Source organism: Dama dama, chromosome 15, assembly GCF_033118175.1.
Source record: "Dama dama isolate Ldn47 chromosome 15, ASM3311817v1, whole genome shotgun sequence".
NCBI classification, from domain to species: Eukaryota; Metazoa; Chordata; class Mammalia; order Artiodactyla; family Cervidae; genus Dama; species Dama dama.
Window position 1 is genome coordinate 583087 of NC_083695.1, and position 71005 is coordinate 654091.

Genomic DNA, 71005 nt, shown 5'->3' on the forward strand with positions numbered 1-71005 from the left:
ATTCTCGAGTTACGACGGGGAGGGCCCTTCCAGACACGTGTTTGTTCAGCGACGTCAGCCCTCCTGCCTAGGTGCGAGGGACACCTCGGGATTCTCCTCGAGTCTTGGCATGGCAATTGAGACGCGTCTCCACGTGAGGCGGGAGACCCAGGGTCCCTTTCCACGTGCCACACGGATCCTGGAACTCCTATCCATTTTCAAGAGGAGTCAGGCATCGTCTCCTTTGGAAGCATTGATCTCTGCGGACCTCTCGAGTTTTCAAAGGATGTGAGGCCTCCGGTCGCGATGAGGCGGAGAACTAGGTCTTTCTCTGTGGTCTCCACAGGGGATTCAGACATCCCTTCGTCTTGGGAGATGCAAGACGAGCCTGCATTCAATTCACTGCAGGGATATCCGGCCTTACTTCGAGTCAGAGCATCTCGGTGTCCATTCCACTTGAGGCCACAAACTCAGGGTCCCTCTCACATACCTGTAGCTGGGAGAAGCATCCTCTTTAGGTCCTTGTGGAAAGTTGGTATTCCTCTTGAGTCGAAGCCAGGGACTAAGCTCTCATCTCGAGTTGATTTGGGGTCCATGGAGCCCTGTCCTGTTGCTACAGTGACCTGAGGATCCCTCTAGACTTGAGACAGTGATCTTGGGTTTTCTCTGGAGTGCCATCAAGGAAATCAAGGCTCCTTTCATGTTTGATGTGGAACACGGAATTGCTCTGCACGCAGTGCAGGGGAATCGGGCCTCATCTCGAGGCGAGACGGAAGTCTCATGGTTTTTCTCGAGTTGCGGCCGGAACCTGGGGTATATTCTCGAGTTACGACGGGGAGGGCCCTTCCAGACACGTGTTTGTTCAGCGACGTCAGCCCTCCTGCCTAGGTGCGAGGGACACCTCGGGATTCTCCTCGAGTCTTGGCATGGCAATTGGGACGCGTCTCCACCTGAGGCGGGAGACCCAGGGTCCCTTTCCACGTGCCACAGGGATCCTGGGACTCCTATCCATTTTCAAGAGGAGTCAGGCATCGTCTCCTTTGGAAGCATTGATCTCCACGGACCTCTCGAGTTTTCAAAGGATGTGAGGCCTCCGGTCGCGATGAGGCGGAGAACTAGGTCTTTCTCTGTGGCCTCCACAGGGGATTCAGACATCCCTTCGTCTTGGGAGATGCAAGATGAGCCTGCATTCAATTCACTGCAGGGATATCCGGGCTTACTTCGAGTCAGAGCATCTCGGTGTCCATTCCACTTGAGGCCACAAACTCAGGGTCCCTCTCACATTCCTGTAGCTGAGAGAAGCCTCCTGTTGAGGTGCTTGTGGAAAGTTGGTATTCCTCTTGATTCGAAGCCAGGGACTAAGCTCTCATCTCGAGTTGATTTGGGGTCCACAGAGCCCTTTCGTGTTGCTCCAGTGACCTTAGGATCCCTCTAGACTTGAGACACTGATCTTGGGTTTTCTCTGGAGTGCCATCAAGGAAATCAAGGCTCCTTTCACGTTTGATGTGGAACACGGAATTGCTCTGCACGCAGTGCACGGGAATCGGGCCTCATCTCGCGGCGAGGGGGAAGTCTCATGGTTTTTCTAGAGTTGCGGCCGGAACCTGGGGTATATTCTGGAGTTACGACGGGGAGGGCAATTCCAGAAAGGTGTTTGTTCAGCAAGGTCAGGACTCCTGCCTAGGTGCGAGGGACACATCGGGATTCTCCTCGAGTTTTGGCATGGCAATTGGGACGCGTCTCCACGTGAGGCGGGAGACACAGGGTCCCTTTCCACGTGCCACAGGGATCCTGGGACTCCTATCCATTTTCAAGAGGAGTCAGGCATCGTCTCCTTCGGAAGCATTGATGTCCGCGGACCTCTGGAATTTTCAAAGGATGTGAGGACTCCGGTCGCGATGAGGCCGAGAACTAGGTCTTTCTCTGTGGTCTCCACAGGGGATTCAGACATCCCTTCGTCTTGGGTGATGCAAGACGAAGCTGCATTCAATTCACTGCAGGGATATCCGGCCTTACTTCGAGTCAGAGCATCTCGGTGTCCATTCCACTTGAGGCCACAAACTCAGGGTACCCCTCACATACCTGTAGCTGAGAGAAGCCTCCTCTTGAGGTGCTTGTGGAAAGTTGGTATTCCTCTTGAGTCGAAGCCAGGGACTAAGTTCTCATCTCGAGTTGATTTGGAGACCACGGAGCCCTTTCGTGTTGCTCCAGTGACCTCAGGATTCCTCTAGACTTGAAACAGTGATCTTGGGTTTTCTCTGGAGTGCCATCAAGGAAATCAAGGCTCCTTTCACGTTTGATGTGGAACACGGAATTGCTCTGCACGCAGTGCAGGGGAATCGGGCCTCATCTCGCGGCGAGGGGGAAGTCTCATGGTTTTTCTCGAGTTGCGGCCGGAACCTGGGGTATATTCTCGAGTTACGACGGGGAGGGCCCTTCCAGACACGTGTTTGTTCAGCGACGTCAGGACTCCTGCCTAGGTGCGAGGGACACCTCGGGATTCTCCTCGAGTCTTGGCATGGCAATTGGGACGCGTCTCCACGTCAGTCGGGAGACCCAGGGTCCGTTTCCACGTGGACAGGGATCCTGGGACTCCTATCCATTTTCAAGAGGAGTCAGGCATCGTCTCCTTTGGAACCATTGATCTCTGCGGACCTCTCGAGTTTCAAAGGATTTGAGGCCTCCCGTCGCGATGAGGCGGAGGATTAGGTCTTTCTCTGTGGTCTCCACAGGGGATTCAGACATCCCTTCGTCTTGGGAGATGCAAGACGAACCTGCATTCAATTCACTGCAGGGATATCCGGCCTTACTTCGAGTCAGAGCATCTCGGTGTCCATTCCACTTGAGGCCACAAACTCAGGGTACCTCTCACATACCTGTAGCTGGGAGAAGCATCCTCTTTAGGTCCTTGTGGAAAGTTGGTATTCCTCTTGAGTCGAAGCCAGGGACTAAGCTGTCATCTCGAGTTGATTTGGGGTCCACGGAGCCCTTTCCTGTTGCTACAGTGACCTGAGGATCCCTCTAGACTTGAGACAGTGATCTTGGGTTTTCTCTGGAGTGCCATCAAGGAAATCAAGGCTCCTTTCATGTTTGATGTGGAACACGGAATTGCTCTGCACGCAGTGCATGGGAATCGGGCCTCATCTCGCGGCGAGGCGGAAGTCTCATGGTTTTTCTCGAGTTGCGGCCGGAACCTGGGTTATATTCTCGAGTTACGACGGGGAGGGCCCTTCCAGACACGTGTTTGTTCATCGAAGTCAGGACTCCTGCCTAGGTGCGAGGGACACCTCGGGATTCTCCTCGAGTCTTGGCATGGCAATTGGGACGCGTCTCCACGTGAGGCGGGAGACACAGTGTCCCTTTCCACGTGCCACAGGGATCCTGGGACTCCTATCCATTTTCAAGAGGAGTCAGGCATCGTCTCCTTTGGAAGCATTGATCTCTGCGGACCTCTCGAGTTTTCAAAGGATGTGAGGCCTCCGGTCGCGATGAGGCGGAGGACTAGGTCTTTCTCTGTGGTCTCCACAAGGGATTCAGACAGCCCTTCGTCTTGGGAGATGCAAGACGAGCCTGCATTCCATTCACTGCAGGGATATCTGGCCGTACTTCGAATCAGAGCATCTCGGTGTCCATTCCACTTGAGGCCACAAACTCAGGGTCCCTCTCACATTCCTGTAGCTGAGAGAAGCCTCCTCTTGAGGTGCTTGTGGAAAGTTGGTATTCCTCTTGAGTCGAAGCCAGGGACTAAGCTCTCATCTCGAGTTGATTCGGGGTCCACGGAGCACTTTCGTGTTGCTCCAGTGACCTCAGGATCCCTCTAGACTTGAGACAGTGATCGTGGGTTTTCTCTGGAGTGCAATCAAGGAAATCAAGGCTCCATTCAGGTTTGATGTGGAACACGGAATTGCTCTGCACGCAGTGCACGGGAATCGTGCCTCATCTCTCGGCGAGGGGGAAGTCTCATGGTTTTTCTCGAGTTGCGGCCGGAACCTGGGGTATATTCTCGAGTTACGACGGGGAGGGCCCTTCCAGACACGTGTTTGTTCAGCGACGTCAGGACTCCTGCCTAGGTGCGAGGGACACCTCGGGATTCTCCTCGAGTCTTGGCATGGCAATTGGGACACGTCACCACGTGAGGCGGGAGACCCAGTGTCCCTTTCCACGTGCCACAGGGATCCTGGGACTCCTATCCATTTTCAAGAGGAGTCAGGCATCTTCTCCTTTGGAAGCATTGATCTCCGCAGACCTCTCGAGTTTTCAAAGGATGTGATGCCTCCGGTCTGGATGAGGCAAAGGACTAGGTCTTTCTCTGTCGTCTCCACAGGGGATTCAGACATCCCTTCGTCTTGGGAGATGCAAGACGAGGCTGCATTCAATTCACTGCAGAGATATCCGGCCTTACTTCGAGTCAGAGCATCTCGGTGTCCATTCCACTTGAGGCCACAAACTCAGGGTCCCTCTCACATACCTGCAGCTGAGAGAAGCCTCCTCTTGAGGTGCTTGTAGAAAGTTTGTATTCCTCTTGAGTCGAAGCCAGGGACTAAGCTCTCATCTCGAGTTGATTTGGGGTCCACGGAGCCTTTTCGTGTTGCTCCAGTGACCTCAGGAACCCTCTAGACTTGAGACAGTGATCTTGGGTTTTCTCTGGAGTGCCATCAAAGAAATCAAGTCTCCTTTCACGTTTGATGTGGAACACGGAATTGCTCTGCATGCAGTGCAGGGGAATCGGGCCTCATCTAGCGGCGAGGGCGAAGTCTCATGGTTTTTCTCGAGTTGCGGCCGGAACCTGGGGTATATTCTCGAGTTAAGATGGGGAGGGACCTTCCAGACACGTGTTTTTTCAGCGACGTCAGGACTCCTGCCTAGGTGCGAGGGACACCTCGGGATTCTCCTCGAGTCTTGGCATGGCAATTGGGACGCATATCCACGTGAGGGGGGAGACCCAGGGTCCCTTTCCACGTGCCACAGGGATCCTGGGACTCCTATCCATTTTCAAGCGGAGTCAGGCATCGTCTCCTTTGGAAGCATTGATCTCCGTGGACCTCTCGAGTTTTCAAAGGATGTGAGGCTTCCGGTCGCGTTGAGGCGGAGGACTAGGTCTTTCTCTGTGGTCTCCACAGGGGATTCAGACATCCCTTCATCCTGGGAGATGCAAGACGAGCCTGCATTCAATTCACTGCAGGGATATCCGGCCTTACTTCGAGTCAGAGCATCTCGGTGTCCATTCCACTTGAGGCCACAAATTCAGGGTCCCTCTCACATACCTGTAGCTGAGAGAAGCCTCCTCTTGAGGTGCTTGTGGAAAGTTGGTATTCCTCTTGAGTCGAAGCCAGGGACTAAGCTCTCATCTCGAGTTGATTGGGGGTCCACGGAGCCCTTTCGTGTTGCTCCAGTGACCTCAGGATCCCTCTAGACTTGACACAGTGATCTTGGGTTTTCTCTGGAGTGCCATCAAGGAAATCAAGGCTCCTTTCACGTTTGATGTGGAACACGGAATTGCTCTGCACACAGTGCAGGGGAATCGGGCCTCATCTCGCGGCGAGGGGGAAGTCTCATGGTTTTTCTCGAGTTGTGGCCGGAACCTGGGGTATATTCTCGAGTTACGACGGGGAGGGCCCTTCCAGACACGTGTTTGTTCAGCGACGTCAGGACTCCTGCCTAGGTGCGAAGGACACCTCGGGATTCTCCTCGAGTCTTGGCATGGCAATTGGGACGCGTCTCCACGTGAATCGGGAACCAGGGTACCTTTCCACGTGCCACAGGGATCCTGGGACTCCTATCTATTTACAAGAGGCGTCAGGCATCGTCTCCTTTGGAAGGATTGATCTCCACGGACCTCTCGAGTTTTCAAAGGATGTGAGTCCTCCGGTCGCGTTGAGGCGGAGGACTAGGTATTTCTCTGTGGTCTCCACAGGGGATTCAGACATCCCTTCGTCTTGGGAGATGCAAGACGAGCCTGCATTCAATTCACTGCAGGGATATCCGGCCTTACTTCGAGTCAGAGCATCTCGGGGTCCATTCCACTTGAGGCCACACACTCAGGGTCCCTCTCACATACCTGTAGCTGAGAGAAGCCTCCTCTTGAGGTGCTTGTGGAAAGTTGGTATTCCTCTTGAGTCGAAACCAGGGACTAACCTCTCATCTCGAGTTGATTTGGGGTCCACGGAGCCCTTTCATGCTGCTACAGTGGCCTCAGGATCCCTCGAGACTTGAGACAGTGACTTTTGGTTTTCTCTGGAGTGCCATCAAGGAAATCAAGGCTCCTTTCATTTTTGATGTGAAATACGGAATTGCTCTGCCCGCAGGGCAGGGGAATCGGGCCACATCTCGCGGCAATGGGTCAGTCTCATGGTTTTTCTCGAGTTGCGGCCGGAACCTGGGGTATATTCTCGAGTTACGACGGGGAGGTACCTTCCAGACACGTGTTTGTTCAGCGACGTCAGGACTCCTGCCTAGGTGTGAGGGACAACTCTGGATTCTCCTCGAGTCTTGGCATGGCAATTGGGACGCGTCTCCACGTGAGGCGGGAGACCCAGGGTCCCTTTCCACGTGCCACAGGGATCCTGGGACTCCTATCCATTTTCAAGAGGAGTCAGGCATCGTCTCCTTTGGAAGCATTGATCTCTGCAGACCTCTCGAATTTTCAAAGATGTGAGGCCTCCGGTCGCGATGAGGCGGAGGACTAGGTCTTTCTCTGTGGTCTCCACAGGGGATTCAGACATCCCTTCGTCTTGGGAGATGCAAGACGAGCCTGCATTCAATTCACTGCAGGGATATCCGGCCTTACTTCGAGTCAGAGCATCTCGGTGTCCATTCCATTTGAGGCCAGAAACTCAGGGTCCCTCTCACATACATGTAGCTGAGAGAAGCCTCCACTTGAGGTGCTTATGGAAAGCTGGTATTCCTCTTGAGTCGAAGCCAGGGACTAAGCTGTCATCTCGAGTTGATTTGGGGTCCACGGAGCCCTTTCGTGTTGCTCCAGTGGCCTCAGGATCCCTCTAGACTTGACACAGTGATCTTGGGTTTTCTCTGGAGTGCCATCAAGGAAATCAAGGCTCCTATCATGTTTGATGTGGAACACGGAATTGCTCTGAACGCGGTGCAGGGGAATTGGGCCTCATCTCGCGGCGAGGGGGAAGTCTCATGGTTTTTCTCGAGTTGCGGCCGGAACCTGGGGTATGTTCTCGAGTTACGACGGGGAGGGCCCTTCCAGACACGTGTTTGTTCAGCGACGTCAGGACTCTTGCCTACGTGCGAGGGACCCCTCGGGATTCTCCTCGAGTTTTGGCATGGCAATTGGGACGCATCTCCACGTTAGGCGGGAGCCCCAGGGTCCCTTTCCACGTGCCACAGGGATCCAGGGACTCCTATCCATTTTCAAGAGGAGTCAGGCATCGTCTCCTTTGGAAGCATTGATCTCCGCGGACCTCTCGAGTTTTCAAAGGATGTGAGGCCTCCGGTCGCGACGAGGCGGACGACTAAGTCTTTCTCTGTGGTCTCCACCGGGGATTCAGACAACCCTTCGTCTTGGGAGATGCAAGACGAGCCTTCATTCAATTCACTGCAGGGATATCCGGCCTTACTTCGAGTCAGAGCATCTCAGTGTCCATTCCACTTGAGGCCACAATCTCAGGGTCCCTCTCACATACCTGTAGCTGAGAGAAGCCTCCTCTTGAGGTGCTCTTGGAAAGTTGGTATTCCTCTTGAGTCGAAGCCAGGGACTGAGCTCTCATCTCGAGTTGATTTGGGTTCCACGGAGCCCTTTCGAGTTGCTCCAGTGACCTCAGGATCCCTCTAGACTTGAGACAGTGATCTTGGGTTTTCTCTGGAGTGCCATCAAGGAAATCAAGGCTCCTTTCACGTTTGATGTGGAACACGGAATTGCTCTGCACGCATTGCAGGGGAATCAGGCCTCATTTCGCGGCGAGTGGGAAGTCTCATGGTTTTTCTCGAGTTGCGGCCGGAACCTGGGGTATATTCTCGAGTTACGACGGGGAGGGACCTTCCAGACACGTGTTTGTTCAGCGACGTCAGGACTCCTGCCTAGGTGCGAGGGACACCTCGGTTTTCATCTCAAGTCTTGGCGTGGCAATTGGGATCCGTATCCACGTGAGGTGGGAGACCCAGAGTCCCTTTCCACGTGCCACAGGGATCCTGGGACTCCTATCCATTTTCAAGAGGAGACAGGCATTGTCTCCTTTGGAAGCATTGATCTCCGCGGACCTCTCGAGTTTTCAAAGGATGTGAGGCCTCAGGTAGCGATGATGCGGAGAACTAGGTCTTTCTCTGTGGTCTCCACAGGGGATTCAGACAACCCTTCGTCTTGGGAGATGCAAGACGAGCCTGCATTCAATTCACTGCAGGGATATCCGGCCTTACTTCGAGTCAGAGCATCTCGGTGTCCATTCCACTTGAGGCCACAAACTCAGTGTACCCCTCACATACCTGTAGCTGAGAGAAGCCTCCTCTTGAGGTGCCTGTGGAAAGTTGGTATTCCTCATGAGTCGAAGCCAGGGACTAAGTTCTCATCTCGAGTTGATTTGTCGTCCACGGAGCCCTTTCGTATTGCTCCAGTGACTTCAGGATCCCTCTAGACCTGAGACAGTGATCTTGGGTTTTCTCTGGAGTGCCATCAAGGAAATCAAGGCTCCTTTCACGTTTGATGTGGATCACGGAATTGCTCTGCATGCACTGCAGGGGAATCGGGCCTCATCTCGCGGGGAGGGGGAAGTCTCATGGTTTTTCTCGAGTTGCGGCCGGAACCTGGGGTATATTCTCGAGTTACGACGGGGAGGGCCCTTCCAGACACGTGTTTGTTCAGCGACGTCAGGACTCCTGCCTAGGTGCGAGGGACACCTCGGGATTGTCCTCGAGTCTTGGCATGGCAATTGGGACGCGTGTCCACGTGCGGCGGGAGACCCAGGGTCCCTTTCCACGTGCCACAGGGATCCTGGGACTCCTATTCATTTTCAAGAGGAGTCAGGCATCGTCTCCTTTGGAAGCATTGATCTCTGCGGACCTCTCGAGTTTTCAAAGGATGTGAGGCCTCCGGTCGCGATGAGGCGGAGGACTAGGTCTTTCTCTGTGGTCTCCACAAGGGATTCAGACATCCCTTCGTCTTAGGAGATGCAAGACGAGTCTGCATTCAATTCACTGCAGTGATATCCGGCCTTACTTCGAGTCAGAGCATCTCGGTGTCCATTCCACTTGAGGCCACAAACTCAGGGTCCCTCTCACATACCTGTAGCTGGGAGAAGCCTCATCTTTAGGTCCTTGTGGAAAGTTGATATTCCTCTTGAGTCGAAGCAAGGGACTAAGCTCTCATCTCGAGTTGATTTGGGGTCCTCGGAGCCGTTTCCTGTTGCTACAGTGACCTGAGGATCCCTCTAGACTTGAGACAGTGATTTTGGGTTTTCTCTGGAGTGCCATCAAGGAAATCAAGGCTCCTTTCATGTTTGATGTGGAACACGGAATTGCTCTGCACGCAGTGCAGGGGAATCGGGCATCATCTCGAGGCGAGGCGGAAGTCTCATGTTTTTTCTCGAGTTGCGGCCGGAACTTGGGGTATATTCTCGAGTTACGACGTGGAGGGCCCTTCCAGACACGTGTTTGTTCAGCGACGTCAGCCCTCCTGCCTAGGTGCGAGGGACAACTCGAAATTCTCCTCGAGTCTTGGCATGGGAATTGGGACGCGTCTCCACGTGAGGCGGGAGACCCAGGGTCCCTTTCCACGTGCCACATGGATCCTGGGACTCCTATCCATTTTCAAGAGGAGTCAGGCATCGTCTCCTTTGGAAGCATTGATCTCCACGGACCTCTCGAGTTTTCAAAGGATGTGAGTCCTCCGGTCGCGTTGAGGCGGAGGACTAGGTATTTCTCTGTGGTCTCCACAGGGGATTCAGACATCCCTTCGTCTTGGGAGATGCAAGACGAGCCTGCATTCAATTCACTGCAGGGATATCCGGCCTTACTTCGAGTCAGAGCATCTCGGGGTCCATTCCACTTGAGGCCACAAACTCAGGGTCCCTCTCACATACCTGTAGCTGAGAGAAGCCTCCTCTTGAGGTGCTTGTGGAAAGTTGGTATTCCTCTTGAGTCGAAACCAGGGACTAACCTCTCATCTCGAGTTGATTTGGGGTCCACGGAGCCCTTTCATGCTGCTACAGTGGCCTCAGGATCCCTCGAGACTTGAGACAGTGACTTTTGGTTTTCTCTGGAGTGCCATCAAGGAAATCAAGGCTCCTTTCATTTTTGATGTGGAATACGGAATTGCTCTGCCCGCAGGGCAGGGGAATCGGGCCACATCTCGCGGCGATGGGTCAGTCTCATGGTTTTTCTCGAGTTGCGGCCGGAAACTGGGGTATATTCTCGAGTTACGACGGGGAGGTACCTTCCAGACACGTGTTTGTTCAGCGACGTCAGGACTCCTGCCTAGGTGTGAGGGACAACTCGGGATTCTCCTCGAGTCTTGGCATGGCAATTGGGACGCGTCTCCACGTGAGGCGGGAGACCCAGGGTCCCTTTCCACGTGCCACAGGGATCCTGGGACTCCTATCCATTTTCAAGAGGAGTCAGGCATCGTCTCCTTTGGAAGCATTGATCTCTGCAGACCTCTCGAGTTTTCAAAGATGTGAGGCCTCCGGTCGCGATGAGGCGGAGGACTAGGTCTTTCTCTGTGGTCTCCACAGGGGATTCAGACATCCCTTCGTCTTGGGAGATGCAAGACGAGCCAGCATTCAATTCACTGCAGGGATATCCGGCCTTACTTCGAGTCAGAGCATCTCGGTGTCCATTCCATTTGAGGCCAGAAACTCAGGGTCCCTCTCACATACATGTAGCTGAGAGAAGCCTCCACTTGAGGTGCTTATGGAAAGCTGGTATTCCTCTTGAGTCGAAGCCAGGGACTAAGCTCTCATCTCGAGTTGATTTGGGGTCCACGGAGCCCTTTCGTGTTGCTCCAGTGGCCTCAGGATCCCTCTAGACTTGACACAGTGATCTTGGGTTTTCTCTGGAGTGCCATCAAGGAAATCAAGGCTCCTATCATGTTTGATGTGGAACACGGAATTGCTCTGAACGCGGTGCAGGGGAATTGGGCCTCATCTCGCGGCGAGGGGGAAGTCTCATGGTTTTTCTCGAGTTGCGGCCGGAACCTGGGGTATGTTCTCGAGTTACGACGGGGAGGGCCCTTCCAGACACGTGTTTGTTCAGCGACGTCAGGACTCTTGCCTACGTGCGAGGGACACCTCGGGATTCTCCTCGAGTTTTGGCATGGCAATTGGGACGCATCTCCACGTTAGGCGGGAGCCCCAGGGTCCCTTTCCACGTGCCACAGGGATCCAGGGACTCCTATCCATTTTCAAGAGGAGTCAGGCATCGTCTCCTTTGGAAGCATTGATCTCCGCGGACCTCTCGAGTTTTCAAAGGATGTGAGGCCTCCGGTCGCGACGAGGCGGACGACTAAGTCTTTCTCTGTGGTCTCCACCGGGGATTCAGACAACCCTTCGTCTTGGGAGATGCAAGACGAGCCTTCATTCAATTCACTGCAGGGATATCCGGCCTTACTTCGAGTCAGAGCATCTCAGTGTCCATTCCACTTGAGGCCACAATCTCAGGGTCCCTCTCACATACCTGTAGCTGAGAGAAGCCTCCTCTTGAGGTGCTCTTGGAAAGTTGGTATTCCTCTTGAGTCGAAGCCAGGGACTGAGCTCTCATCTCGAGTTGATTTGGGTTCCACGGAGCCCTTTCGAGTTGCTCCAGTGACCTCAGGATCCCTCTAGACTTGAGACAGTGATCTTGGGTTTTCTCTGGAGTGCCATCAAGGAAATCAAGGCTCCTTTCACGTTTGATGTGGAACACGGAATTGCTCTGCACGCATTGCAGGGGAATCGGGCCTCATTTCGCGGCGAGTGGGAAGTCTCATGGTTTTTCTCGAGTTGCGGCCGGAACCTGGGGTATATTCTCGAGTTACGACGGGGAGGGCCCTTCCAGACACGTGTTTTTTCAGCGACGTCAGGACTCCTGCCTAGGTGCGAGGGACACCTCGGGATTCTCCTCGAGTCTTGTCATGGCAATTGGGACGCGTCTCCACGTGAGGCGGGAGACCCAGGGTCCCTTTCCACGTGCCACAGGGATCCTGGGACTCCTATCCATTTTCAAGAGGAGTCAGGCATCGTCTCCTTTGGAAGCTTTGATCTCCGCACACCTGTCGAGTTTTCAAAGGATGTGAGGCCTCCGTTCGCGACGAGGCGAACGACTAAGTCTTTCTCTGTGGTCTCCACCGGGGATTCAGACATCCCTTCGTCTTGGGAGATGCAAGACGAGCCTGCATTCAATTCACTGCAGGGATATCCGGCCTTACTTCGAGTGAGCATCTCAGTGTCCATTCCACTTGAGGCCACAATCTCAGGGTCCCTCTCACATACCTGTAGCTGAGAGAAGCCTCCTCTTGAGGTGCTTGTGGAAAGTTGGTATTCCACTTGAGTCGAAGCCAGGGACTGAGCTCTCATCTCGAGTTGATTTGGGTTTCACGGAGCCCTTTCGAGTTGCTCAAGTGACCTCAGGATCCCTCTAGACTTGAGACAGTGATCTTGGGTTTTCTCTGGAGTGCCATCAAGGAAATCAAGGCTCCTTTCACGTTTGATGTGGAACACGGAATTGCTCTGCACGCAGTGCAGGGGAATCGGGCCTCATCTCGCGGCGAGGGGGAAGTCTCATGGTTTTTCTCGAGTTGCGTCCGGAACCTGGGGTATGTTCTCGAGTTACGACGGGGAGGGCCCTTCCAGACACGTGTTTGTTCAGCGACGTCATGACTCCTGCCTAGGTGCGAGGGACACCTCGGGATTCTCCTCGAGTCTTGGCATGGCAATTGGGAGGCGTCTCCACGTGAGGCGGGAGACCCAGTGTCCCTTTCCACGTGCCACAGGGATCCTGGGACTCCTATCCATTTTCAAGAGGAGTCAGGCATCGTCTCCTTTGGAAGCATTGATCTCTGCGGACCTCTCGAGTTTTCAAAGGATGTGAGGACTCCGGTCGCGATGAGGCGGAGGACTAGGTCTTTCTCTGTGGTCTCCACAAGGGATTCAGACATCCCTTCGTCTTAGGAGATGCAAGACGAGCCTGCATTCCATTGACTGCACGGATATCTGTCCGTACTTCGAATCAGAGCATCTCGGTGTCAATTCCACTTGAGGCCACAAACTCAGGGTCCCTCTCACATTCCTGTAGCTGAGAGAAGCCTCCTCTTGAGGTGCTTGTGGAAAGTTGGTATTCCTCTTGATTCGAAGCCAGGGACTAAGCTCTCATCTCGAGTTGATTTGGGGTCCACGGAGCCCTTTCGTGTTGCTCCAGTGACCTCAGGATCCCTCTAGACTTGAGACAGTGATCGTGGGTTTTCTCTGAAGTGCAATCAAGGAAATCAAGGCTCCATTCACGTTTGATGTGGAACACGGAATTGCTCTGCACGCAGTGCACGGGAATCGGGCCTCATCTCGCGGCGAGGGGGAAGCCTCATGGTTTTTCTCGAGTTGCGGCCGGAACCTGGGGTATGTTCTCGAGTTACGACGGGGAGGGCCCGTCCAGACACGTGTTTGTTCAGCGACGTCAGGACTCCTGCCTAGGTGCGAGGGACACCTCGGGATTCTCCTCGAGTCTTGGCATGGCAATTGGGACACATCTCCACGTGAGGCGGGAGACCCAGGGTCCCTTTCCACGTGCCACAGGGATCCTGGGACTCCTATCCATTTTCAAGAGGAGTCAGGCATCTTCTCCTTTGGAAGCATTGATCTCCGCAGACCTCTCGAGTTTTCAAAGGATGTGATGCCTCCGGTCTGGATGAGGCGAAGGACTAGGTCTTTCTCTGTCGTCTCCACAGGGGATTCAGACATCCCTTCGTCTTGGGAGATGCAAGACGAGCCTGCATTCAATTCACTGCAGAGATATCCGGCCTTACTTCGAGTCAGAGCATCTCGGTGTCCATTCCACTTGAGGCCACAAACTCAGGGTCCCTCTCACATACCTGTAGCTGACAGAAGCCTCCTGTTGAGGTGCTTGTGAAAAGTGGGTATTCCTCTTGAGTCGAAGCCAGGGACTAAGCTCTCATCTCGAGTTGATTTGGAGTCCACGGAGCCCTTTTGTGTTGCTCCAGTGACCTCAGGATCCCTCTAGACTTGAGACACTGATCTTGGGTTTTCTCTGGAGTGCCATCAAGGAAATCAAGGCTCCTTTCACGTTTGATGTGGAACACGGAATTGCTCTGCACGCAGTGCAGGGGAATCGGGCCTCAACTCGTGGCGAGGGGGAAGTCTCATGGTTTTTCTCGAGTTGCGGCCGGAACCTGGGGTATATTCTCGAGATAAGACGGGGAGGGCCCTTCGAGACACTTGTTTGTTCAGCGACGTCAGGACTCCTGCCTAGGTGCGAGGGACACCTCGGGATTCTCCTCGAGTCTTGGCATGGCAATGGGGACGCGTCTCCACGTGAGGCGGGAGACCCAGGGTCCCTTTCCACGTGCCACAGGGATCCTGGGACTCCTATTCATTTTCAAGAGGAGTCAGGCATCGTCTCCTTTGGAAGCATTGATCTCCGCGGACCTCTCGAGTTTTCAAAGGATGTGAGGACTCCGGTCGCGAAGAGTCCGAGAACTAGGTCTTTCTCTGTGGTCTCCACAGGGGATTCAGACATCCCTTCGTCTTGGGAGATGCAAGACGAGCCTGCATTCAATTCACTGCAGGGATATCCGGCCTTACTTCGAGTCAGAGCATCTCGGTGTCCATTCCACTTGAGGCCACAAACTCAGGGTACCCCTCACATACCTGTAGCTGAGAGAAGCCTCCTCTTGAGGTGCTTGTGGAAAGTTCGTATTCCTCTTGAGTCGAAGCCAGGGACTAAGTTCTCATCTCGAGTTGATTTGGGGTCCACGGAGCCCTTTCGTGTTGCTCCAGTGACCTCAGGATTCCTCTAGACTTGAGACAGTGATCTTGGGTTTTCTCTGGAGTGCCATCAAGGAAATCAAGGCTCCTTTCACGTTTGATGTGGAACACGGAATTGCTCTGCACGCAGTGCAGGGGAATCGGGCCTCATCTCGCGGCGAGGGGGAAGTCTCATGGTTTTTCTCGAGTTGCGGCCGGAACCTGGGGTATATTCTCGAGTTACGACGGGGAGGGCCCTTCCAGACACGTGTTTGTTCAGGGAAGTCAGGACTCCTGCCTAGGTGCATCGGACACCTCGGGATTCTCCTCGAGTCTTGGCATGTCAATAGGGACGCGTCTCCACGTGCGGCGGGAGACCCAGGGTCCCTTTCCACGTGCCACAGGGATCCTGGGACTCCTATCCATTTTCAAGAGGAGTCAGGCATCGTCTCCTTTGGAAGCATTGATCTCCGCGGACCTCTCGAGTTTTCAAAGGATGTGAGGCCTCTGGTCGCGATGAGGCGGAGGACTAGGTCTTTCTCTGTGGTCTCCACAGGGGATTCAGACATCCCTTCGTCTTGGGAGATGCAAGACGAGCCTGCATTCAATTCACAGCAGGGATATCCGGCCTTACTTCGAGTCAGAGCATCTCGGTGTCCACTCCACTTGAGGCCACAAACTCAGGGTCCCTCTCACATACCTGTAGCTGAGAGAAGCCTCCTCTTGAGGTGCTTGTGGAAAGTTGGTATTCCTCTTGAGTCGAAGCCAGGGACTAAGCTCTCATCTCGAGTTGATTTGGGGTCCACGGAGCCCTTTCGTGTTGCTCCAGTGACCTCAGGATCCCTCTAGACTTGAGAAAGTGATCTTGGGTTTTCTCTGGAGTGCCATCAAGGAAATCAAGGCTCCTTTCACGTTTCATGTGGAACACGGAATTGCTCTGCACGCAGTGCAGGGGAATCGGGCCTCATTTCGCGGCGAGGAGGAAGTCTCATGGTTTTTCTCGAGTTGCGGCCGGAACCTGGGGTATATTCTCGAGTTACGACGGGGAGGGCCCTTCCGGACACGTATTTGTTCAGCGAAGTCAGGACTCCTGCCTAGGTGCGAGGGACACCTCGGGATTCTCCTCGAGTCTTGGCAGGGCAATTGGGACGCGTCTGCACGTGAGGCGGGAGACCCAGGGTCCCTTTCCACGTGCCACAGGGATCTTGGGACTCCTATCCATTTTCAAGAGGAGTCAGGCATCGTCTCCTTTGGAAGCATTGATCTCCGCAGACCTCTCGAATTTTCAAAGGATGTGAGGCCTACGGTCGCAATGAGGCCGAGAACTAGGTCTTTGTCTGTGGTCTCCACAGGGGATTCAGACATTCCTTCGGCTTGGGAGATGCAAGACGAGCCTGCATTCAATTCACTGCAGGGGTATCCGGCCTTACTTCGAGTCAGAGCATCTCGGTGTCCATTCCACTTGAGGCCACAAACTCAGGGTACCCCTCACATACCTGTAGCTGAGAAAAGCCTCCTCTTGAGATGCTTGTGGAAAGTTCGTATTCCTCTTGAGTCAAAGCCAGGGACTAAGTTCTCATCTCGAGTTGATTTGTCGTCCACGGAGCCCTTTCGTGTTGCTCCAGTGACCTCAGGATCCCTCTAGACTTGAGACAGTGATCTTGGGTTTTCTCTGGAGTGCCATCAAGGAAATCAAGGCTCCTTTCACGTTTGATGTGGAACACAGAATTGCTCTGCACGCAGTGCAGGGGAATCGGGCCTCATTTCACGGTGAAGGGGAAGTCTCATGGTTTTTCTAGAGTTGCGGCCGGAACCTGGGGTATATTCTCGAGTTACGACGGGGAGGGAAATTCCAGAAAGGTGTTTGTTCAGCAACGTCAGGACTCCTGCCTAGGTGCGAGGGACACCTCGGGATTCTCCTCGAGTTTTGGCATGGCAATTGGGACGCGTGTCCACGTGAGGCGGGAGACACAGGGTCCCTTTCCACGTGCCACAGGGATCCTGGGACTCCTATTCATTTTCAAGAGGAGTCAGGCATCGTCTCCTTTGGAAGCATTGATCTCCGCGGACCTCTCGAGTTTTCAAAGGATGTGAGGACTCCGGTCGCGATGAGGCCGAGAACTAGGTCTTTCTCTGTGGTCTCCACATGGGATTCAGACATCCCTTCGTCTTGGGAGATGCAAGACGAGCCTGCATTCAATTCACTGCAGGGATATCCGGCGTTACTTCCAGTCAGAGCATCTTGGTGTCCATTCCACTTGAGGCCACAAACTCAGGGTCCCTCTCACATACCTGTAGCTAAGAGAAGCCTCCTCTTGAGGTGCTTGTGGAAAGTTGGTATTCCTCTTGAGTCGAAGCCAGGGACTAAGCTCTCATCACGAGTTGATTTGGGGTCCACGGAGCTCTTTTGTGTTGCTACAGTGACCTCAGGATCCCTCTAGACTTGAGACAGTGATCTTGGGTTTTCTCTGGAGTGCCATCAAGGAAATCAAGGCTCCTTTCACGTTTGATGTGGAACACGGAATTGCTCTGCACGCAGTGCCGGTGAATCGGGCTTCATCTCCTGGCGACGGGGAAGTCTCATGGTTTTTCTCGAGTTGCGGCCGGAACCTGGGGTATATTCTCGAGTTACGATGGGGAGGGCCCTTCCAGACAGGCGTTTGTTCAGCGACGACAGCACTCCTCCCTAGGTGCGACGGACACCTCGGGATTCTCCTCGAGTCTTGGCATTTCAATTGGGATGCGTCTCCACGTGAGGCGGGAGAACCAAGGTCCCTTTCCACGTGCCACAGGGATCCTGGGACTCCTATCCATTTTCAAGAGGAGTCAGGCATCGTCTCCTTTGGAAGCATTGATCTCCGCGGATCTCTCGAGTTTTCAAAGGATGTGTGGCCTCCCGACGCGATGAGGCGGAGAACTAGGTCTTTCTTGTGGTCTCTACAGGGGATTCAGACATCCCTTCATCTTGGGAGATGCAAGACGAGCCTGCATTCAATTCACTGCAGGGATATCCGGCCTTACTTCGAGTCAGAGCATCTCGGTGTCCATTCCACTTGAGGCCACACACTCAGGGTTCCTCTCACATACCTGTAGCTGAGAGAAGCCTCCTCTTGATGTGCTTGTGGAAAGTTGGTGTTCCTCTTGAGTCGAAGCCAGGGACTAAGCTCTCATCTCGAGTTGATTTGGGGTCCACGGAGCCCTTTCCTGTTGCTCCAGTGACCTCAGGATCCCTCTAGACTTGAGACAGTGATCTTGGGTTTTCTCTGGAGTGCCATCTAGGAAATCAAGGCTCCTTTCACGTTTGATGTGGAACACGGAATTGCTCTGCACGCAGTGCCGGTGAATCGGGCTTCATCTCCTGGCGACGGGGAAGTCTCATGGTTTTTCTCGAGTTGCGGCCGGAACCTGGGGTATATTCTCGAGTTACGATGGGGAGGGCCCTTCCAGACAGGCGTTTGTTCAGCGACGACAGCACTCCTCCCTAGGTGCGACGGACACCTCGGGATTCTCCTCGAGTCTTGGCATGGCAATTGGGATGCGTCTCCACGTGAGGCGGGAGAACCAAGGTCCCTTTCCACGTGCCACAGGGATCCTGGGACTCCTATCCATTTTCAAGATTAGTCAGGCATCGTCTCCTTTGGAAGCATTGATCTCCGCGGATCTCTCGAGTTTTCAAAGGATGTGTGGCCTCCCGACGCGATGAGGCGGAGAACTAGGTCTTTTTTGTGGTCTCTACAGGGGATTCAGACATCCCTTCATCTTGGGAGATGCAAGACGAGCCTGCATTCAATTCACTGCAGGGATATCCGGCCTTACTTCGAGTCAGAGCATCTCGGTGTCCATTCCACTTGAGGCCACACACTCAGGGTTCCTCTCACATACCTGTAGCTGAGAGAAGCCTCCTCTTGATTTGCTTGTGGAAAGTTGGTGTTCCTCTTGAGTCGAAGCCAGGGACTAAGCTCTCATCTCGAGTTGATTTGGGGTCCACGGAGCCCTTTCCTGTTGCTCCAGTGACCTCAGGATCCCTCTAGACTTGAGACAGTGATCTTGGGTTTTCTCTGGAGTGCCATCTAGGAAATCAAGGCTCCTTTCACGTTTGATGTGGAACACGGAATTGCTCTGCACGCAGTGCCGGTGAATCGGGCTTCATCTCCTGGCGACGGGGAAGTCTCATGGTTTTTCTCGAGTTGCGGCCCGAACCTGGGGTATATTCTCGAGTTACGATGGGGAGGGCCCTTCCAGACACGCGTTTGTTCAGCGACGACAGCACTCCTCCCTAGGTGCGACGGACACCTCGGGATTCTCCTCGAGTCTTGGCATGGCAATTGGGATGCGTCTCCACGTGAGGCGGGAGAAGCAAGGTCCCTTTCCACGTGCCACAGGGATCCTGGGACTCCTATCCATTTTCAAGAGGAGTCAGGCATCGTCTCCTTTGGAAGCATTGATCTCCGCGGATCTCTCGAGTTTTCAAAGGATGTGTGGCCTCCCTTCGCGATGAGGCGAAGGAATAGGTCTTTCTCTGTGGTCTCCACAGGGGATTCAGACAACCCTTCGTCTTGGGAGATGCAAGACGAGCCTGCATTCAATTCACTGCAGGGATATCCGGCCTTACTTCGAGTCAGAGCATCTCGGTGTCCATTCCACTTGAGGCTACAAACTCAGGGTCCCTCTCACATACCTGTAGCTGAGAGAAGCCTCCGCTTGAGGTATTTCTGGAAAGTTGGTATTCCTCTTGAGTAGAAGCCAGGGACTAAGCTCTCATCTCGAGTTGATTTGGGGTCCACGGAGACCTTTCGTGTTGCTCCAGTGACCTCAGGATCCCTCTAGACTTGAGACAGTGATCTTGGGTTTTCTCTGGAGTGCCATCACGGAAATCAAGGCTTTTTTCTCGTTTGATGTGGAACACGGAATTGCTCTGCACGCAGTGCAGGGGAATCGGGCCTCATCTCGCGGCGAGGGGGAAGTCTCATGGTTTTTCTCGAGTTGCGGCCGGAACCTGTGGTATATTCTCGACTTACGATGGGGAGAGCCTTTCCAGTCAAGTGTTTGTTGAGCGACGTCAGGACTCCTGCCTAGGTGCGAGGGACACCTCTGGATTCTCCTCGAGTCTTGACATGGCAATTGGGACCCGTCTCCACGTGAGACGGGAGACCCAGGGTCCCTTTCCACGTGCCACAGGGATCCTGGGACTCCTATCCATTTTCAAGAGGAGTCAGGCATCGTCTCCTTTGGAAGCATTGATCTCCATGGACCTCTCGAGTTTTCAAAGGATGTGTGGTTCCGGTCGCGACGAGGCGGAGAACTAGGTCTTTCTCTGTGGTCTCCACAGGGGATTTAGACATCCCTTCGTCTTGGGAGATGCAAGACGAGCCTGCATTCAATTCACTGCAGGGATATCCGGGCCAACGTCGAGTAAAAGCTTCTCGGTGTCCATTCCACTTGAGGCCACAAACTCAGGGTCCCTCTCACATACCTGTAGCTGAGAGAAGCCTCCTCTTGAGGTGCTTGTGGAAAGTTGGTATTCCTCTTGAGTCGAAGCCAGGGACTAAGCTCTCATCTCGAGTTGATTTGGGGTCCACAGAGCCCTTTCATTTTGTTACAGTGACCTCAGGATCCCGCTAGACTTGAGACAGTGATCTTGGGTTTTCTCTGGAGTGCCATCAAGGAAATCAAGGCTCCTTTCACGTTTGATGTGGAACACGGAATTGCTCTGCATGCAGTGCAGGGGAATCGGGCCTCATCTCGGGGCGAGGGTGAAGTCTCATGGTTTTTCTCGAGTTACGGCCGGAACCTGGGGTATATTCTCGAGTTACGACGGGGAGGGCCCTTCCAGACACGTGTTTGTTCAGCGACGTCAGGACTCCTGCCTAGGTGCGAGGGACACCTCGGGATTCTCCTCGAGTCTTGGAATGGCAATTGGGACGCGTCTCCACGTGAGGCGGGAGACCCAGGGTCCCTTTCCACGTGCCACAGGGATCCTGGGACTCCTATCCATTTTCAAGAGGAGTCAGGCATCGTCTCCTTTGGAAGCATTGATCTCCGCGGACCTCTCGAATTTTCAAAGGATGTGAGGCCTCCGGTCGCGATGAGGCGGAGGACTAGGTCTTTCTCTGTGGTCTCCACAGAGGATTCAGACATCCCTTCTTCTTGGGAGATGCAAGACGAGCCTGCATTCAATTCACTGCAGGGATATCCGGCCTTACTTCGAGTCAGAGCATCTCATGTCCATTCCACTTGAGGCCACAATGTCAGCGTGCCTCTCACATACCTGTAGCTGAGACAAGCCTCCTCTTGAGGTGCTCTTGGAAAGTTGGTATTCCTCTTGAGTCGAAGCCAGGGACTAAGCTCTCATCTCGAGTTGATTGGGGTTCACGGAGCCTTTTCGTGTTGTTCCAGTGACCTCAGGATCCCTCTAGACTTGAGACAGGGATCTTGGGTTTTCTCTGGAGTGCCATCAAGGAAATCAAGGCTCCTTTCACGTTTGATGTGGAACACGGAATTGCTCTGCACGCAGTGCAGGGGAATCGGGCCTCATCTCGCGGCGAGGGGGAAGTCTCATGGTTTTTCTCGAGTTGCGGCCGGAACCTGGGGTATATTCTCGAGTTACGACGGGGAGGGCCCTTCCAGACACGTGTTTGTTCAGCGACGTCAGGACTCCTGCCTAGGTGCGAGGGACACCTCGGGATTCTCCTCGAGTCTTGGCATGGATATTGGGACGCATCTCCACGTGAGGCGGGAGACCCAGGGTCCCTTTCCACGTGCCACAGGGATCCTGGGACTCCTATCAATTTTCAAGAGGAGTCAGGCATCGTCTCCTTTGGAAGCATTGATCTCCACGGACCTCTCGAGTTTTCAAAGGATGTGAGGCCTCCGGCCGCGATGAGGCGGAGGACTAGGTCTTTCTCTGTAGTCTCCACAGGGGATTCAGACATCCCTTCGTCTTGGGAGATGCAAGACGAGCCTACATTCAATTCACTGCAGGGATATCCAGCCTTAGTTCGAGTCAGAGCATCTCGGTGTCCATTCCACTTGAGGCCACACACTCATGGTTCCTCTCACATACCTGTAGCTGAGAGAAGCCTCCTCTTGATGTGCTTGTGGAAAGTTGGTATTCCTCTTGAGTCGAAGCCAGGGACTAAGCTCTCATCTCGAGTTGATTTGGGGTCCACGGAGCCCTTTCCTGTTGCTCGAGTGACCTCAGGATCCCTCTAGACTTGAGACAGTGATCTTGGGTTTTCTCTGGAGTGCCATCTAGGAAATCAAGGCTCCTTTCATGTTTGATGTGGAACACGGAATTGCTCTGCACGCAGTGCAGGGGAATCGGGCCCCATCTCGCGGCGAGGGGGGAGTCTCATGGTTTTTCTCGAGTTGCGGCCGGAACCTGTTGTACATTCTCGAGTTACGACGGGGAGGGCCCTTACAGACACGTGTTTGTTCAGCGACGTCAGGACTCCAGCCTAGGTGCGAGGGACACCTCGGGATTCTCCTCGAGTCTTGGAATGGCAATTGGGACGTGTCTCCCCGTGAGGCGGGAGACCCAGGGTCCCTTTCCACGTGCCACAGGGATCCGGGGACTCCTATCCATATTCAAGAGGAGTCAGGCATCGTCTCCTTTGGAAGCCTTGATCTCCGCGGACCTCTCGAGTTTTCAAAGGATGTGAGGCCTCCCTTCGCGATGAGGCGAAGGAATAGGTCTTTCTCTGTGGTCTCCACAGGGGATTCAGACAACCCTTCGTCTTGGGAGATGCAAGACGAGCCTGCATTCAATTCACTGCAGGGATATCCGGCCTTACTTCGAGTCAGAGCATCTCGGTGTCCATTCCACTTGAGGCTACAAACTCAGGGTCCCTCTCACATACCTGTAGCTGAGAGAAGCCTCCGCTTGAGGTGCTTGTGGAAAGTTGGTATTCCTCTTGAGTAGAAGCCAGGGACTAAGCTCTCATCTCGAGTTGATTTGGGGTCCACGGAGCCCTTTTGTGTTGCTCCAGTGACCTCAGGATCCCTCTAGACTTGAGACAGTGATCTTGGGTTTTCTCTGGAGTGCCATCACGGAAATCAAGGCTTTTTTCTCGTTCGATGTGGAACACGGAATAGCTCTTCACGCAGTGCAGGGGAATCGGGCCTCATCTCGCGGCGAGGGGGAAGTCTCATGGTTTTTCTCGATTTGCGGCCGGAACCTGGGGTATATTCTTGAGTTACGACGGGGAGGGCCCTTCCAGACACGTGTTTGTTCAGCGATGTCAGGACTCCTGCCTAGGTGCGAGGGACACTTCGGGATTTTCCTCGTGTCTTGGCATGGCAATTGGGACGCATCTCCCCGTGAGGCGGGAGACCCAGGGTCCCTTTCCACGTGCCACAGGGATCCTGGGACTCCTATCCATTTACAAGAGGAGTCAGGCAGCGTCTCCTTTGGAAGCATTGATCTCCGCGGACCTCTCGAGTTTTCAAAGGATGAGAGGCCTCCGGTCGCGATGAGGCGGAGAACTAGGTCTTTCTCTGTGGTCTCCACAGGGGATTCAGACATCCCTTCGTCTTGGGAGATGCAAGACGAGCCTGCATTCAATTCACTGCAGGGATATCCGGCGTTACTTTGAGTCAGAGCATCTCGGTGTCCATTCCACTTGAGGCCACAAACTCAGGGTCCCTCTCACATACCTGTAGCTTACAGAAGCTTCCATTGAGGTGCTTGTGGAAAGTTGGTATTCCTCTTGAGTCGAAGCCAGGGACTAAGTTCTCATCTCGAGTTGATTTGGGGTCCACGGAGCCCTTTCGTGTTGTTCCAGTGACCTCAGGATCCCTCTAGACTCGAGACAGTGATCTTGGGTTTTCTCTGGAGTGCCATCAAGGAAATCAAGGCTCCTTTCATGTTTGATGTGGAACACGGAATTGCTCTGCACGCATTGCAGGGGAATCGGGCCTCATCTCGCGGCGAGGGGAAGTCTCATTGTTTTTCTCGAGTTGCGGCCGGAACCTGGGGTATATTCTCGAGTTAAGACGGGGAGGGCCCTTCCAGACAGGTGTTTGTTCAGCGACGTCAGGACTCCTGCCTTGGTGCGAGGGACACCTCGGGATTCTCCTCGAGACTTGGCATGGCAATTGGGACGCGTCTCCACGTGAGGCGGGAGACCCAGGGTCCCTTTCCACGTGCCACAGGGATCCTGGGACTCCTATCCATTTTCAAGAGGAGTCAGGCATCGTCTCCTTTGGAAGCATTGATCTCCGCGGACCTCTCGAGTTTTCAAAGGATGTGAGGCCTCCGGTCGCGATGAGGCGGAGGACTAGGTCTTTCTCTGTGGTCTCAACAAGGGATTCAGACATCCCTTCGTCTTAGGAGAGGCAAGATGAGCCTGTATTCAATTCACTGCAGGGATATCTGGCCGTACTTCGAGTCAGAGCATCTCGGTGTCCATTCCACTTGAGGCCACAAACTCAGGGTCCCTCTCACATACCTGTAGCTGAGAGAAGCCCTCTCTTTAGGTGCTTGTGGAAAGTTGGTATTCCTCTTGAGTCGAAGCCAGGGACTAAGCTCTCATCTCGTGTTGATTTGGGGTCCACGGAGCCCTTTCGTGTTGCTCCAGTGACCTCAGGATCCCTCTCGACTTGAGACAGTGATCTTGGGTTTTCTCTGGAGTGCCATCTAGGAAATCAAGGCTCCTTTCATGTTTGATGTGGAACACGGAATAGCTCTTCACGCAGTGCAGGGGAATCGGGCCTCATTTCGCGGCGAGGAGGAAGTCTCATGGTTTTTCTCGAGTTGCGGCCGGAACCTGGGGTATATTCTCGAGTTACGACGGGGAGGGCCCTTCCAGACACGTGTTTGTTCAGCGACGTCAGGACTCCTGCCTAGGTTCGAGGGACACCTCGGGATTCTCCTCGAGTCTTGGCATGGCAATTGGGTCGCGTCTCCACGTGAGGCGGGAGACCCAGGGTCCCTTTCCACGTGCCACAGGGATCCTGGGACTCCTATCCATTTTCAAGAGGAGTCAGGCATCGGCTCCTTTGGAAGCATTGATCTCAGCGGACCTCTCGAGTTTTCAAAGGATGTGAGGCCTCCGGTCGCGATGAGGCGGAGGACTAGGTCTTTCTCTGTGGTCTCCACAGGGGATTCAGACATCCCTTCATCTTGGGAGATGCAAGACGTGCCTGCATTCAATTCACTGCAGGGATATCTGGCCGTATTTCGAGTCAGAGCATCTCGGTGTCCATTCCACTTGAGGCCACAAACTCAGGGTCCCTCTCACATACCTGTAGCTGAGAGAAGCCCTCTCTTTAGGTGCTTGTGGAAAGTTGGTATTCCTTTTGAGTCGAAGCCAGGGACTAAGCTCTCATCTCGAGTTGATTTGGGGTCCACGGAGCCCTTTCGTGTTGCTCCAGTGACCTCAGGATCCCTCTCGACTTGAGACAGTGATCTTGGGTTTTCTCTGGAGTGCCATCAAGGAAATCAAGGCTCCTTTCATGTTTGATGTGGAACACGGAATAGCTCTTCACGCAGTGCAGGGGAATCGGGCCTCATTTCGCGGCGAGGAGGAAGTCTCATGGTTTTTCTCGAGTTGCGGCCGGAACCTGGGGTATATTCTCGAGTTACGACGGGGAGGGCCCTTCCAGACACGTGTTTGTTCAGCGACGTCAGGACTCCTGCCTAGGTGCGAGGGACACCTCGGGATTCTCCTCGAGTCTTGGCATGGCAATTGGGACGCGTATCCACGTGAGGCGGGAGACCCAGGGTCCCTTTCCACGTGCCACAGGGATCCTGGGACTCCTATCCATTTTCAAGAGGAGTCAGGCATCGTCTCCTTTGGAAGCATTGATCTCAGCGGACCTCTCGAGTTTTCAAAGGATGTGAGGCCTCCGGTCGCGATGAGGCCGAGAACTAGGTCTTTCTCTGTGGACTCAACAAGGGATTCAGACATCCCTTCGTCTTAGGAGAGGCAAGATGAGCCTGCATTCAATTCACTGCAGGGATATCTGGCCGTACTTCGAGTCAGAGCATCTCGGTGTCCATTCCACTTGAGGCCACAAACTCAGGGTCCCGCTCACATACCTGTAGCTGAGAGAAGCCCTCTCTTTAGGTGCTTGTGGAAAGTTGGTATTCCTCTTGAGTCGAAGCCAGGGACTAAGCTCTCATCTCGAGTTGATTTGGGGTCCACGGAGCCCTTTCGTGTTGCTCCAGTGACCTCAGGATCCCTCTCGACTTGAGACAGTGATCTTGGGTTTTCTCTGGAGTGCCATCAAGGAAATCAAGGCTCCTTTCACGTTTGATGTGGAACACGGAATTGCCCTGCTCGCAGTGCAGGGCAATCGGGCCTCATCTCGCGGCGATGGGGAAGTCTCATGGTTTTACTCGAGTTGCAGCCGGAACCTGGGGTATATTCTCGAGTTACGACGGCGAGGGACCTTCCACACACGTGTTTGTTCAGCGACGTCAGGACTCCTGCCTAGGTGTGAGGGACACCTCGAGATTCTCCTCGAGTCTTGGCATGGCAATTGGGACGCGTCTCCACGTGAGGCCGGAGACCCAGGTACCCTTTCCACGTGCCACAGGGATCCTGGGACTCCTATCCATTTTCAAGAGGAGTCAGGCATCGTCTCCTTCGGAAGCATTGATCTCCGCGGACCTCCTGAGTTTTCAAAGGATGTGAGGCCTCCGGTCGCGTTGAGGCGGAGGACCAGGTCTTTCTCTGTGGTCTCCACAGGGGATTCAGACATCCCTTCGTCTTGGGAGATGCAAGACGAGCCTGCATTCAATTCACTGCAAAGATATCCCGCCTTACTTCGAGTCAGAGCATCTCGGTGTCCATTCCACTTGAGGCCACAAACTCAGGGTCTCTCTCACATACCTGTAGCTGAGAGAAGCCTCCTCTTGAGGTGCTTGTGGAAAGTTGGTATTCCTCTTGAGTCGAAGCCAGGGACTAAGCTCTCATCTCGAGTTGATTTGGGGTCCACAGAGCCCTTTCGTGTTGCTCCAGTGACCTCAGGATCCCTCTAGACTTGAGACAGTGATCTTGGGTTTTCTCTGGAGTGCCATCAAGGAAATCAAGGCTCCTTTCACGTTTGATGTGGAACAAGGAATTGCCCTGCACGCAGTGCAGGGGAATCGGGCCTCATCTCTCGGCGAGGGGGAAGTCTCATGGTTTTTCTCGAGTTGCGGCCGGAACCTGGTTTATTTTCTCGAGTTACAATGGGGAGGGCCCTTCCAGACACGTGTTTGTTCAGCGACGTCAGGACTCCTGCCTAGGTGCGAGGGACACCTCGGGATTCTCCTCGAGTCTTGGCATGGCAATTGGGACGCGAATCCACGTGAGGCGGGAGACCCAGGATCCCTTTCCACGTGCCACAGGGATCCTGGGACTCCTATCCATTTTCAAGAGGAGTCAGGCATCGTCTCCTTTGGAAGCATTGATCTCCGCGGACCTCTCGAGTTTTCAAAGGATGTGAGGCCTCCGGTCACGATGAGGCATAGGACTAGGTCTTTCTCTGTGGTCTCCACAGGGGATTCAGACATCCCTTCGTCTTGGGAGATGCAAGACGAGCCTGCATTCAATTCACTGCAGGGATATCCGGCCTTACTTCGAGTCAGAGCATCTCGGTGTCCATTCCACTTGAGGCCACAAACTCAGGGTCCCTCACACATACATGTAGCTGAGAGAAGCCTCCTCTTGAGGTGCTTGTGGAAAGTTGGTATTCCTCTTGAGTCGAAGCCAGGGACGAAGCTCTCATCTCGAGTTGATTTGGGGTCCACAGAGCCCTTTCGTGTTGCTCCAGTGACCTCAGGATCCCTCTAGTCTTGAGACAGTGATCTTGGGTTTTCTCTGGAGTGCCATCAAGGAAACCAAGGCTCCTTTCACGTTTGATGTGGAACACGGAATTGCCCTGCTCGCAGTGGAGGGGAATCGGGCCTCATCTCGCGGCGAGGGGGAAGTCTCATGGTTTTACTCGAGTTGCAGCCGGAACCTGGGGTATATTCTCGAGTTACGACGGCGAGGGACCTTCCACACACGTGTTTGTTCAGCGACGTCAGGACTCCTGCCTAGGTGCGAGGGACACCTCGAGATTCTCCTCGAGTCTTGGCATGGCAATTGGGACGCGTCTCCACGTGAGGCGGGAGACCCAGGTACCCTTTCCACGTGCCACAGGGATCCTGGGACTCCTATCCATTTTCAAGAGGAGTCAGGCATTGTCTCCTTCGGAAGCATTGATCTCCGCGGACCTCCTGAGTTTTCAAAGGATGTGAGGCCTCCGGTCGCGTTGAGGCGGAGGACTAGGTCTTTCTCTGTGGTCTCCACAGGGGATTCAGACATCCCTTCGTCTTGGGAGATGCAAGACGAGCCTGCATTCAATTCACTGCAAAGATATCCCGCCTTACTTCGAGTCAGAGCATCTCGGTGTCCATTCCACTTGAGGCCACAAACTCAGGGTCTCTCTCACATACCTGTAGCTGAGAGAAGCCTCCTCTTGAGGTGCTTGTGGAAAGTTGGTATTCCTCTTGAGTCGAAGCCAGGGACTAAGCTCTCATCTCGAGTTGATTCCGGGTCCACGGAGCCCTTTCGTGTAGCTCCTGTGACCTCAGGATCCCTCTAGACTTGAGACAGTGATCTTGGGTTTTCTCTGGAGTGCCATCAAGGAAATCAAGGCTCCTTTCACGTTTGATGTGGAACAAGGAATTGCCCTGCACGCAGTGCAGGGGAATCGGGCCTCATCTCTCGGCGAGGGGGAAGTCTCATGGTTTTTCTCGAGTTGCGGCCGGAACCTGGTTTATTTTCTCGAGTTACAATGGGGAGGGCCCTTCCAGACACGTGTTTGTTCAACGACGTCAGGACTCCTGCCTAGGTGCGAGGGACACCTCGGGATTCTCCTCGAGTCTTGGCATGGCAATTGGGACGCGTATCCACGTGAGGCGGGAGACCCAGGATCCCTTTCCACGTGCCACAGGGATCCTGGGACTCCTATCCATTTTCAAGAGGAGTCAGGCATCGTCTCCTTTGGAAGCATTGATCTCCGCAGACCTCTCGAGTTTTCAAAGGATGTGAGGCCTCCAGTGGCGTTGAGGTGGAGGATTGGTCTTTCTCTGTGGTCTCCACAGGGGATTCAGACATCCCTTCGTATTGGGAGATGCAAGACGAACCTGCATTCAATTCACTGCAGGGATATCCGGCCTTACTCCGAGTCAGAGCATCTCGGTGTCCATTCCACTTGAGGCCACAAACTCAGGGTACCTCTCACATACCTGTAGCAGAGAGAAGCCTCCTCTTGTTGTGCTTGTGGAAAGTTGGTATTCCTCTTGAGTCGAAGCCAGGGACTAAGCTTTCATCTCAAGTTGATTTGGGGTCCACGGAGCCCTTTCGTGTTGCTCCAGTGACCTCAGGATCCCTCTAGACTTGAGACAGTGATCTTGGGTTTTCTCTGGAGTGCCATCAAGGAAATCAAGGCTCCTTTCACGTTTGATGTGGAACACGGAATTGCTCTGGACGCAGTGGATGGGAATCGGGCCTCATCTCTCGGCGAGGGGGAGTCTCTTGGTTTTTCTCGAGTTGCGGCCGGAACCTGGTTTATATTCTCGAGTTACGACGGGGAGGGCCCTTCCAGACACGTCTTTGTTCAGCGACGTCAGGACTCCTGCCTAGGTGCGAGGGACACCTCGGGATTCTCCTCGAGTCTTGGCATGGCAATTGGGACGCGTCTCCACGTGAGGCGTTAGACCCAGGGTCCCTTTCCACGTGCCAAAGGGATCCTGGGACTCCTATCCATTTTCAAGAGGAGTCAGGCGTCGTCTCCTTTGGAAGCATTGATTTCCGCGGACCTCTTGAGTTTTCAAAGGATGTGAGGCCTCCGGTCGCAATGAGGCGGAGGACAAGGTCTTCCTCTGTCGTCTCCACGGGGGATTCAGACAACCCTTCGTCTTCGGAGATGCAAGTCGAGACTGCATTCAATTCACTGCAGGGATATCCGGCCTTACTTCGAGTCAGAGCATCTCGGTGTCCATTCCACTTGAGGCCACAAACTCTGGGTCCCTCTCACATACCTGTAGCTGAGAGAAGTCTTCTCTTGAGGTGCTTGTAGAAAGTTGGTATTCCTCCTGAGTCGAAGCCAGGGACTAAGCTCTCATCTCGAGTTGATTTGGGGTCCAAGGAGCCGTTTCGTGTTGTTCCAGTGACCTCAGGATCCCTCTAGACTTGAGACAGTGATCTTGGGTTTTCACTGAAGTCCCATCAAGGAAATAAAGGCTCCTTTCACGTTTAATGTGGAACACGGAATTGCTCTGCACGCAGTGCAGGGGAATCGGGCCTCATCTCGCGGCGAGGGGGAAGTCTCATGGTTTTTCTCGAGTTGCGGCCGGAACCTGGGGTATATTCTCGAGTTACGACGGGGAGGGCCCTTCCAGACACGTGTTTGTTCAGCGACGTCAGGACTCCTGCCTAGGTGCGAGGGACACCTCGGGATTCTCCTCGAGTCTTGGCATGGCAATTGGGACGCGTCTCCACGTGAGGCGGGAGACCCAGGGTCCCTTTCCAAGTGCCACAGGGATCCTGGGACTCCTATCCATTTTCAAGAGGAGTCAGGCATCGTCTCCTTTGGAAGCATTGATCTCCGCGGACCCCTCGAGTTTTCAAAGGATGTGAGGCCTCCTGTCGCGTTGAGGCGGAGGACTAGGTCTTTCTCTGTCTTCTCCACTGGGGATTCAGACATCGCTTCGTCTTGGGAGATGCAATACGAGCCTGCATTCAATTCACTGCAAAGATATCCCGCCTTACTTCGAGTCAGAGCATCTCGGTGTCCATTCCACTTGAGGCCACAAACTCAGGGTGCCTCTCACATACCTGTAGCTGAGAGAAGCCTCCTCTTGAGGTGCTTGTGGAAAGTTGGTATTCCTCTTGAGTCGATGCCAGGGACTAAGCTCTCATCTCGAGTTGATTTGGGGTCCACGGAGCCCTTTCGTGTTGCTCCAGTGACCTCAGGATCCCTCTAGACTTGAGACAGTGATCTTGGGTTTTCTCTGGAGTGCCATCAAGGAAATCAAGGCTCCTTTCACGTTTGATGTGGAACTCGGAATTGCTCTGCATGCAGTGCAGGGGAATGGGGCCTCATCTCGCGGCGAGGGGGAGTCTCATGGTTTTTCTCGAGTTGCGGCCGGAACCTGGTTTATATTCTCGAGTTACAACGGGGAGGGCCCTTTCAGACACGTGTTTGTTCAGCGACGTCAGGACTCCTGCCTAGGTGCGAGGGACACCTCGGGATTCTCCTCGAGTCTTGGCATGGCAATTGGGACGCGTCTCCACGTGAGGCGGGAGACCCAGGGTCCCTTTCCTCGTGCGACAGGAATCCTGGGACTCCTATCCATTTTCAAGAGGAGTCAGGCATCGTCTCCTTCGGAAGCATTAATCTCCGCGGACCTCCTGAGTTTTCAAAGGATGTGAGGCCTCCGGTCGCGTTGAGGCGGAGGACTAGGTCTTTCTCTGTGGTCTCCACAGGGGATTCAGACAACCCTTCGTCTTGGGAGATTCAAGACGAGCCTGCATTCAATTCACTGCAGGGATATCCGGCCTTACTTCGAGTCAGAGCATCTCGGTGTCCATTCCACTTGAGGCCACAAACTCAGGGTCCCTCTCACATACCTGTAGCTGAGAGAAGCCTCCTCTTGAGGTGCTTGTGGAAAGTTGGTATTCCTCTTGAGTCGAAGCCAGGGACTAAGCTCTCATCTCGAGTTGATTTGGGGTCCACGAGAACCTTCGTGTTGCTGCAGTGACCTCAGGATCCCTTTAGACTTGAGACAGTGATCTTGGGTTTTCTCTGGAGTGCCATCAAGGAATTCAAGGCTCCTTTCACGTTTGATGTGGAACATGGAATTGCCCTGCACGCAGTGCAGGGGAATCGGGCCTCATCTCGCGGCGAGGGGGAAATCTCATGCTTTTTCTCGAGTTGCGGCCGGAACCTGGGGTATATTCTCGAGTTACGACGGGGAGGGCCCTTCCAGACACGTGTTTGTTCAGCGACGTCAGGACCCCTGCCTAGGTGTGAGGGACACCTCGGCATTCTCCTCGAGTCTTTGCCTTGCAATTGGGACGCGTCTCCACGTGAGGCGGGAGACCCAGGGTCCCTTTCCACGTGCTACCGATATCCTGGGACTCCAATCCATTTTCAAGAGGAGTCAGGCATCGTCTCCTTTGGAAGCATTGATCTCCGCGGACCTCTCGAGTTTTCAAAGGATGTGAGGCCTCCGGACGCGATGAGGAGGAAAATTAGGTCTTTCTCTGTGGTCTCCACAGGGGATTCAGACATCCCTTCGTCTTGGGAGATGCAAGACGAGCCTGCATTCAATTCACTGCAGGGATATCTGGCCTTACTTCGAGTCAGAGCCTCTCGGTGTCCATTCCACTTGCGCCCACACACTCAGGGTCCCTCTCACATACCTGTAGCTGAGAGAAGCCTCCTCTTGAGGTGGTTGTGGAAAGTTGGTATTCCTCTTGAGTCGAAGCCAGGGACTAAGCTCTCATCTCGAGTTGATTTGGGGTCCACGAGAACCTTCGTGTTGCTCCAGTGACCTCAGGATCCCTCTAGACTTGAGACAGTGATCTTGGGTTTTCTCTGGAGTGCCATCAAGGAAATCAAGGCTCCTTTCATTTTTGATGTGGAACACGGAATTGCTCTGCATGCAGTGCAGGGGAATCGGGCCTCAACTCGAGGCGAGGCGGAAGTCTCATGGTTTTTCTCGAGTTGCGGCCGGAACCTGGGGTATATTCTCGAGTTACGACGGGGAGGGAAATTCCAGAAAAGTGTTTGTTCAGCAACGTCAGGACTCCTGCCTAGGTGCGAGGGACACCTCGGGATTCTCCTCGAGTTTTGGCATGGCAATTGGGACGCGTCTCCACGTGAGGCGGGAGACCCAGGGTCCCTTTCCACGTGCCACAGGCATCCTGGGACTCCTATTCATTTTCAAGAGGAGTCAGGCATCGTCTCCTTTGGAAGCATTGATCTCCGCGGACCTCTCGAGTTTTCAAAGGATGTGAGGCCTCCGGTCGCGATGAGGCGGAGAGCTAGGTCTTTCTCTGTGGTCTCCACAGGGGATTCAGACATCCCTTCGTCTTGGGAGTTGCAAGACGAGCCTGCATTCAATTCACTGCAGGGATATCCGGCCTTATTTCGAGTCAGAGCATCTCGGTGTCCATTCCACTTGAGGCCACAAACTCAGGGTCCCTCTCACATACCTGTAGCTGGGAGAAGCATCCTCTTTAGGTCCTTGTGGAAAGTTGGTATTCCTCTTGAGTCGAAGCCAGGGACTAAGCTCTCATCTCGAGTTGATTTGGGGTCCACGGAGCCCTTTCCTGTTGCTACAGTGACCTGAGGATCCCTCTAGACTTGAGACAGTGATCTTGGGTTTTCTCTGGAGTGCCATCAAGGAAATCAAGGCTCCTTTCATGTTTAATGTGGAACACGGAATTGCTCTGCACGCAGTGCAGGGGAATCGGGCCTCATCTCGAGGCGAGGCGGAAGTCTCATGGTTTTTCTCGAGTTGCGGCCGGAACCTGGTGTATATTCTCGAGTTACGACTGGGAGGGCCCTTCCAGACACGTGTTTGTTCAGCGATGTCAGCCCTGCTGCCTAGGTGCGAGGGACACCTCGGGATTCTCCTCGAGTCTTGGCATGGCAATTGGGAAGCGTCTCCACGTGAGGCGGGTGACCCAGGGTCCCTATCCACGTGCCACAGGGATCCTGGGACTCCTATCCATTTTCAAGAGGAGTCAGGCATCGTCTCCTTTGGAAGCATTGATCTCCGCGGACCTCTCAAGTTTTCAAAGGATGTGAGGACTCCGGTCGCGATGAGGCCGAGAACTAGGTCTTTCTCTGTGGTCTCCACATGGGATTCAGACATCCCTTCGTCTTGGGAGATGCAAGACGAGCCTGCATTCAATTCACTGCAGGGATATCCGGCCTTACTTCGAATCAGAGCATCTCGGTGTCCATTCCACTTGAGGCCACAAACGCAGGGTACCCCTCACATACCTGTAGCTGAGAGAAGCCTCCTCTTGAGGTGCTTGTGGAAAGTTGGTATTCCTCTTGAGTCGAAGCCAGGGACTAAGTTCTCATCTCGAGTTGATTTGGGGTCCACGGGGCCCTTTCGTGTTGCTCCAGTGACCTCAGGATCCCTCTAGACTTGAGACAGTGATCTTGGGTTTTCTCTGGAGTGCCATCAAGGAAATCAAGGCTCCTTTCACGTTTGATGTGGAACACAGAATTGCTCTGCACGCAGTGCAGGGGAATCGGGCCTCATTTCGCGGCGAGGAGGAAGTCTCATGGTTTTTATCGAGTTGCGGCCGAAACCTGGGGTATATTCTCGAGTTACGACGGGGAGTGCCCTTCCAGACACGTGTTTGTTCAGCGACGTCAGGACTCCTGCCTAGGTGCGAGGGACACCTCAGGATTCTCCTCGAGTCTTGGCATGGCAATTGGGACGCGTCTCCACGTGAGGCGGGAGACCCAGGGTCCCTTTCCGCGTGCCACATGGATCCTGGGACTCGTATCCATTTTCAAGAGGAGTCAGGCATCGTCTCCTTTGGAAGCATTGATCTCCACGGACCTCTCGAGTTTTCAAATGATGTGAGGCCTCCGGTCGCGATGAGGCGGAGAACTAGGTCTTTCTCTGTGGTCTCCACAGGGGATTCAGACATTCCTTCGGCTTGGGAGATGCAAGACGAGACTGCATTCAATTCACTGCAGGGATATCCGGCCTTACTTCGAGTCAGAGCATCTCGGTGTCCATTCCACTTGATGCCACAAACTCAGGGTACCCCTCACATACCTGTAGCTGAGAGAAGCCTCCTCTTGAGGTGCTTGTGGAAAGTTGGTATTCCTCTTGAGTTGAAGCCAGGGACTAAGTTCTCATTTCGAGTTGATTTGTCGTCCACGGAGCCCTTTCGTGTTGCTACAGTGACCTCAGGATCCCTCTAGACTTGAGACATTGATCTTGGGTTTTCTCTGGAGTGCCATCAAGGAAATCAAGGCTCCTTTCACGTTTGATGTGGAACACGGAATTGCTCTGCACGCAGTGCAGGGGAATCGGGCCTCATTGCGCGGCGAGGGGGAAGTCTCATGGTTTTTCTCGAGTTGCGGCCGGAACCTGGGGTATATTCTCGAGTTACGACGGGGAGGGCCCTTCCAGACACGTGTTTGTTCAGCGACGTCAGGACTCCTGCCTAGGTGCGAGGGACACCTCGGGATTCTCCTCGAGTCTTGGAATGGCAATTGGGACGCGTCTCCACGTGAGGCGGGAGACCCAGGGTCCCTTTCCACGTGCCACAGGGATCCTGGGACTCCTATCCATTTTCAAGAGGAGTCAGGCATCGTTTCATTTGGAAGCATTGATCTCAGCGGACCTCTCGAGTTTTCAAAGGATGTGAGGCCTCCGGTCGTGATGAGGCGGAGAACTAGGTCTTTCTCTGTGGTCTCCACAGGGGATTCAGACATCCCTTCGTCTTGGGAGATGCAAGAGGAGCCTGCATTCAATTCACTGCAGGGATATCCGGCCTTACTTCCCGTCAGAGCATCTCGGTGTCCATTCCATTTGAGGCCACACACTCGGGGTCCCTCTCACATACCTGTAGCTGAGAGAAGCCTCCTCTTGAGGTGCTTGTGGAAAGTTGGTACTCCTCTTGAGTCGAAGCTAGGGACTAAGCTCTCATCTCGGGTTGATTTGGGGTCCATGGAGCCCTTTCATGTTGCTCCAGTGACCTCAGGATCCCTCTAGACTTGAGACAGTGATCTTGGGTTTTCTCTGGAGTGCCATCAAGGAAATCAAGGCTCTTTTCATGTTTGATGTGGAACACGGAATAGCTCTTCACGCAGTGCAGGGGAATCGGGCCTCATTTCGCGGCGAGGAGGACGTGTCATGGTTTTTCTCGAGTTGCGGCCGGAACCTGGGGTATATTCTCGAGTTAAGACGGGGAGGGCCCTTCCAGACACGTGTTTGTTCAGCGACGTCAGGACTCCTGCCTAGGTGCGAGGGACACCTCGGGATTCTCCTCGAGTCTTGGCATGGCAATTGGGACGCGTCTCCACGTGAGGCGGGAGACCCAGGGTCCCTTTCCACGTGCCACAGGGATCCTGGGACTCCTATCCATTTTCAAGAGGAGTCAGGCATCGTCTCCTTTGGAAGCATTGATCTCAGCGGTCCTCTCGAGTTTTCAAAGGATGTGAGGCCTCCGGTCGCGATGAGGCGGAGGACTAGGTCTTTCTCTGTGGTCTCAACAAGGGATTCAGACATCCCTTCGTCTTAGGAGAGGCAAGATGAGCCTGCATTCAATTCACTGCAGGGATATCTGGCCGTACTTCGAGTCAGAGCATCTCGGTGTCCATTCCACTTGAGGCCACAAACTCAGGGTCCCTCTCACATACCTGTAGCTGGGAGAAGCATCCTCTTTAGGTCCTTGTGGAAAGTTGGTATTCCTCGTGAGTCGAAGCCAGGGACTAAGCTCTCATCTCGAGTTGATTTGGGGTCCACGGAGACCTTTCCTGTTGCTACAGTGACCTGAGGATCCCTCTAGACTTGAGACAGTGATCTTGGGTTTTCTCTGGAGTGCCATCAAGGAAATCAAGGCTCCTTTCATGTTTGATGTGGAACACGGAATTGCTCTGCACGCAGTGCAGGGGAATCGGGCCTCATCTCGAGGCGAGGCGGAAGTCTCATGGTTTTTCTCTAGTTGCGGCCGGAACCTGGGGTATATTCTCGAGTTACGACGGGGAGGGCCCTTCCAGACACGTGTTTGTTCAGCAACGTCAGCCCTCCTGCCTAGGTGCGAGGGACACCTGGGATTCTCCTCGAGTCTTGGCATGGCAATTGGGAAGCGTCTCCACGTGAGGCGGGAGACCCAGGGTCCCTTTCCACGTGCCACAGGGATCCTGGGACTCCTATCCATTTTCAAGAGGAGTCACGCATCGTCTCCTTTGGAAGCATTGATCTCCGCGGACCTCTCGAGTTTTCAAAGGATGTGAGGCCTCCGGTCGTGATGAGGCGGAGAACTAGGTCTTTCTCTGTGGTCTCCACAGGGGATTCAGACATCCCTTCGTCTTGGGAGATGCAAGACGAGCCTGCATTCAATTCACTGCAGGGATATCCGGCCTTACTTCCCGTCAGAGCATCTCGGTGTCCATTCCACTTGAGGCCACAAACTCGGGGTCCCTCTCACATACCTGTACCTGAGAGAAGCCTCCTCTTGAGGTGCTTGTGGAAAGTTGGTACTCCTCTTGAGTCGAAGCTAGGGACTAAGCTCTCATCTCGGGTTGATTTGGGGTCCATGGAGCCCTTTCATGTTGCTCCAGTGACCTCAGGATCCCTCTAGACTTGAGACAGTGATCTTGGGTTTTCTCTGGAGTGCCATCAAGGAAATCAAGGCTCCTTTCATGTTTGATGTGGAACACGGAATAGCTCTTCACGCAGTGCAGGGGAATCGGGCCTCATTTCGTGGCGAGGAGGAAGTGTCATGGTTTTTCTCGAGTTGCGGCCGGAACCTGGGGTATATTCTCGAGTTACGACGGGAAGGGCCCTTCCAGACACGTGTTTGTTCAGCGACGTCAGGACTCCTGCCTAGGTGCGAGGAACACCTCGGGATTCTCCTCGAGTCTTGGCATGGCAATTGGGACGCGTCTCCACGTGAGGCGGGAGACCCAGGGTCCCTTTCCACGTGCCACAGGGATCCTGGGACTCCTATCCATTTTCAAGAGGAGTCAGGCATCGTCTCCTTTGGAAGCATTGATCTCAGCGGTCCTCTCGAGTTTTCAAAGGATGTGAGGCCTCCGGTCGCGATGAGGCGGAAGACTAGGTCTTTCTCTGTGGTCTCCACAAGGGATTCAGACATCCCTTCGTCTTAGGAGAGGCAAGATGAGCCTGCATTCAATTCACTGCAGGGATATCTGGCCGTACTTCGAGTCAGAGCATCTCGGTGTCCATTCAACTTGAGGCCACAAACTCAGGGTCCCTCTCACATTCCTGTAGCTGAGAGAAGCCTCCTCTTGGGGTGCTTGTGGAAAGTTGGTATTCCTCTTGAGTCGAAGCCAGGGACTAAGCTCTCATCTCGAGTTGATTTGGGGTCCACAGAGCCCTTTCGTGTTGCTCCAGTGACCTCAGGATCCCTCTAGACTTGAGACAGTGATCTTGGGTTTTCTCTGGAGTGCCATCAAGGAAATCAAGGCTCCATTCACGTTTGATGTGGAACACGGAATTGCTCTGCACGCAGTGCAGGGGAATCGGGCCTCATCTCGCGGCGAGGGGGAAGTCTCATGGTTTTTCTAGAGTTGCGGCCGGAACCTAGGGTATATTCTCGAGTTTCGACGGGGAGGGAAATTCCAGAAAGGTGTTTGTTCAGCAACGTCAGGACTCCTGCCTAGGTGCGAGGGACACCTCGGGATTCTCCTCGAGTTTTGGCATGCCAATTGGGACGCGTCTCCACATGAGGCGGGAGACCCAGGGTCCCTTTCCACGTGCTACAGGGATCCTGGGACTCCTATTCATTTTCAAGAGGAGTCATGCATCGTCTCCTTTGGAAGCATTGATCTCCGCGGACCTCTCGAGTTTTCAAGGATGTGAGGCCTCCGGTAGCGATGAGGCGGAGAGCTAGGTCTTTCTCTGTGGTCTCCACAGGGGATTCAGACATCCCTTCGTCTTGGGAGATGCAAGACGAGCCTGCATTCAATTCACTGCAGGGATATCCGGCCTTACTTCGAGTCAGAGCATCTCGGTGTCCATTCCACTTGAGGCCACAAACTCAGGGTCCCTCTCACATACCTGTAGCTGGGAGAAGCATCCTCTTTAGGTCCTTGTGGAAAGTTGGTATTGCTCTTGAGTCGAAGCCAGGGACTAAGCTCTCATCTCGAGTTGATTTGGGGTCCACGGAGCCCTTTCCTGTTGCTACAGTGACCTGAGGATCGCTCTAGACTTGAGACAGTGATCTTGGGTTTTCTCTGGAGTGCCATCAAGGAAATCAAGGCTCCTTTCATGTTTGATGTGGAACACGGAATTGCTCTGCACGCAGTGCAGGGGAATCGGGCCTCATCTCGAGGCGAGGCGGAAGTCTCATGGTTTTTCTCGAGTTGCGGCCGGAACCTGGGGTATATTCTCGAGTTACGACGGGGAGGGCCCTTCCAGACACGTGTTTGTTCAGCAACGTCAGCCCTCCTGCCTAGGTGCGAGGGACACCTCGGGATTCTCCTCGAGTCTTGGCATGGCAATTGGGAAGCGTCTCCACGTGAGGCGGGAGACCCAGGGTCCCTTTCCACGTGCCACAGGGATCCTGGGACTCCTATCCATTTTCAAGAGGAGTCAGGCATCGTCTCCTTTGGAAGCATTGATCTCCGCGGACCTCTCGAGTTTTCAAAGGATGTGAAGCCTCCGGTCGCGATGAGGCCGAGAACTAGGTCTTTCTCTGTGGTCTCCACAGGGGATTCAGACATCCCTTCATCTTGGGAGATGCAAGACGAGCCTGCATTCAATTCACTGCAGGGATATCCGGCCTTACTTCGAGTCAGAGCATCTCGGTGTCCATTCCACTTGAGGCCACAAACTCAGGGTACTCCTCACATACCTTTAGCTGAGAGAAGCCTCCTCTTGAGGTGCTTGTGGAAAGTTGGTATTCCTCTTGAGTCGAAGCCAGGGACTAAGTTTTCATCTCGAGTTGATTTGGGGTCCACGGAGCCATTTCGTGTTGCTCCAGTGACCTCAGGATCCCTCTAGACTTGAGACAGTCATCTTGGGTTTTCTCTGTAGTGCCATCAAGGAAATCAAGGCTCCTTTCATGTTTGATGTGGAACACGGAATTGCTCTGCACGCAGTGCAGGGGAATCGGGCCTCATCTCGCGGTGAGGGGGAAGTCTCATGGTTTTCTCGAGTTGCGGCTGGACCCGGGGTATATTCTCGAGTTAGGACGGGGAGGGCCCTTCCAGACACGTGTTTGTTCAGCGACGTCAGGACTCCTGCCTAGGTGCGAGGGACACCTCGGGATTCTCCTCGAGTCTTGGAAGGTCAATAGGGACGCGTCTCCACGTGCGGCGGGAAACCCAGTGTCCCTTTCCACGTGCCACAGGGATCCTGGGACACCTATCCATTTTCAAGAGGAGTCAGGCATCGTCTCCTTTGGAAGCATTGATCTCTGCGGACCTCTCGAGTTTTCAAAGGATTTGAGGCCTCCGGTCGCGATGAGGCGGAGGACTATGTCTTTCTCTGTGGTCTCCACAAGGGATTCAGACATCCCTTCGTCTTAGGAGATGCAAGACGAGCCTGCATTCAATTCACTGCAGGGATATCTGGCCGTACTTCGAGTCAGAGCATCTCGGTGTCCATTCCACCTGAGGCCACAAACTCAGGGTCCCTCTCACATTCCTGTAGCTGAGAGAAGCCTCCTCTTGAGGTGCTTGTGGAAAGTTGGTATTCCTCCTGATTCAAATCCAGGGACTAAGCTCTCATCTCGAGTTGATTTGGGGTCCACAGAGCCCTTTCGTGTTGCTCCAGTGACCTCAGGATCCCTCTCGACTTGAGACAGTGATCTTGGGTTTTCTCTGGAGTGCCATCAAGGAAATCAAGGCTCCTTTCACGTTTGATGTGGAACACGGAATTGCTCTGCATGCAGTGCACGGGAATTGGGCCTCATCTCGCGGCGAGGGGGAAGTCTCATGGTTTTTCTCGAGTTGCGGCCGGAACCTGGGGTATATTCTCGAGTTACGATGGGGAGGGCCCTTCCAGACACGTGTTCGTTCAGCGAAATCAGCCCTCCTGCCTAGGTGCGAGGGACACCTCGGGATTCTCCTCGAGTCTTGGCATGGCAATTGAGATGCGTCTCCACGTGAGGCGGGAGACCCAGGGTCCCTTTCCACGTGCCACAGGGATCCTGGGACTCCTATTCATTTTCAAGAGGAGTCAGGCATCGTCTCCTTTGGAAGCATTGATCTCCGCGGACCTCTCGAGTTTTCAAAGGATGTGAGGCCTCCGGTAGCGATGAGGCGGAGAGCTAGGTCTTTCTCTGTGGTCTCCACAGGGGATTCAGACATCCCTTCGTCTTGGGAGATGCAAGACGAGCCTGCATTCAATTCACTGCAGGGATATCCGGCCTTACTTCGAGTCAGAGCATCTCGGTGTCCATTCCACTTGAGGCCACAAACTCAGGGTCCCTCTCACATACCTGTAGCTGGGAGAAGCATCCTCTTTAGGTCCTTGTGGAAAGTTGGTATTCCTCTTGAGTCGAAGCCAGGGACTAAGCTCTCATCTCGAGTTGATTTGGGGTCCAGGGAGCCCTTTCCTGTTGCTACAGTGACCTGAGGATCCCTCTAGACTTGAGACAGTGATCTTGGGTTTTCTCTGGAGTGCCATCAAGGAAATCAAGGCTCCTTTCATGTTTGATGTGGAACACGGAATTGCTCTGCACGCAGTGCAGGGGAATCGGGCCTCATCTCGAGGCGAGGCGGAAGTCTCATGGTTTTTCTCGAGTTGCGGCCGGAACCTGGGGTATATTCTCGAGTTACGACGGGGAGGGCCCTTCCAGACACGTGTTTGTTCAGCAACGTCAGCCCTCCTGCCTAGGTGCGAGGGACACCTCGGGATTCTCCTCGAGTCTTGGCATGGCAATTGGGAAGCGTCTCCACGTGAGGCGGGAGACCCAGGGTCCCTTTCCACGTGCCACAGGGATCCTGGGACTCCTATCCATTTTCAAGAGGAGTCAGGCATCGTCTCCTTTGGAAGCATTGATCTCCGCGGACCTCTCGAGTTTTCAAAGGATGTGAAGCCTCCGGTCGCGATGAGGCCGAGAACTAGGTCTTTCTCTGTGGTCTCCACAGGGGATTCAGACATCCCTTCATCTTGGGAGATGCAAGACGAGCCTGCATTCAATTCACTGCAGGGATATCCGGCCTTACTTCGAGTCAGAGCATCTCGGTGTCCATTCCACTTGAGGCCACAAACTCAGGGTACCCCTCACATACCTTTAGCTGAGAGAAGCCTCCTCTTGAGGTGCTTGTGGAAAGTTGGTATTCCTCTTGAGTCGAAGCCAGGGACTAAGTTTTCATCTCGAGTTGATTTGGGGTCCACGGAGCCATTTCGTGTTGCTCCAGTGACCTCAGGATCCCTCTAAACTTGAGACAGTCATCTTGGGTTTTCTCTGTAGTGCCATCAAGGAAATCAAGGCTCCTTTCATGTTTGATGTGGAACACGGAATTGCTCTGCACGCAGTGCAGGGGAATCGGGCCTCATCTCGCGGCGAGGGGGAAGTCTCATGGTTTTCTCGAGTTGCGGCTGGAACCTGGGGTATATTCTCGAGTTAGGACGGGGAGGGCCCTTCCAGACACGTGTTTGTTCAGCGACGTCAGGACTCCTGCCTAGGTGCGAGGGACACCTCGGGATTCTCCTCGAGTCTTGGAAGGTCAATAGGGACGCGTCTCCACGTGCGGCGGGAGACCCAGTGTCCCTTTCCACGTGCCACAGGGATCCTGGGACACCTATCCATTTTCAAGAGGAGTCAGGCATCGTCTCCTTTGGAAGCATTGATCTCTGCGGACCTCTCGAGTTTTCAAAGGATTTGAGGCCTCCGGTCGCGATGAGGCGGAGGACTATGTCTTTCTCTGTGGTCTCCACAAGGGATTCAGACATCCCTTCGTCTTAGGAGATGCAAGACGAGCCTGCATTCAATTCACTGCAGGGATATCTGGCCGTACTTCGAGTCAGAGCATCTCGGTGTCCATTCCACCTGAGGCCACAAACTCAGGGTCCCTCTCACATTCCTGTAGCTGAGAGAAGCCTCCTCTTGAGGTGCTTGTGGAAAGTTGGTATTCCTCCTGATTCAAATCCAGGGACTAAGCTCTCATCTCGAGTTGATTTGGGGTCCACAGAGCCCTTTCGTGTTGCTCCAGTGACCTCAGGATCCCTCTCGACTTGAGACAGTGATCTTGGGTTTTCTCTGGAGTGCCATCAAGGAAATCAAGGCTCCTTTCACGTTTGATGTGGAACACGGAATTGCTCTGCATGCAGTGCACGGGAATTGGGCCTCATCTCGCGGCGAGTGGGAAGTCTCATGGTTTTTCTCGAGTTGCGGCCGGAACCTGGGGTATATTCTCGAGTTACGATGGGGAGGGCCCTTCCAGACACGTGTTCGTTCAGCGAAATCAGCCCTCCTGCCTAGGTGCGAGGGACACCTCGGGATTCTCCTCGAGTCTTGGCATGGCAATTGAGATGCGTCTCCACGTGAGGCGGGAGACCCAGGGTCCCTTTCCACGTGCCACAGGGATCCTGGGACTCCTATTCATTTTCAAGAGGAGTCAGGCATCGTCTCCTTTGGAAGCATTGATCTCCGCGGACCTCTCGAGATTTCAAAGGATGTGAGGCCTCCGGTAGCGATGAGGCGGAGAGCTAGGTCTTTCTCTGTGGTCTCCACAGGGGATTCAGACATCCCTTCGTCTTGGGAGATGCAAGACGAGCCTGCATTCAATTCACTGCAGGGATATCCGGCCTTACTTCGAGTCAGAGCATCTCGGTGTCCATTCCACTTGAGGCCACAAACTCAGGGTCCCTCTCACATACCTGTAGCTGGGAGAAGCATCCTCTTTAGGTCCTTGTGGAAAGTTGGTATTCCTCTTGAGTCGAAGCCAGGGACTAAGCTCTCATCTCGAGTTGATTTGGGGTCCAGGGAGCCCTTTCCTGTTGCTACAGTGACCTGAGGATCCCTCTAGACTTGAGACAGTGATCTTGGGTTTTCTCTGGAGTGCCATCAAGGAAATCAAGGCTCCTTTCATGTTTGATGTGGAACACGGAATTGCTCTGCACGCAGTGCAGGGGAATCGGGCCTCATCTCGAGGCGAGGCGGAAGTCTCATGGTTTTTCTCGAGTTGCGGCCGGAACCTGGGGTATATTCTCGAGTTACGACGGGGAGGGCCCTTCCAGACACGTGTTTGTTCAGCAACGTCAGCCCTCCTGCCTAGGTGCGAGGGACACCTCGGGATTCTCCTCGAGTCTTGGCATGGCAATTGGGATGCTTATCCACGTGAGGCGGGAGACCCAGGGTCCCTTTCCACGTGCCACAGTGATACTGGCACTCCTATCCATTTTCAAGAGGAGTCAGGCATTGTCTCCTTTGGAAGCATTGATCTCCGCGGACCTCTCGAGTTTTCAAAGGATGTGAGGCCTCCGGTCTTGATGAGGCGGAGACTAGGTCTTTCTTTGTGGTCTCCACAGCGGATTTAGACATCCCTTCGTCTTGGGAGATGCAAGACGAGCCTGCATTCAATTCACTACTGGGATATCCGGCCTTACTTCGAGTCAGAGCATCTCGGTGTCCATTCCACTTGAGGCCACAAACTCAGGGTCCCTCTCACATACCTGTAGCTGAGAGAAGCCTCCTCTTGAGGTGCTTGTGGAAAGTTGGTATTCCTCTTGAGTCGAAGCCAGGGACTAAGCTCTCATCTCGAGTTGATTTGGGGTCCACGAGAACCTTCGTGTTGCTGCAGTGACCTCAGGATCCCTCTAGACTTGAGACAGTGATCTTGGGTTTTCTCTGGAGTGCCATCAAGGAATTCAAGGCTCCTTTCACGTTTGATGTGGAACATGGAATTGCCCTGCACGCAGTGCAGGGGAATCGGGCCTCATCTCGCGGCGAGGGGGAAGTCTCATGCTTTTTCTCGAGTTGCGGCCGGAACCTGGGGTATATTCTCGAGTTACGACGGGGAGGGCCCTTCCAGACACGTGTTTGTTCAGCGACGTCAGGACCCCTGCCTAGGTGTGAGGGACACCTCGGCATTCTCCTCGAGTCTTTGCCTTGCAATTGGGACGCGTCTCCACGTGAGGCGGGAGACCCAGGGTCCCTTTCCACGTGCTACCGATATCCTGGGACTCCAATCCATTTTCAAGAGGAGTCAGGCATCGTCTCCTTTGGAAGCATTGATCTCCGCGGACCTCTCGAGTTTTCAAAGGATGTGAGGCCTCCGGACGCGATGAGGAGGAAAATTAGGTCTTTCTCTGTGGTCTCCACAGGGGATTCAGACATCCCTTCGTCTTGGGAGATGCAAGACGAGCCTGCATTCAATTCACTGCAGGGATATCCGGCCTTACTTCGAGTCAGAGCCTCTCGGTGTCCATTCCACTTGCGCCCACACACTCAGGTTCCCTCTCACATACCTGTAGCTGAGAGAAGCCTCCTCTTGAGGTGGTTGTGGAAAGTTGGTATTCCTCTTGAGTCGAAGCCAGGGACTAAGCTCTCATCTCGAGTTGATTTGGGGTCCACGAGAACCTTCGTGTTGCTCCAGTGACCTCAGGATCCCTCTAGACTTGAGACAGTGATCTTGGGTTTTCTCTGGAGTGCCATCAAGGAAATCAAGGCTCCTTTCATTTTTGATGTGGAACACGGAATTGCTCTGCATGCAGTGCAGGGGAATCGGGCCTCAACTCGAGGCGAGGCGGAAGTCTCATGGTTTTTCTCGAGTTGCGGCCGGAACCTGGGGTATATTCTCGAGTTACGACGGGGAGGGAAATTCCAGAAAAGTGTTTGTTCAGCAACGTCAGGACTCCTGCCTAGGTGCGAGGGACACCTCGGGATTCTCCTCGAGTTTTGGCATGGCAATTGGGACGCGTCTCCACGTGAGGCGGGAGACCCAGGGTCCCTTTCCACGTGCCACAGGCATCCTGGGACTCCTATTCATTTTCAAGAGGAGTCAGGCATCGTCTCCTTTGGAAGCATTGATCTCCGCGGACCTCTCGAGTTTTCAAAGGATGTGAGGCCTCCGGTCGCGATGAGGCGGAGAGCTAGGTCTTTCTCTGTGGTCTCCACAGGGGATTCAGACATCCCTTCGTCTTGGGAGTTGCAAGACGAGCCTGCATTCAATTCACTGCAGGGATATCCGGCCTTATTTCGAGTCAGAGCATCTCGGTGTCCATTCCACTTGAGGCCACAAACTCAGGGTCCCTCTCACATACCTGTAGCTGGGAGAAGCATCCTCTTTAGGTCCTTGTGGAAAGTTGGTATTCCTCTTGAGTCGAAGCCAGGGACTAAGCTCTCATCTCGAGTTGATTTGGGGTCCACGGAGCCCTTTCCTGTTGCTACAGTGACCTGAGGATCCCTCTAGACTTGAGACAGTGATCTTGGGTTTTCTCTGGAGTGCCATCAAGGAAATCAAGGCTCCTTTCATGTTTAATGTGGAACACGGAATTGCTCTGCACGCAGTGCAGGGGAATCGGGCCTCATCTCGAGGCGAGGCGGAAGTCTCATGGTTTTTCTCGAGTTGCGGCCGGAACCTGGTGTATATTCTCGAGTTACGACTGGGAGGGCCCTTCCAGACACGTGTTTGTTCAGCGATGTCAGCCCTGCTGCCTAGGTGCGAGGGACACCTCGGGATTCTCCTCGAGTCTTGGCATGGCAATTGGGAAGCGTCTCCACGTGAGGCGGGTGACCCAGGGTCCCTTTCCACGTGCCACAGGGATCCTGGGACTCCTATCCATTTTCAAGAGGAGTCAGGCATCGTCTCCTTTGGAAGCATTGATCTCCGCGGACCTCTCAAGTTTTCAAAGGATGTGAGGACTCCGGTCGCGATGAGGCCGAGAACTAGGTCTTTCTCTGTGGTCTCCACATGGGATTCAGACATACCTTCGTCTTGGGAGATGCAAGACGAGCCTGCATTCAATTCACTGCAGGGATATCCGGCCTTACTTCGAATCAGAGCATCTCGGTGTCCATTCCACTTGAGGCCACAAACGCAGGGTACCCCTCACATACCTGTAGCTGAGAGAAGCCTCCTCTTGAGGTGCTTGTGGAAAGTTGGTATTCCTCTTGAGTCGAAGCCAGGGACTAAGTTCTCATCTCGAGTTGATTTGGGGTCCACGGGGCCCTTTCGTGTTGCTCCAGTGACCTCAGGATCCCTCTAGACTTGAGACAGTGATCTTGGGTTTTCTCTGGAGTGCCATCAAGGAAATCAAGGCTCCTTTCACGTTTGATGTGGAACACAGAATTGCTCTGCACGCAGTGCAGGGGAATCGGGCCTCATTTCGCGGCGAGGAGGAAGTCTCATGGTTTTTATCGAGTTGCGGCCGAAACCTGGGGTATATTCTCGAGTTACGACGGGGAGTGCCCTTCCAGACACGTGTTTGTTCAGCGACGTCAGGACTCCTGCCTAGGTGCGAGGGACACCTCAGGATTCTCCTCGAGTCTTGGCATGGCAATTGGGACGCGTCTCCACGTGAGGCGGGAGACCCAGGGTCCCTTTCCACGTGCCACATGGATCCTGGGACTCGTATCCATTTTCAAGAGGAGTCAGGCATCGTCTCCTTTGGAAGCATTGATCTCCACGGACCTCTCGAGTTTTCAAATGATGTGAGGCCTCCGGTCGCGATGAGGCGGAGAACTAGGTCTTTCTCTGTGGTCTCCACAGGGGATTCAGACATTCCTTCGGCTTGGGAGATGCAAGACGAGACTGCATTCAATTCACTGCAGGGATATCCGGCCTTACTTCGAGTCAGAGCATCTCGGTGTCCATTCCACTTGATGCCACAAACTCAGGGTACCCCTCACATACCTCTAGCTGAGAGAAGCCTCCTCTTGAGGTGCTTGTGGAAAGTTGGTATTCCTCTTGAGTTGAAGCCAGGGACTAAGTTCTCATTTCGAGTTGATTTGTCGTCCACGGAGCCCTTTCGTGTTGCTACAGTGACCTCAGGATCCCTCTAGACTTGAGACATTGATCTTGGGTTTTCTCTGGAGTGCCATCAAGGAAATCAAGGCTCCTTTCACGTTTGATGTGGAACACGGAATTGCTCTGCACGCAGTGCAGGGGAATCGGGCCTCATTGCGCGGCGAGGGGGAAGTCTCATGGTTTTTCTCGAGTTGCGGCCGGAACCTGGAGTATATTCTCGAGTTACGACGGGGAGGGCCCTTCCAGACACGTGTTTGTTCAGCGACGTCAGGACTCCTGCCTAGGTGCGAGGGACACCTCGGGATTCTCCTCGAGTCTTGGAATGGCAATTGGGACGCGTCTCCACGTGAGGCGGGAGACCCAGGGTCCCTTTCCACGTGCCACAGGGATCCTGGGACTCCTATCCATTTTCAAGAGGAGTCAGGCATCGTCTCATTTGGAAGCATTGATCTCAGCGGACCTCTCGAGTTTTCAAAGGATGTGAGGCCTCCGGTCGTGATGAGGCGGAGAACTAGGTCTTTCTCTGTGGTCTCCACAGGGGATTCAGACATCCCTTCGTCTTGGGAGATGCAAGAGGAGCCTGCATTCAATTCACTGCAGGGATATCCGGCCTTACTTCCCGTCAGAGCATCTCGGTGTCCATTCCATTTGAGGCCACACACTCGGGGTCCCTCTCACATACCTGTAGCTGAGAGAAGCCTCCTCTTGAGGTGCTTGTGGAAAGTTGGTACTCCTCTTGAGTCGAAGCTAGGGACTAAGCTCTCATCTCGGGTTGATTTGGGGTCCATGGAGCCCTTTCATGTTGCTCCAGTGACCTCAGGATCCCTCTAGACTTGAGACAGTGATCTTGGGTTTTCTCTGGAGTGCCATCAAGGAAATCAAGGCTCTTTTCATGTTTGATGTGGAACACGGAATAGCTCTTCACGCAGTGCAGGGGAATCGGGCCTCATTTCGCGGCGAGGAGGACGTGTCATGGTTTTTCTCGAGTTGCGGCCGGAACCTGGGGTATATTCTCGAGTTACGACGGGGAGGGCCCTTCCAGACACGTGTTTGTTCAGCGACGTCAGGACTCCTGCCTAGGTGCGAGGGACACCTCGGGATTCTCCTCGAGTCTTGGCATGGCAATTGGGACGCGTCTCCACGTGAGGCGGGAGACCCAGGGTCCCTTTCCACGTGCCACAGGGATCCTGGGACTCCTATCCATTTTCAAGAGGAGTCAGGCATCGTCTCCTTTGGAAGCATTGATCTCAGCGGTCCTCTCGAGTTTTCAAAGGATGTGAGGCCTCCGGTCGCGATGAGGCGGAGGACTAGGTCTTTCTCTGTGGTCTCAACAAGGGATTCAGACATCCCTTCGTCTTAGGAGAGGCAAGATGAGCCTGCATTCAATTCACTGCAGGGATATCTGGCCGTACTTCGAGTCAGAGCATCTCGGTGTCCATTCCACTTGAGGCCGCAAACTCAGGGTCCCTCTCACATACCTGTAGCTGGGAGAAGCATCCTCTTTAGGTCCTTGTGGAAAGTTGGTATTCCTCGTGAGTCGAAGCCAGGGACTAAGCTCTCATCTCGAGTTGATTTGGGGTCCACGGAGACCTTTCCTGTTGCTACAGTGACCTGAGGATCCCTCTAGACTTGAGACAGTGATCTTGGGTTTTCTCTGGAGTGCCATCAAGGAAATCAAGGCTCCTTTCATGTTTGATGTGGAACACGGAATTGCTCTGCACGCAGTGCAGGGGAATCGGGCCTCATCTCGAGGCGAGGCGGAAGTCTCATGGTTTTTCTCGAGTTGCGGCCGGAACCTGGGGTATATTCTCGAGTTACGACGGGGAGGGCCCTTCCAGACACGTGTTTGTTCAGCAACGTCAGCCCTCCTGCCTAGGTGCGAGGGACACCTGGGATTCTCCTCGAGTCTTGGCATGGCAATTGGGAAGCGTCTCCACGTGAGGCGGGAGACCCAGGGTCCCTTTCCACGTGCCACAGGGATCCTGGGACTCCTATCCATTTTCAAGAGGAGTCACGCATCGTCTCCTTTGGAAGCATTGATCTCCGCGGACCTCTCGAGTTTTCAAAGGATGTGAGGCCTCCGGTCGTGATGAGGCGGAGAACTAGGTCTTTCTCTGTGGTCTCCACAGGGGATTCAGACATCCCTTCGTCTTGGGAGATGCAAGACGAGCCTGCATTCAATTCACTGCAGGGATATCCGGCCTTACTTCCCGTCAGAGCATCTCGGTGTCCATTCCACTTGAGGCCACAAACTCGGGGTCCCTCTCACATACCTGTACCTGAGAGAAGCCTCCTCTTGAGGTGCTTGTGGAAAGTTGGTACTCCTCTTGAGTCGAAGCTAGGGACTAAGCTCTCATCTCGGGTTGATTTGGGGTCCATGGAGCCCTTTCATGTTGCTCCAGTGACCTCAGGATCCCTCTAGACTTGAGACAGTGATCTTGGGTTTTCTCTGGAGTGCCATCAAGGAAATCAAGGCTCCTTTCATGTTTGATGTGGAACACGGAATAGCTCTTCACGCAGTGCAGGGGAATCGGGCCTCATTTCGTGGCGAGGAGGAAGTGTCATGGTTTTTCTCGAGTTGCGGCCGGAACCTGGGGTATATTCTCGAGTTACGACGGGAAGGGCCCTTCCAGACACGTGTTTGTTCAGCGACGTCAGGACTCCTGCCTAGGTGCGAGGGACACCTCGGGATTCTCCTCGAGTCTTGGCATGGCAATTGGGACGCGTCTCCACGTGAGGCGGGAGACCCAGGGTCCCTTTCCACGTGCCACAGGGATCCTGGGACTCCTATCCATTTTCAAGAGGAGTCAGGCATCGTCTCCTTTGGAAGCATTGATCTCAGCGGTCCTCTCGAGTTTTCAAAGGATGTGAGGCCTCCGGTCGCGATGAGGCGGAAGACTAGGTCTTTCTCTGTGGTCTCCACAAGGGATTCAGACATCCCTTCGTCTTAGGAGAGGCAAGATGAGCCTGCATTCAATTCACTGCAGGGATATCTGGCCGTACTTCGAGTCAGAGCATCTCGGTGTCCATTCAACTTGAGGCCACAAACTCAGGGTCCCTCTCACATTCCTGTAGCTGAGAGAAGCCTCCTCTTGGGGTGCTTGTGGAAAGTTGGTATTCCTCTTGAGTCGAAGCCAGGGACTAAGCTCTCATCTCGAGTTGATTTGGGGTCCACAGAGCCCTTTCGTGTTGCTCCAGTGACCTCAGGATCCCTCTAGACTTGAGACAGTGATCTTGGGTTTTCTCTGGAGTGCCATCAAGGAAATCAAGGCTCCATTCACGTTTGATGTGGAACACGGAATTGCTCTGCACGCAGTGCAGGGGAATCGGGCCTCATCTCGCGGCGAGGGGGAAGTCTCATGGTTTTTCTAGAGTTGCGGCCGGAACCTAGGGTATATTCTCGAGTTTCGACGGGGAGGGAAATTCCAGAAAGGTGTTTGTTCAGCAACGTCAGGACTCCTGCCTAGGTGCGAGGGACACCTCGGGATTCTCCTCGAGTTTTGGCATGCCAATTGGGACGCGTCTCCACATGAGGCGGGAGACCCAGGGTCCCTTTCCACGTGCTACAGGGATCCTGGGACTCCTATTCATTTTCAAGAGGAGTCATGCATCGTCTCCTTTGGAAGCATTGATCTCCGCGGACCTCTCGAGTTTTCAAAGGATGTGAGGCCTCCGGTAGCGATGAGGCGGAGAGCTAGGTCTTTCTCTGTGGTCTCCACAGGGGATTCAGACATCCCTTCGTCTTGGGAGATGCAAGACGAGCCTGCATTCAATTCACTGCAGGGATATCCGGCCTTACTTCGAGTCAGAGCATCTCGGTGTCCATTCCACTTGAGGCCACAAACTCAGGGTCCCTCTCACATACCTGTAGCTGGGAGAAGCATCCTCTTTAGGTCCTTGTGGAAAGTTGGTATTGCTCTTGAGTCGAAGCCAGGGACTAAGCTCTCATCTCGAGTTGATTTGGGGTCCACGGAGCCCTTTCCTGTTGCTACAGTGACCTGAGGATCGCTCTAGACTTGAGACAGTGATCTTGGGTTTTCTCTGGAGTGCCATCAAGGAAATCAAGGCTCCTTTCATGTTTGATGTGGAACACGGAATTGCTCTGCACGCAGTGCAGGGGAATCGGGCCTCATCTCGAGGCGAGGCGGAAGTCTCATGGTTTTTCTCGAGTTGCGGCCGGAACCTGGGGTATATTCTCGAGTTACGACGGGGAGGGCCCTTCCAGACACGTGTTTGTTCAGCAACGTCAGCCCTCCTGCCTAGGTGCGAGGGACACCTCGGGATTCTCCTCGAGTCTTGGCATGGCAATTGGGAAGCGACTCCACGTGAGGCGGGAGACCCAGGGTCCCTTTCCACGTGCCACAGGGATCCTGGGACTCCTATCCATTTTCAAGAGGAGTCAGGCATCGTCTCCTTTGGAAGCATTGATCTCCGCGGACCTCTCGAGTTTTCAAAGGATGTGAAGCCTCCGGTCGCGATGAGGCCGAGAACTAGGTCTTTCTCTGTGGTCTCCACAGGGGATTCAGACATCCCTTCATCTTGGGAGATGCAAGACGAGCCTGCATTCAATTCACTGCAGGGATATCCGGCCTTACTTCGAGTCAGAGCATCACGGTGTCCATTCCACTTGAGGCCACAAACTCAGGGTACTCCTCACATACCTTTAGCTGAGAGAAGCCTCCTCTTGAGGTGCTTGTGGAAAGTTGGTATTCCTCTTGAGTCGAAGCCAGGGACTAAGTTTTCATCTCGAGTTGATTTGGGGTCCACGGAGCCATTTCGTGTTGCTCCAGTGACCTCAGGATCCCTCTAGACTTGAGACAGTCATCTTGGGTTTTCTCTGTAGTGCCATCAAGGAAATCAAGGCTCCTTTCATGTTTGATGTGGAACACGGAATTGCTCTGCACGCAGTGCAGGGGAATCGGGCCTCATCTCGCGGCGAGGGGGAAGTCTCATGGTTTTCTCGAGTTGCGGCTGGAACCTGGGGTATATTCTCGAGTTAGGACGGGGAGGGCCCTTCCAGACACGTGTTTGTTCAGCGACGTCAGGACTCCTGCCTAGGTGCGAGGGACACCTCGGGATTCTCCTCGAGTCTTGGAAGGTCAATAGGGACGCGTCTCCACGTGCGGCGGGAGACCCAGTGTCCCTTTCCACGTGCCACAGGGATCCTGGGACACCTATCCATTTTCAAGAGGAGTCAGGCATCGTCTCCTTTGGAAGCATTGATCTCTGCGGACCTCTCGAGTTTTCAAAGGATTTGAGGCCTCCGGTCGCGATGAGGCGGAGGACTATGTCTTTCTCTGTGGTCTCCACAAGGGATTCAGACATCCCTTCGTCTTAGGAGATGCAAGACGAGCCTGCATTCAATTCACTGCAGGGATATCTGGCCGTACTTCAAGTCAGAGCATCTCGGTGTCCATTCCACCTGAGACCACAAACTCAGGGTCCCTCTCACATTCCTGTAGCTGAGAGAAGCCTCCTCTTGAGGTGCTTGTGGAAAGTTGGTATTCCTCCTGATTCAAATCCAGAGACTAAGCTCTCATCTCGAGTTGATTTGGGGTCCACAGAGCCCTTTCGTGTTGCTCCAGTGACCTCAGGATCCCTCTCGACTTGAGACAGTGATCTTGGGTTTTCTCTGGAGTGCCATCAAGGAAATCAAGGCTCCTTTCACGTTTGATGTGGAACACGGAATTGCTCTGCATGCAGTGCACGGGAATTGGGCATCATCTCGCGGCGAGGGGGAAGTCTCATGGTTTTTCTCGAGTTTCGGCCGGAACCTGGGGTATATTCTCGAGTTACGATGGGGAGGGCCCTTCCAGACACGTGTTCGTTCAGCGAAATCAGCCCTCCTGCCTAGGTGCGAGGGACACCTCGGGATTCTCCTCGAGTCTTGGCATGGCAATTGAGATGCGTCTCCACGTGAGGCGGGAGACCCAGGGTCCCTTTCCACGTGCCACAGGGATCCTGGGACTCCTATTCATTTTCAAGAGGAGTCAGGCATCGTCTCCTTTGGAAGCATTGATCTCCGCGGACCTCTCGAGTTTTCAAAGGATGTGAGGCCTCCGGTAGCGATGAGGCGGAGAGCTAGGTCTTTCTCTGTGGTCTCCACAGGGGATTCAGACATCCCTTCGTCTTGGGAGATGCAAGACGAGCCTGCATTCAATTCACTGCAGGGATATCCGGCCTTACTTCGAGTCAGAGCATCTCGGTGTCCATTCCACTTGAGGCCACAAACTCAGGGTCCCTCTCACATACCTGTAGCTGGGAGAAGCATCCTCTTTAGGTCCTTGTGGAAAGTTGGTATTCCTCTTGAGTCGAAGCCAGGGACTAAGCTCTCATCTCGAGTTGATTTGGGGTCCAGGGAGCCCTTTCCTGTTGCTACAGTGACCTGAGGATCCCTCTAGACTTGAGACAGTGATCTTGGGTTTTCTCTGGAGTGCCATCAAGGAAATCAAGGCTCCTTTCATGTTTGATGTGGAACACGGAATTGCTCTGCACGCAGTGCAGGGGAATCGGGCCTCATCTCGAGGCGAGGCGGAAGTCTCATGGTTTTTCTCGAGTTGCGGCCGGAACCTGGGGTATATTCTCGAGTTACGATGGGGAGGGCCCTTCCAGACACGTGTTTGTTCAGCAACGTCAGCCCTCCTGCCTAGGTGCGAGGGACACCTCGGGATTCTCCTCGAGTCTTGGCATGGCAATTGGGAAGCGTCTCCACGTGAGGCGGGAGACCCAGGGTCCCTTTCCACGTGCCACAGGGATCCTGGGACTCCTATCCATTTTCAAGAGGAGTCAGGCATCGTCTCCTTTGGAAGCATTGATCTCCGCGGACCTCTCGAGTTTTCAAAGGATGTGAAGCCTCCGGTCGCGATGAGGCCGAGAACTAGGTCTTTCTCTGTGGTCTCCACAGGGGATTCAGACATCCCTTCATCTTGGGAGATGCAAGACGAGCCTGCATTCAATTCACTGCAGGGATATCCGGCCTTACTTCGAGTCAGAGCATCTCGGTGTCCATTCCACTTGAGGCCACAAACTCAGGGTACCCCTCACATACCTTTAGCTGAGAGAAGCCTCCTCTTGAGGTGCTTGTGGAAAGTTGGTATTCCTCTTGAGTCGAAGCCAGGGACTAAGTTTTCATCTCGAGTTGATTTGGGGTCCACGGAGCCATTTCGTGTTGCTCCAGTGACCTCAGGATCCCTCTAAACTTGAGACAGTCATCTTGGGTTTTCTCTGTAGTGCCATCAAGGAAATCAAGGCTCCTTTCATGTTTGATGTGGAACACGGAATTGCTCTGCACGCAGTGCAGGGGAATCGGGCCTCATCTCGCGGCGAGGGGGAAGTCTCATGGTTTTCTCGAGTTGCGGCTGGAACCTGGGGTATATTCTCGAGTTACGACGGGGAGGGCCCTTCCAGACACGTGTTTGTTCAGCGACGTCAGGACTCCTGCCTAGGTGCGAGGGACACCTCGGGATTCTCCTCGAGTCTTGGAAGGTCAATAGGGACGCGTCTCCACGTGCGGCGGGAGACCCAGTGTCCCTTTCCACGTGCCACAGGGATCCTGGGACACCTATCCATTGTCAAGAGGAGTCAGGCATCGTCTCCTTTGGAAGCATTGATCTCTGCGGACCTCTCGAGTTTTCAAAGGATTTGAGGCCTGCGGTCGCGATGAGGCGGAGGACTATGTCTTTCTCTGTGGTCTCCACAAGGGATTCAGACATCCCTTCGTCTTAGGAGATGCAAGACGAGCCTGCATTCAATTCACTGCAGGGATATCTGGCCGTACTTCGAGTCAGAGCATCTCGGTGTCCATTCCACCTGAGGCCACAAACTCAGGGTCCCTCTCACATTCCTGTAGCTGAGAGAAGCCTCCTCTTGAGGTGCTTGTGGAAAGTTGGTATTCCTCCTGATTCAAATCCAGGGACTAAGCTCTCATCTCGAGTTGATTTGGGGTCCACAGAGCCCTTTCGTGTTGCTCCAGTGACCTCAGGATCCCTCTCGACTTGAGACAGTGATCTTGGGTTTTCTCTGGAGTGCCATCAAGGAAATCAAGGCTCCTTTCACGTTTGATGTGGAACACGGAATTGCTCTGCATACAGTGCACGGGAATTGGGCCTCATCTCGCGGCGAGGGGGAAGTCTCATGGTTTTTCTCGAGTTGCGGCCGGAACCTGGGGTATATTCTCGAGTTACGATGGGGAGGGCCCTTCCAGACACGTGTTCGTTCAGCGAAGTCAGGACTCCTGCCTAGGTGCGAGGGACACCTCGGGATTCTCCTCGAGTCTTGGCATGGCAATTGAGATGCGTCTCCACGTGAGGCGGGAGACCCAGGGTCCCTTTCCACGTGCCACAGGGATCCTGGGACTCCTATCCATTTTCAAGAGGAGTCAGGCATCGTCTCCTTTGGAAGCATTGATCTCCGCGGACCTCTCGAGTTTTCAAAGGATGTGAGGCCTCCGGTCGTGATGAGGCGGAGAGCTAGGTCTTTCTCTGTGGTCTCCACAGGGGATTCAGTCATCCCTTCGTCTTGGGAGATGCAAGACGAGCCTGCATTCAATTCACTGCAGGGATATCCGGCCTTACTTCCCGTCAGAGCATCTCGGTGTCCATTCCACTTGAGGCCACAAACTCGGGGTCCCTCTCACATACCTGTAGCTGAGAGAAGCCTCCTCTTGAGGTGCTTGTGGAAAGTTGGTACTCCTCTTGAGTCGAAACCAGGGACTAAGCTCTCATCTCGGGTTGATTTGGGGTCCATGGAGCCCTTTCATGTTGCTCAAGTAACCTCAGGATCCCTCTAGACTTGAGACAGTGATCTTGGGTTTTCTCTGGAGTGCCATCAAGGAAATCAAGGCTCCTTTCATGTTTGATGTGGAACACGGAATTGCTCTGCACGCAGTGCAGGGGAATCGGGCCTCATCTCGAGGCGAGGCGGAAGTCTCATGGTTTTTCTCGAGTTGCGGCCGGAACCTGGGGTATATTCTCGAGTTACGACGGCGAGGGACCTTCCAGACACGTGTTTGTTCAGCGACGTCAGGACTCCTGCCTAGGTGCGAGGGACACCTCGGGATTCTCCTCGAGTCTTGTCATGGCAATTGGAAAGCGTCTCCACGTGAGGCGGGAGACCCAGGGTCCCTTTCCACGTGCCACAGGGATCCTGGGACTCCTATCCATTTTCAAGAGGAGTCAGGCATCGTCTCCTTTGGAAGCATTGATCTCCGCGGACCTCTCGAGTTTTCAAAGGATGTGAGGCCTCCGGTCGCGATGAGGCCGAGAACTAGGTCTTTCTCTGTGGTCTCCACAGGGGATTCAGACATCCCTTCATTTTGGGAGATGCAAGACGAGCCTGCATTCAATTCACTGCAGGGATATCCGGCCTTACTTCGAGTCAGAGCATCTCGGTGTCCATTCCACTTGAGGCCACAAACTCAGGGTACCCCTCACATACCTTTAGCTGAGAGAAGCCTCCTCTTGAGGTGCTTGTGGAAAGTTGGTATTCCTCTTGAGTCGAAGCCAGGAACTAAGTTCTCATCTCGAGTTGATTTGGGGTCCACGGAGCCCTTTCGTGTTGCTCCAGTGACCTCAGGATCCCTCTAGACTTGAGACAGTCATCTTGGGTTTTCTCTGGAGTGCCATCAAGGAAATCAAGGCTCCTTTCATGTTTGATGTGGAACACGGAATTGCTCTGCACGCAATGCAGGGGAATCGGGCCTCATCTCGCGGCGAGGGGGAAGTCTCATGGTTTTCTCGAGTTGCGGCCGGAACCTGGGGTATATTCTCGAGTTACGACGGGGAGGGCCCTTCCAGACACGTGTTTGTTCAGCGACGTCAGGACTCCTGCCTAGGTGCGAGGGACACCTCGGGATTCTCCTCGAGTCTTGGCATGTCAATAGGGACGCGTCTCCACGTGCGGCGGGAGACCCAGTGTCCCTTTCCACGTGCCACAGGGATCCTGGGACACCTATCCATTTTCAAGAGGAGTCAGACATCGTCTCCTTTGGAAGAATTGATCTCTGCGGACCTCTCGAGTTTTCAAAGGATTTGAGGCCTCCGGTTGCGATGAGGCGGAGGACTATGTCTTTCTCTGTGGTCTCCACAAGGGATTCAGACATCCCTTCGTCTTAGGAGATGCAAGACGAGCCTGCATTCAATTCACTGCAGGGAAATCTGGCCGTACTTCGAGTCAGAGCATCTCGGTGTCCATTCCACTTGAGGCCACAAACTCAGGGTCCCTCTCACATTCCTGTAGCTGAGAGAAGCCTCCTCTTGAGGTGCTTGTGGAAAGTTGGTATTCCTCCTGATTCAAAGCCAGGGACTAAGCTCTCATCTCGAGTTGATTTGGGGTCCACCGAGCCCTTTCGTGTTGCTCCAGTAACCTCAGGATCCCTCTCGACTTGAGACAGTGATCTTGGGTTTTCTCTGGAGTGCCATCAAGGAAATCAAGGCTCCTTTCACGTTTGATGTGGAACACGGAATTGCTCTGCATGCAGTGCACGGGAATTGGGCCTCATCTCGCGGCGAGGGGGAAGTCTCATGGTTTTTCTCGAGTTGCGACCGGAACCTGGGGTATATTCTCGAGTTATGATGGGGAGGGCCCTTCCAGACACGTGTTCGTTCAGCGAAATTAGCCCTCCTGCCTAGGTGCGAGGGACAACTCGGGATTCTCCTCGAGTCTTGGCATGGCAATTGAGATGCGTCTCCACGTGAGGCGGGAGACCCAGGGTCCCTTTCCACGTGCCACAGGGATACTGGAACTCCTATCCATTTTCAAGAGGACTCAGGCATCGTCTCCTTTGGAAGCATTGATCTCCGCGGACCTCTCGAGTTTTCAAAGGATGTGAGGACTCCGGTCGCGAAGAGGCCGAGAACTAGGTCTTTCTCTGTGGTCTCCACAGGGGATTCAGACATCCCTTCGTCTTGGGAGATGCAAGACGAGCCTGCATTCAATTCACTGCAGGGATATCCGGCCTTACTTCGAGTCAGAGCATCTCGGTGTCCATTCCACTTGAGGCCACAAACTCCGGGTACCCCTCACATACCTGTAGCTGAGAGAAGCCCCCTCTTGAGGTGCTTGTGGAAAGTTGGTATTCCTCTTGAGTCGAAGCCAGGGACTAAGTTCTCATCTCGAGTTGACTTGGGGTCCACGGAGCCCTTTCGTGTTGCTCCAGTGACCTCAGGATCCCTCTAGACTTGAGACAGTGATCTTGGGTTTTCTCTGGAGTGCCATCAAGGAAATCAAGGCTCCTTTCACGTTTGATGTGGAACACGGAATTGCTCTGCACGCAGTGCCGGGGAATCGGGCCTCATCTCGCGGCGAGGGGGAAGTCTCATGGTTTTTCTCGAGTTGTGGCCGGAACCTGGGGTATATTCTCGAGTTACGACGGGGAGGGCCCTTCCAGACACGTGTTTGTTCAGTGACGTCAGGACTCCTGCCTAGGTGCGAGGGACACCTCGGGATTCTCCTCGAGTCTTGGCATGTCAATAGGGACGCGTCTCCACGTGCGGCGGGAGACCCAGGGTCCGTTTCCACGTGCTACAGGGATCCTGGGACTCCTATCCATTTTCAAGAGGAGTCAGGCATCATCTCCTTTGGAAGCATTGATCTCTGCGGACCTCTCGAGTTTTCAAAGGATTTGAGGCCTCCGGTCGCGATGAGGCGGAGGACTAGGTCTTTCTCTGTGGTCTCCACAAGGCGTCAGACATCCCTTCGTCTTAGGAGATGCAAAACGAGCCTGCATTCAATTCACTGCAGGGAAATCTGGCCGTACTTCGAGTCAGAGCATCTCGGTGTCCATTCCACTTGAGGCCACAAACTCAGGGTCGCTCTCACATTCCTGTAGCTGAGGGAAGCCTCCTCTTGAGGTGCTTGTGGAAAGTTGGTATTCCTCTTGATTCAAAGCCAGGGACTAAGCTCTCATCTCGAGTTGATTTGGGGTCCACGGAGCCCTTTCGTATTGCTCCAGTGACCTCAGGATCCCTCTAGACTTGAGACAGTGATCTTGGGTTTTCTCTGGAGTGCCATCAATTAAATCAAGGCTCCTTTCATGTTTGATGTGGAACACGGAATAGCTCTTCATGCAGTGCAGGGGAATCGGGCCTCATTTCGCGGCGAAGAGGAAGTCTCATGGTTTTTCTCGAGTTGCGGCCGGAACCTGGGGTATATTCTCGAGTTACGACGGGGAGGGCCCTTCCAGACACGTGTTAGTTCAGCGACGTCAGCCCTCCTGCCTAGGTGCGAGGGACAACTCGGGATTCTCCTCGAGTCTTGGCATGGCAATTGAGATGCGTCTCCACGTGAGGCGGGAGACCCAGGGTCCCTTTCCACGTGCCACAGGGATACTGGAACTCCTATCCATTTTCAAGAGGACTCAGGCATCGTCTCCTTCGGAAGCATTGATCTCTGCGGACCTCTCGAGTTTTCAAAGGATGTGAGGCCTCCGGTCGCGATGAGGCGGAGAACTAGGTCTTTCTCTGTGGTCTCCACAGGGGATTCAGACATTCCTTCGGCTTGGGAGATGCAAGACGAGCCTGCATTCAATTCACTGCAGGGATATCCGGCCTTACATCGAGTCAGAGCATCTCGGTGTCCATTCCACTTGAGGCCACAAACTCAGGGTACCCCTCACATACCTGTAGCTGAGAGAAGCCTCCTCTTGAGGTGCTTGTGGAAATTTGGTATTCCTCTTGAGTCGAAGCCAGGGACTAAGTTCTCATCTCGAGTTGATTTGGGGTCCACGGAGCCCTTTCGTGTTGCTCCAGTGACCTCAGTATCCCTCTAGACTTGAGACAGTGATCTTGGGTTTTCTCTGGAGTGCCATCAAGGAAATCAAGGCTCCTTTCACGTTTGATGTGGAACACGGAATTGCTCTGCACGCAGTGCAGGGGAATCGGGCCTCATCTCGAGGCGAGGCGGAAGTCTCATGGTTTTTCTAGAGTTGCGGCCGGAACCTGGGCTATATTCTCGAGTTACGACGGGGAGGGAAATTCCAGAAAGGTGTTTGTTCAGCAACGTCAGGACTCCTGCCTAGGTGCGAGGGACACCTCGGGATTCTCCTCGAGTTTTGGCATGGCAATTGGGACGCGTCTCTACGTGAGGCGGGAGACCCAGGGTCCCTTTCCACATGTCACAGGGATCCTGGGACGCCTATTCATTTTCAAGAGGAGTCAGGCATCGTCTCCTTTGGAAGCATTGATCTCCGCTGACCTCTCGAGTTTTCAAAGGATGTGAGGCCTCCGGTCGCGATGAGGCGGAGAGCTAGGTCTTTCTCTGTGGTCTCCACAGGGGATTCAGACATCCCTTCGTCTTGGGAGATGCAAGACGAGCCTGCATTCAATTCACTGCAGGGATATCCGGCCTTACTTCGAGTCAGAGCATCTCGGTGTCCATTCCACTTGAGGCCACAAACTCAGGGTCCCTCTCACATACCTGTAGCTGGGAGAAGCATCCTCTTTAGGTCCTTGTGGAAAGTTGGTATTCCTCTTGAGTCGCAGCCAGGGACTAAGCTCTCATCTCGAGTTGATTTGGGGTCCACGGAGCCCTTTCCTGTTGCTACAGTGACCTGAGGATCCCTCTAGACTTGAGACAGTGATCTTGGGTTTTCTCTAGAGTGCCATCAAGGAAATCAAGGCTCCTTTCATGTTTGATGTGGAACACGGAATTGCTCTGCACGCAGTGCAGGGGAATCGGGCCTCATTTCGCGGCGAGGCGGAAGTCTCATGGTTTTTCTCGAGTTGCGGCCGGAACCTGGGTTATATTCTCGAGTTACGACTGGGAGGGCCCTTCCAGACACGTGTTTGTTCAGCAAAGTCAGCCCTCCTGCCTAGGTGCGAGGGACAGCTCGGGATTCTCCTCGAGTCTTGGCATGGCAATTGGGAAGCGTCTCCACGTGAGGCGGGAGACCCAGGGTCCCTTTCCACGTGCCACAGGGATCCTGGGACTCCTATCCATTTTCAAGAGGAGTCAGGCATCGTCTCCTTTGGAAGCATTGATCTCCGCGGACCTCTCGAGTTTTCAAAGGATGTGAGGACTCCGGTCGCGAAGAGGCCGAGAACTAGGTCTTTCTCTGTGGTCTCCACAGGGGATTCAGACATCCCTTCGTCTTGGGAGATGCAAGACGAGCCTGCATTCAATTCACTGCAGGGATATCCGGCCTTACTTCGAGTCAGAGCATCTCGGTGTCCATTCCACTTGAGGCCACAAACTCCGGGTACCCCTCACATACCTGTAGCTGAGAGAAGCCTCCTCTTGAGGTGCTTGTGGAAAGTTGGTATTCCTCTTGAGTCGAAGCCAGGGACTAAGTTCTCATCTCGAGTTGACTTGGGGTCCACGGAGCCCTTTCGTGTTGCTCCAGTGACCTCAGGATCCCTCTAGACTTGAGACAGTGATCTTGGGTTTTCTCTGGAGTGCCATCAAGGAAATCAAGGCTCCTTTCACGTTTGATGTGGAACACGGAATTGCTCTGCACGCAGTGCCGGGGAATCGGGCCTCATCTCGCGGCGAGGGGGAAGTCTCATGGTTTTTCTCGAGTTGTGGCCGGAACCTGGGGTATATTCTCGAGTTACGACGGGGAGGGCCCTTCCAGACACGTGTTTGTTCAGTGACGTCAGGACTCCTGCCTAGGTGCGAGGGACACCTCGGGATTCTCCTCGAGTCTTGGCATGTCAATAGGGACGCGTCTCCACGTGCGGCGGGAGACCCAGGGTCCGTTTCCACGTGCTACAGGGATCCTGGGACTCCTATCCATTTTCAAGAGGAGTCAGGCATCATCTCCTTTGGAAGCATTGATCTCTGCGGACCTCTCGAGTTTTCAAAGGATTTGAGGCCTCCGGTCGCGATGAGGCGGAGGACTAGGTCTTTCTCTGTGGTCTCCACAAGGCGTCAGACATCCCTTCGTCTTAGGAGATGCAAAACGAGCCTGCATTCAATTCACTGCAGGGAAATCTGGCCGTACTTCGAGTCAGAGCATCTCGGTGTCCATTCCACTTGAGGCCACAAACTCAGGGTCGCTCTCACATTCCTGTAGCTGAGGGAAGCCTCCTCTTGAGGTGCTTGTGGAAAGTTGGTATTCCTCTTGATTCAAAGCCAGGGACTAAGCTCTCATCTCGAGTTGATTTGGGGTCCACGGAGCCCTTTCGTATTGCTCCAGTGACCTCAGGATCCCTCTAGACTTGAGACAGTGATCTTGGGTTTTCTCTGGAGTGCCATCAATTAAATCAAGGCTCCTTTCATGTTTGATGTGGAACACGGAATAGCTCTTCATGCAGTGCAGGGGAATCGGGCCTCATTTCGCGGCGAAGAGGAAGTCTCATGGTTTTTCTCGAGTTGCGGCCGGAACCTGGGGTATATTCTCGAGTTACGACGGGGAGGGCCCTTCCAGACACGTGTTAGTTCAGCGACGTCAGCCCTCCTGCCTAGGTGCGAGGGACACCTCGGTATTCTCCTCGAGTCTTGGCATTGCAATTGAGACGCGTCTCCACGTGAGGCGGGAGCCCCAGGGTCCCTTTCCGCGTGCCACGTGGATCCTGGGACTCCTATCCATTTTCAAGAGGAGTCAGGCATCGTCTCCTTTGGAAGCATTGATCTCCGTGGACCTCTCGAGTTTTCAAACGATGTGAGGCCTCCGGTCGCGATGAGGCGGAGAACTAGGTCTTTCTCTGTGGTTTCCACAGGGGATTCAGACATTCCTTCGGCTTGGGAGATGCAAGACGAGCCTGCATTCAATTCACTGCAGGGATATCCGGCCTTACTTCGAGTCAGAGCATCTCGGTGTCCATTCCACTTGAGGCCACAAACTCAGGGTCCCTCTCACATTCCTGTAGCTGAGAGAAGCCTCCTCTTGAGGTGCTTGTGGAAAGTTGGTATTCCTCTTGAGTCGAATCCAGGGACTAAGTTCTCATCTTGAGTTGATTTGGGTTCCACGGAGCCCTTTCGTGTTGCTCCAGTGACCTCAGGATCCCTCTAGACTTGAAACAGTGATCTTGGGTTTTCTCTGGAGTGCCATCAAGGAAATCAAGGCTCCTTTCACGTTTGATGTGGAACACGGAATTGCTCTGCACGCAGTGCAGGGGAATAGGGCCTCATCTCGCGGCGAGGGGGAAGTCTCATGGTTTTTCTAGAGTTGTGGCCGGAACCTGGGCTATATTCTCGAGTTACGACGGGGAGGGAAATTCCAGAAAGGTGTTTGTTCAGCAACGTCAGGACTCCTGCCTAGGTGCGAGGGACACCTCGGGATTCTCCTCGAGTTTTGGCATGGCAATTGGGACGCGTCTCCACGTGAGGCGGGAAACCCAGGGTCCCTTTCCACGTGCCACAGGGATCCTAGGACTCCTATTCATTTCAAGAGGAGTCAGGCATCGTCTCCTTTGGAAGCATTGATCTCCGCGGACCTCTTGAGTTTTCAAAGGATGTGAGGCCTCCGGTCGCGAAGAGGCGGAGAGCTAGGTCTTTCTCTGTGGTCTCCACAGGGGATTCAGACATCCCTTCGTCTTGGGAGATGCAAGACGAGCCTGCATTTAATTCACTGCAGGGATATCCGGCCTTACTTCCCGTCAGAGCATCTCGGTGTCCATTCCACTTGAGGCCACAAACTCGGGGTCCCTCTCACATACCTGTAGCTGGGAGAAGCATCCTCTTTAGGTCCTTGTGGAAAGTTGGTATTACTCTTGAGTCGAAGCCAGGGACTAAGCTCTCATCTCGAGTTGATTTGGGGTCCACGGAGCCCTTTCCTGTTGCTACAGTGACCTGAGGATCCATCTAGACTTGAGAAAGTGATCTTGGGTTTTCTCTGGAGTGCCATCAAGGAAATCAAGGCTCCTTTCATGTTTGATGTGGAACACGGAATAGCTCTGCACGCAGTGCAGGGGAATCGGGACTCATTTCGCGGCGAGGCGGAAGTCTCATGGTTTTTCTAGAGTTGCGGCCGGAACCTGGGGTATATTCTCGAGTTATGACTGGGAGGGCCCTTCCAGACACGTGTTTGTTCAGCGAAGTCAGCCCTCCTGCCTAGGTGCGAGGGACACCTCGGGATTCTCCTCGAGTCTTGGCATGGCAATTGGGAAGCGTCTCCACGTGAGGCGGGAGACCCAGGGTCCCTTTCCACGTGCCACAGGGATCCTGGGACTCCTATCCATTTTCAAGAGGAGTCAGGCATCGTCTCCTTTGGAAGCATTGATCTCCGCGGACCTCTCGAGTTTTCAAAGGATGTGAGGACTCCGGTCGCGATGAGGCCGAGAACTAGGTCTTTCTCTGTGGTCTCCACAGGGGATTCACACATCCCTTCGTCTTGGGAGATGCAAGACGAGCCTGCATTCAATTCACTGCAGGGATATCCGGCCTTACTTCGAGTCAGAGCATCTCGGTGTCCATTCCACTTGAGGCCACAAACTCAGGGTACCCCTCACATACCTGTAGCTGAGAGAAGCCTCCTCTTGAGGTGCTTGTGGAAAGTTGGTATTCCTCTTGAGTCGAAGCCAGGGACTAAGTTCTCATCTCGAGTTGACTTGGGGTCCACGGAGCCCTTTCGTGTTGCTCCAGTGACCTCAGGATCCCTCTAGACTTGAGACAGTGATCTTGGGTTTTCTCTGGAGTGCCATTAAGGAAATCAAGGCTCCTTTCACGTTTGATGTGGAACACGGAATTGCTCTGCACGCAGTGCCGGGGAATCGGGCCTCATCTCGCGGCGAGGGGGAAGTCTCATGGTTTTTCTCGAGTTGCGGCCGGTACCTGGGGTATATTCTCGAGTTACGACGGGGAGGGCCCTTCCAGACACGTGTTTGTTCAGCGACGTCAGGACTCCTGCCTAGGTGCGAGGGACACCTCGGGATTCTCCTCGAGTCTTGGCATGTCAATAGGGACGCGTCTCCACGTGCGGCGGGAGACCCAGGGTCCGTTTCCACGTGCTACAGGGATCCTGGGACTCCTATCCATTTTCAAGAGGAGTCAGGCATCGTCTCATTTGGAAGCATTGATCTCTGCGGACCTCTCGAGTTTTCAAAGGATTTGAGGCCTCCGGTCGCGATGAGGCGGAGGACTAGGTCTTTCTCTGTGGTCTCCACAGGGGATTCAGACATCCCTTCGGCTTGGGAGATGCAAGACGAGCCTGCATTCAATTCACTGCAGGGATATCCGGCCTTACTTCGAGTCAGAGCATCTCGGTGTCCATTCCACTTGAGGCCACAAACTCAGGGTACCCCTCACATACCTGTAGCTGAGAGAAGCCTCCTCTTGAGGTGCTTGTGGAAAGTTGGTATTCCTCTTGAGTTCAAGCCAGGGACTAAGTTCTCATTTCGAGTTGATTTGTCGTCCACGGAGCCCTTTCGTGTTGCTCCAGTGACCTCAGGATCCCTCTAGACTTGAGACATTGATCTTGGGTTTTCTCTGGAGTGCCATCAAGGAAATCAAGGCTCCTTTCACGTTTGATGTGGAACACGGAATTGCTCTGCACGCAGTGTAGGGGAATCGGGCCTCATTGCGCGGCGAGGGGGAAGTCTCATGGTTTTTCTCGAGTTGCGGCCGGAACCTGGGGTATATTCTCGAGTTACGACGGGGAGGGCCCTTCCAGACACGTGTTTGTTCAGCGACGTCAGGACTCCTGCCTAGGTGCGAGGGACACCTCGGGATTCTCCTCGAGTCTTGGAATGGCAATTGGGACGCGTCTCCACGTGAGGCGGGAGACCCAGGGTCCCTTTCCACGTGCCACAGGGATCCTGGAACTCCTATCCATTTTCAAGAGGAGTCAGGCATCGTCTCCTTTGGAAGCATTGATCTCCGCGGACCTCTCGAGTTTTCAAAGGATGTGAGGCCTCCGGTCGGGATGAGGCGGAGAACTAGGTCTTTCTCTGTCGTCTCCACAGGGCATTCAGACATCCCTTCGTCTTGGGAGATGCAAGACGAGCCTGCATTCAATTCACTGCAGGGATATCCGGCCTTACTTCCCGTCAGAGCATCTCGGTGTCCATTCCACTTGAGGCCACAAACTCGGGTTCCCTCTCACATACCTGTAGCTGAGAGAAGCCTCCTCTTGAGGTGCTTGTGGAAAGTTGGTACTCCTCTTGAGTTGAAGCTAGGGACTAAGCTCTCATCTCGTTTTGATTTGGGGTCCATGGAGCCCTTTCATGTTGCTCCAGTGACCTCAGGATCCCTCTAGACATGAGACAGTGATCTTGGGTTTTCTCTGGAGTGCCATCAAGGAAATCAACGCTCCTTTCATGTTTGATGTGGAACACGGAATAGCTCTTCACGCAGTGCAGGGGAATCGGGCCTCATTTTGCGGCGAGGAGGAAGTCTCATGGTTTTTCTCGAGTTGCGGCCGGAACCTGGGGTATATTCTCGAGTTACGACGGGGAGGGCCCTTCCAGACACGTGTTTGTTCAGCGACGTCAGGACTCCTGCCTAGGTGCGAGGGACACCTCGGGATTCTCCTCGAGTCTTGGCATGACAATTGGGACGCGTCTCCACGTGAGGCGGGAGACCCAGGGTCCCTTTCCACGTGCCACAGGGATCCTGGGACTCCAATCCATTTTCAAGAGGAGTCAGGCATCGTCTCCTTTGGAAGCATTGATCTCAGCGGTCCTCTCGAGTTTTCAAAGGATGTGAGGCCTCCGGTCGCGATGAGGCGGAGGACTAGGTCTTTCTCTGTGGTCTCCACAGGGGATTCAGACATCCCTTCGTCTTGGGAGATGCAAGACGAGCCTGCATTCAATTCACTGCAGGGATATCCGGACTTACTTCGAGTCAGAGCATCTCGGTGTCCATTCCACTTGAGGCCACAAACTCAGGGTACCCCTCACATACCTGTAGCTGAGAGAAGCCTCCTCTTGAGGTGCTTGTGGAAAATTGGTATTCCTCTTGAGTCGAAGCCAGGGACTAAGCTCTCATCTCGAGTTGACTTGGGGTCCACGGAGCCCTTTCGTGTTGCTCCAGTGACCTCAGGATCCCTCTAGACTTGAGACAGTGATCTTGGGTTTTCTCTGGAGTGCCATCAAGGAAATCAAGGCTCCTTTCACGTTTGATGTGGAACACGGAATTGCTCTGCACGCAATGCCGGGGAATCGGGCCTCATCTCGCGGCGAGGGGGAAGTCTCATGGTTTTTCTCGAGTTGCGGCCGGAACCTGGGATATATTCTCGAGTTACGACGGGGAGGGCCCTTCCAGACACGTGTTTGTTCAGCGACGTCAGGACTCCTGCCTAGGTGCGAGGGACACCTCGGGATTCTCCTCGAGTCTTGGCATGTCAATAGGGACGCGTCTCCACGTGCGGCGGGAGACCCAGTGTCCGTTTCCACGTGCTACAGGGATCCTGGGACTCCTATCCATTTTCAAGAGGAGTCAGGCATCGTCTCCTTTGGAAGCATTGATCTCTGTGAACCTCTCGAGTTTTCAAAGGATTTGAGGCCTCCGGTCGCGATGAGGCGGAGGTCTAGGTCTTTCTCTGTGGTCTCCACAGGGGATTCAGACATCCCTTCGTCTTGGGAGATGCAAGACGAGCCTGCATTCAATTCACTGCAGGGATATCCGGCCTTACTTCGAGTCAGAGCATCTCGGTGTCCATTCCACTTGAGGCCACAAACTCAGGGTACCCCTCACATACCTGTAGCTGAGAGAAGCCTCCTCTTGAGGTGCTTGTGGAAAGTTGGTATTCCTCTTGAGTTGAAGCCAGGGACTAAGTTCTCATTTCGAGTTGATTTGTCGTCCACGGAGCCCTTTCGTGTTGCTCCAGTGACCTCAGGATCCCTCTAGACTTGAGACAGTGATCTTGGGTTTTCTCTGGAGTGCCATCAAGGAAATCAAGGCTCCTTTCACGTTTAATGTGGAACACGGAATTGCTCTGCACGCAGTGTAGGGGAATCGGGCCTCATTGCGCGGCGAGGGGGAAGTCTCATGGTTTTTCTCGAGTTGCGGCCGGAACCTGGGGTATATTCTCGAGTTACGACAGGGAGGGCCCTTCCAGACACGAGTTTGTTCAGCGAAGTCAGCCCTCCTGCCTAGGTGCGAGGGACACCTCGGGATTCTCCTCGAGTCTTGGAATGGCAATTGGGACGCGTCTCCACGTGAGGCGGGAGACCCAGGGTCCCTTTCCACGTGCCACAGGGATCCTGGGACTCCTATCCATTTTCAAGAGGAGTCAGGCATCGTCTCCTTTGGAAGCATTGATCTCCGCGGACCTCTCGAATTTTCAAAGGATGTGAGGCCTCCGGTCGTGATGAGGCGGAGAACTAGGTCTTTCTCTGTCGTCTCCACAGGGGATTCAGACATCCCTTCGTCTTGGGAGATGAAAGACGAGCCTGCATTCAATTCACTGCAGGGATATCCGGCCTTACTTCCCGTCAGAGCATCTCGGTGTCCATTCCACTTGAGGCCACAAACTCGGGGTCCCTCTCACATACCTGTAGCTGAGAGAAGCCTCCTCTTGAGGTGCTTGTGGAAAGTTGGTACTCCTCTTGAGTCGAAGCTAGGGACTAAGCTCTCATCTCGGGTTGATTTGGGGTCCATGGAGCCCTTTCATGTTGCTCCAGTGACCTCAGGATCCCTCTAGACATGAGACAGTGATCTTGGGTTTTCTCTGGAGTGCCATCCAGGAAATCAACGCTCCTTCCATGTTTGATGTGGAACACGGAATAGCTCTTCACGCAGTGCAGGGGAATCGGGCCTCATTTCGCGGCGAGGAGGAAGTCTCATGGTTTTTCTCGAGTTGCGGCCGGAACCTGGGGTATATTCTCGAGTTAGGACGGGGAGGGCCCTTCCAGACACGAGTTTGTTCAGCGACGTCAGGACTCCTGCCTAGGTGCGAGGGACACCTCGGGATTCTCCTCGAGTCTTGGCATGGCAATTGGGACGCGTCTCCACGTGAGGCGGGAGACCCAGCGTCCCTTTCCACGTGCCACAGGGATCCTGGAACTCCTATCCATTTTCAAGAGGAGTCAGGCATCGTCTCCTCTGGAAGCATTGATCGCAGCGGTCCTCTCGAGTTTTCAAAGGATGTGAGGCCTCCGGTCGCGATGAGGCGGAGGACTAGGTCTTTCTCTGTGGTCTCCACAAGGGATTCAGACATCCCTTCGTCTTAGGAGAGGCAAGATGAGCCTGCATTCAATTCACTGCAGGGATATCTGGCCGTACTTCGAGTCAGAGCATCTCGGTGTCCATTCCACTTGAGGCCACAAACTCAGGGTCCCTCTCACATTCCTGTAGCTGAGAGAAGCCTCCTCTTGAGGTGCTTGTGGAAAGTTGGTATTCCTCTTGAGTCGAAGCCTGGGACTAAGCTCTCATCTCGAGTTGATTTGGCGTCCACAGAGCCCTTTCCTGTTGCTCCAGTGACCTCAGGATCCCTCTAGACTTGAGACAGTGATCTTGGGTTTTCTCTGGAGTGCCATCAAGGAAATCAAGGCTCCTTTCACGTTTGATGTGGAACACGGAATTGTTCTGCACGCAGTGCACGGGAATCGGGCCTCATCTCGCGGCGAGGGGGAAGTCTCATGGTTTTTCTAGAGTTGCGGACGGAACCTGGGGTATATTCTCGAGTTACGACGGGGAGGGCCCTTCCAGACACGTGTTTGTTCAGCGAAGTCAGCCCTCCTGCCTAGGTGGGAGGGACACCTCTTGATTCTCCTCGAGTCTTGGCATGGCAATTGGGAAGCGTCTCCACGTGAGGCGGGAGACCCAGGGTCCCTTTCCACGTGCCACAGGGATCCTGGGACTCCTATCCATTTTCAAGAGGAGTCAGGCATCGTCTCCTTTGGAAGCATTGATCTCCGCGGACCTCTCGAATTTTCAAAGGATGTGAGGCCTCCGGTCGTGATGAGGCGGAGAACTAGGTCTTTCTCTGTCGTCTCCACAGGGGATTCAGACATCCCTTCGTCTTGGGAGATGAAAGACGAGCCTGCATTCAATTCACTGCAGGAATATCCGGCCTTACTTCCCGTCAGAGCATCTCGGTGTCCATTCCACTTGAGGCCACAAACTCGGGGTCCCTCTCACATACCTGTAGCTGAGAGAAGCCTCCTCTTGAGGTGCTTGAGGAAAGTTGGTACTCCTCTTGAGTCGAAGCTAGGGACTAAGCTTTCATCTCGGGTTGATTTGGGGTCCATGGAGCCCTTTCATGTTGCTCCAGTGACCTCAGGATCCCTCTAGACATGAGACAGTGATCTTGGGTTTTCTCTGGAGTGCCATCCAGGAAATCAACGCTCCTTTCATGTTTGATGTGGAACACGGAATAGCTCTTCACGCAGTGCAGGGGAATCGGGCCTCATTTCGCGGCGAGGAGGAAGTCTCATGGTTTTTCTCGAGTTGCGGCCGGAACCTGGGGTATATTCTCGAGTTAGGACGGAGAGGGCCCTTCCAGACACGAGTTTGTTCAGCGACGTCAGGACTCCTGCCTAGGTGCGAGGGACACCTCGGGATTCTCCTCGAGTCTTGGCATGGCAATTGGGACGCGTCTCCACGTGAGGCGGGAGACCCAGCGTCCCTTTCCACGTGCCACAGGGATCCTGGAACTCCTATCCATT